The 72,089-nt window shown below is 38.7% G+C and overlaps 1 pseudogene; it reads left to right on the forward strand.

Annotated features, from left to right (window-relative positions):
- Positions 1 to 2,715: 2,715 nt before the first annotated feature.
- Positions 2,716 to 35,107, forward strand: LOC125367579 (annotated as a pseudogene).
- The last annotated feature ends 36,982 nt before the right edge of the window (positions 35,108 to 72,089 follow it).

Consider the following 72,089-nt stretch of genomic DNA (forward strand, 5'->3'; position numbering starts at 1 on the left):
CTGAACCTCAGGAATTCTATGCAAGTGCTCTACCACTGAGCTAATTCCTTGCTCTGATTTTTCTGTTTGTCTTTGATCCTACTTCTCCCCCCTTCCTCCTCTCTATCACCACTTTCCTTCCCCTCCCCAAGGAGCCAAGGAGCCAAGGAGCCATGAACCCACAGAGCCAAGGAGCCAAGGAGCCTCCAGGAGACTGTGGAGGGGAGTTAGTTTATAAGTTATACCAGAGGATATTTCATTGTTATATATTTACACATTTGGTTTTGGAGAAATTTAAATATGAGTTACATCTGTTCATTCATAGACAGGCAAAATGATCAACAAAACAAAAATAAATAGTAGAAAACAAAGATTGGCCAAAGGACTGAAGAAGAGAAGGGAGAAAGTCAGGCAGTTATGTTCCATTTCTTAAGTTGTTCACCCAGGAAGTCCTTATATAATAATTTTTGTTTAAGTGAATTTTAATATCATAATTGAAGGTGAATACTTAAGCAAGTGGAAGAAATAGCATAAATGCATTACAAGAAGCTATGAACGAGCTAATGCTAAGAAAATGTTGTCAAATACAAGAACATTAGTCACTATTATAGCTAGAATATTGTTAGGAAATATATAATACTGGTGCATCTAATCTCCACGTAGAGGGAGAAGTTGGCATTGGGAAAATGAATCCAACTGCTCCTGGGAGCCAGGCATCAAGAGTCCTAGCTGGCTAAGTCTGGGCATAAACTCAGATGAGCTAGGCTACACAGATCTGAGTCATCACTTCTGTCCTCGTTTTCCTCTTTTACTACATACTGTGAAAGAAATAATCCTGGCCTTTTTTGTAACTCAACAAACCACCTTTAGTTGTAAAATAGTGTGAAATATGACTAAATAATATTCTGTATTAAAAAATAAGCAACAGAGCTCTTTAAGCCTACTCTTAAAAAATACAACAAATATTTTTCTTTAGAACTAGGAAGCTATTACCAAAACAAGTCTCTGGGTGAAAAGGAGCTTTGTTGTATAATTTTATAAAAGAACAACAGAACTCTTTCCCACCAAGAATTAAAAGAATTTCTAATATGGTAACATTCTCCCAGATGGTAGGGATAAGAAATATGATAGTCCCAAGCTAGAATGCCGTCTGCTGTCCTTGTCTCCATTTCTTTTTTTTTTTTTTTTTTTGACATTTAACCTTCCTATGCAGATAAAGTCCTAGTTATCTGATCTTCTCCCTGCTGTTAAGATTTTCAAGCTGTGCAACCAGTGACAGGACAGCATGACAGATAGGTGCTCTCCTCCCTCCCCCAGTTTCTCATGGTTTCCTCATGCTAGTGAATCTTCAAATGGTTTTTCATGTGTCTCGTGACTTTCATATACTACACACTCCCATGGTCATACCAAGATTGGTAAAAATCCTGGGAAGAATTTGGTCCATGTGTCCATGTGGCTATTCCTATACTGTTATCGGTTAAATATTATGATGTACATAGGACTGCATTGTCTGTTTTATTCACTAATCTGGGGATGTATTGGAAGTCGATACATTTAATAGAATGAAGTCAATTTCTCAATTAGATTTATATATAATGAGTTTTTATCTGTGAAGCAAATTAAATTCAATACTCAGAAATTTGAATTGGCAAGTTAAATGCATTTTAAAAATTGTCCTATTTTCTCAACCTAATGAAGTGATATTCTTTTCCCAGGAATATCTGTTATGAAACTTTATGCTGATATATCTAAATTTGCTTGTTTCTTGTTTTATAATTTATAATTCTGAGAGAATAATCTTAAGTCAGTTATGTTTGATGTCAAATTTGAAACCATAATAAAGTCTTTTTTCCCCTAAGAAGTGATGATATTCTTACTTTCTCCTAATATTTTAGGATGTTTGTTTTTCCCTTTCAGGGAATATATCATTTGCCAAAGAATTTCTATCTCTACAAAATTTTCTAATAAATTTAAACAAAAATGCATTGCCATAGGTAAAAGGAATTTACCCTCAAATGGTCAAATTTAGATGCTGGCTGTGGAACAGCCCAGGTTACATGTCTGACAGCTGGTAGCAGCTGGTAGGTGGAGTGCTTTGATTCTTCTCTATATAACCTTTCATCTTCTATTAGACTAAACTTGTCACAGGGCAGTCTTATGACACAATAGGTGGATCTGACAGAAAACACCTGTTAAACCTTCGCTTATTTCACATTTGTCAGTATGACATTGACCCAAGCAAGTCACATGACCAAGACCAAAGCTGATATGAGAGAGAGCTTAAATGGCATCTTTTGCTGGAAAAATAGCAAAAGAAAAATTTGTAATGATATTTAAATGAAATTATGCTTTGAAGAGTTACCTTCCCTATTAAAAATAGTGTTGAGAGTAAAGAGAGGAAGTGGAGGGGTGACTCAAGTAGTAGAGTGCCAGCCTTGAGCAAAAAAGCAAAGCAAGAGTGTGAAGCCCTGAGTTCAAGCCCTGCTCCTGGTACAAAGGGTAGGGTAGAAGAAAGAGAGATGCTTTCATAAAAGCATAATTTCATAAATGATTCAGAAAGCACTTACAGCTAATGAGGCTTTATAGTTTACAAGACATGTTCACATCACATTTATCCTCAGGGTGCTATATAAAGTTTTCAAGATGATTATTTTGCAGTTGACTTAAGAAAGATTAGAAGGGCTTGCAATAACACTATTAGGTGAAAGTGCTAGGATCTAAGGATCTGATAGCTATCCTCTTCATGTTCTGTGGCAAAACTTGAGGTAAGGAGCAACATGTAAAGAAAGCATTTATTTCTTCTTTCTTGATACAAATTTCAAGAAATGAAGTTTGAAATTTATCTGGCAAAACATGTTGATATTTTCAAAAGCAATGTATGGCCTTTTTGTTTGCTTATCTTAGTAGTAATTTATAGAAAGCTTATGTGATACTGGATTTATGCTCTCCATACTTCTGAACCAATGATGGGAAAGTGGGAAGCAAAACTGAAGAAAATTGAAGAACTAACATCTCAGCATGAGAGGAAACCATTGTTGTCGGTCTATTGACCAAGACTGTCCAAGCCAAAAGAACCGTTCTCCATTTGGAATCTATTTCCTTGACAAAGTCAAGCTTTTGATTTTGTTAAAAGCTGTAAAGAGGTAATTACTTCATTTGCAGGGGTTTTTTTTCTGTTGAGCAACTATAGCTCAAGATTTTTTTTAAAATTTATTGTGAAGGTGATGTACAGAGGGGTTACATTTACATATGTAAGGTAGTGAGTACATTGCTTGTCAAACTTATTACCTCTTCCCTCATTTTTCTCCCATCTTCCCTCCTCCCCAATCCCCCACCCCCACCCAGTTAAAATTTTTAAAAATCTATTATTTGTCTTCATTTCAGACATAATCACTACCAAAAATAATTTAATGGGAATTTTATATCACACGTTTTGGGAAAAATATCTCTTTGAATCATTACAATTAAATTTGTGTTCTCCCTTTCTCCCTCCCTTCCTTCTTTTCTTTCTTCCTTCCTCTTTCTTTATTTCATTTTTAGTACTGAGTATTGAACCCAAGACCTTACGCTTGCTATGCAAACATTCTACCAATTCAATGGTGCTCTAGCCCCCTTTCATTTAAATAATGAAAATTACACCAGTAATGATATATCTAGTCCAAACTGGTTTAAAAACTACACAATACATAATGTGACACTATATTGGGAAGAAAGATAACCATACCTATTGCCAATACATTTTTTAAAAATGTTTTAAGATTTGATATAGAAACCTTCTTTCCTTTGTAAGGAGATACTGAGATCTCATTAAGAATAGTTTAGGAAATAAAAAACACTTTCCTACTCATTTTGTGCAAAACTATTCATATATCAAAAATTAAAATATTATTTGACCTTGGAGCTTAAAATGATATAGGAATATGCTTGCTGGTCTTGTCAGTCATAAGTCTATAAAATGTATTACAAAAAACGATTTTTAGTAGGATCAAACATTTTTCTCACCCAGAAAAATCAAAGTAGGCTCAGTAGCTAGCTACCTTTAGCTAAGTAGAAGCAAGAACACACGTATATCTGCATACATGGATTTATTAAAAGGGTTGGAACCCAGTTTGTCATATTACCACTGCGTCATGATTCTGGTACTGGTTCTGACTGGTTATTTTTAGCATAGGGGCTTGCTTTCTGTCAAGATCACAGACTTGTACCAACACATCCAGCTTCTCTCCACTAAGATGGAGTCTCAAATATTTTCTACCTGAGCTGGCTCTGAACTTCAGTCCTCCCAGTCCTAGATTCCTATATAGGCTGAGGTGACCAGCATGTGCTAATATTCCCAGTTATTGACTGAGAAGTGGACTCCTGAGTTTTTCTGCCTGGGATGGCCTCAAACCATGATCTTCCCAGTTTTAGCCTCCCAAGTAGCCAGGATTGCAGGCAAGACCCACCAGCCCCTGGCTCTGAAGGAAACCCTTTATGATAGCAGCTGTGAATAATTCTATTTAGTCTATATTACAATAACCTTTCAAAAGTTTATTCTCATATGCATGTTTATATGTACTATAGAAATTTAAACCTAATTTTAGCTCAAATCATTTGTAGTCATGCTTAGGTGATTTTGAAAATTTTAAAGTGAACAAATATGAGTGATTTGTTTTCAGAGTATTTTTGCCCAGTCTTGGGCCTTGAACTCAGGGCTGGAGCACTGTTCTGGCTTCTTTTTGCTCAAGGCTAGCACTCTGCCACTTGAGCCACAGCACCACTTCTGGCCGTTTTCTACATATGTGGTGCTTCATGTACACAAGGCAAGCACTCTTGCCACTAGTCCACATTCCGAGCCCCTGGGTTTTTGCCGGAGCCAGCCAGCAGCGAAAAGGGGATCCTGAATGAGGCGGGCAAGGATTAAAGAAAAGGAAAAATACAAGACAAGAGAAAAAAGACAAGAGGCGAAGTATGGGGTTCGGGAGGTCTGCAATTTAAGATTGTAACTCAAGACTGTAGCCAGGTTTATTCTTAACTTCCAGGTTATATGCAGTTTGAAAACCAGGAAATAGCATAGGCTTAAAATTCCAGAACACAAAAAGGCTTGGAGTTAGCAATACCTGACATGGCTAAGATGAGGTTGGTTAACATAAAAATGGAACCCCAGAGCAATACCTGATGGGAGCTAAGACAGGATAAGGTTGGTTAACATAAGAATGGACTCATGGCAGACATAGTAAAGCATTTCCGATTTTCCATTAAGCCATGTCCTTGCACGTCCTTGAAAACAGAGCTAGAGGTCAGGAAGAATTTAGCTGCAAGTTTGGCTCCCGACAACTCCCCCATCTTTGTTTAAAGAAGCGAACCCGCCTGTCTTAGGTCAGGTGGGTCACCCTGCCTGCCTTACCTGTCATTGGGAACTTCTTCAGAGCAAAGCTGTAGGCCCTGTCTTAGGTTGGTCAAACTGGCCTGGCCCTCAAACCCGTCTCTGGCTGCAGTTCCTCTCCGGGGAAAATTCATTTACTTGGAGCTTGACCTTATGCAGCTGACTGGCTAAACTCATGAAAGAGTTTTGCAATATGCATACAATGCAAGGAAGGCAAAGGAAAACCATCAGCAAAAGTATCCCTGGGCCGAGCAATGTCATTAGCAGCCCCTTAACATTAGTCAAGGAAGGGGTAAATTGTTGAAGTTGTTCAAACAGTTCTTTTGCTGTTTCTGCCACTTCAGAGTCCAGAGGTAGAGCTTGTTCTAGTCCAGCTATTTGCCTATGGAGTTGAAAGAGATCTAAGGACAAATTATTATGGTGCCAAATACCATTTAGATGTGCTACAACTTGTTCCCAAGGATAGCTCGACCCATTATATTTATGGAGGGTCACACAGATAAAGTCAAACCCAGCATGACAGAGCACCTGTTGCAAAGTTTGTAAAGCACAAATTTGTTCTCCCAGAGACAACACAGATTCATACAATGCTTCTAATTTTTGTTCTACCTTATCATCAATCCTGCCTTGAAAGTGCAGGGCTTGGGTAGTATTATGAGCAAGCTGATTAACATAGTGAGCTGTCTGCACACTTTGTGTTAAAGCCACAGTAGCTGCTGCAGCAGAGGCAGCTAAGGAAATAAAGGCTACAATGCCTGCTATCAATAGCCCTATAAATCGTCTAGGGCGCATGAGCTCTTTTAAATGTTTCAACACTTGAATACCTGTTTCTTCATACCAAGCTTCAGATATGTTCACAGGAAACATGACAAATGGAGGCTGCTTAATAACAATTACAGAATCAGTAAGACCACTATACAAGCAATTTGTAAAGGAACAGTTAGTACAAGTAACATTGAAATACATGGCTCCTATAGAAATATTAAAAGGTCCATACATAATGGCATAAGGAGGTGTTACACAACTCATAATATTTTTTAAAGAAGAAGAAGTGGACCAGGAGATATTACTTAGGGGAGCCACTAACATCCAGACATGACATTGAGGGTGTCCATTCATCCACCACAGACCTGGGTGTACTTGTTGGTGAGATTGGCTTTGGACCAATCCATCAATTAAGAATTAGTTCCTGAAATATTGGTTATAAAAGGATGATCATATCTACACTTTATGGGATACATTTCTCCTGTGGATTCTACAATTTGAGAAGAGTTGATGCAGAGAGGTATCGTGAAGGATGATGTAGAATTAGCATGTACAGGGAAACCAGTAGGCAATAAAGTCATTTGTATATTATATACTTGACTGTTATCAGGAATCCAAATTCTATGATTTATGAATCACATTACAGTGCAGCCTGGAATATAACTGTTGGAGTCAGTTGTGAAACATAAAGGGGTTCCAATGCTAGAAGCTGCAAAATCTCCCATTTTAACATGTTGGACAGAAGGATCTGGAGCTGTACCATATGCTGATCTGCTAACATGGACGAACACCTCAGCTCCTTCCCAAGTTGCAGGGTGCACAATCGGTGGATCTGGCACGTAAGCCCAGTGGGTCAGTGCTTGTACCATTCTGATGAGTTTCCACAATCTGAACACAATGCTCAGGTAGCAAGCGGGTGTCATTTTCATTCTGTGAAAAAGACAGACATGTCCTCGACATGTCATTATTGGTTCGGGCCCATGCCTGTTAAAGGATCTTTCCACTGAAGTTGGGCAAAAGCTCTTTGCTGTCTCTTTTCCCAGAACCGCTGTGCTTCAGAAAGACCATTACAGTCCAAATTTTAAAAATTCAGTATGAATAAAGCATGAGAGAAAATATTAACAGGAGAGAGGAGGTATAATTCCCCCCTTTTTAATTTAGAAATTTGGTGTTTTAACAACATTGGCCCGTTCAACAATTCCTTGACCTTGAGAATAATAGGGAATTCCTGTAAAGTAAACAATTTGGTAAGATTTGCAAAAAGTTTGAAAAGCTCATCCAACATATCCTGGACCGTTATCAGTTTTAATATGCTTAGGAAGTCCCATAGTAGCAAAGCAGCATAAGGCATGGGAGATACAATGTTTGCTAGCTTCCCCGATAAGAGGAGTAGCCATAATAAAATTAGAGTAAGTGTCTATGGTAACATGGACAAAGCACAGTCTTCCAAAAGAGGGAATGTGGGTAACATCCATTTGCCAAACATGGTTGGCCACTAAGCCTCCAGGGTTAATGCCATTGGAGGGCACAAGTAGGAAGGTAGTACAGTTGGGACAAGTTTTTACAATTTGACGAGCCACCTCACATGTGATTTGAAAATGCTGACCTAAGGCATGACTGTTTTGATGGTGGGCAGCATGTGATTGCTTTGCTAAGTCAATTTGAGTGAGAAAAATTTGAGTAGCCTTATCTATAATAGCATTGCCGTCACTTAATGGTAAGAAGAGGCAAAGTGAAGTAATTTGTTGGAGGGACAATGATGTGAAATTGTGCCCATAAAATTGGCCCAAGCAATGGCCCAGGAGTCACAATGAATATAAAGCCATTCTTGCTGTTGTAAAGTATAGGGGATGTAAATAACCTGTGGATCTCATCCAAGATACTTACAAGATTCCACATGGCACATATGGAACTAAGGTGGCCACCAATTTATATTAGGGAGTTAACACTTTTGAAGGAGTAGCAGGCAAGGAAAGCCATAAAAGGGGTCCCTTCTGCCAGAGGACCACTGTTGGAGAATGAGGTGTAGTTAAAATATATGCTTCCCAAGGGAGTGAGTAATCAATATAATTTATATGTTGGGAAGAAATGGCAGAATTTACTATGCTTAAGGCTTTAGCTGCTTCAGTTGTCATTTCTCTGGGAGATGTTGGGTTAGTGTCCCCCTTTAATAGATCAAATAAGGGTTTTAATTCAGCTGTGGATAATTTAAGATAAGGGTGAAGCCAATTAATATCTCCCAGAAATTTTTTGAAAATCATGTAAAGTACTCAAATGAGAAGTCTTAATCTGTAATTTTTGACTAGTAAAATAATAAGGACCTAAAATATGACCAACAAATACTTGCCAGAGTTCTGCTGTAACACTTAAAGAACAGCGGACTGAATGAGATCCATGTGCCATTAAATCAAATCATATTATTTAACCTTACCTTACTGGCACGTGAAAGAGAAAACAAATGAATACCAATAAAAGTCTCAGCTTCAGTGGATCTGAAGTGGCTGTGTCTTCCATCCCAAATTAGCAGGCCAGCAGGAGAGATGGGTTGTATCTGAATAAGGCTGTAGAGGCATCTCAGAGAGTCCTCTGGACAGGCTGTGACACCTCCTGCTGGTTGCCTATAAATTTCTACACAGACTGGTTAAAGGCATTTTTAAACAGATTTTAGAAGGCTTGGGCTTTTAACCATCTTCCTAGTCACAAAATCCACACAGATTGAAGGCCAACCAAGTCTGCTCTCTGTAGCAGCCAGGACAGTTTCTGAGTCATGGAAGGAGAAGACACCAATGCTACCCCAATGCAACCCTGTGGTCACCAAACACAACTCTGATGCTTTTAACTTTGGAATAAGTCTCGGTTGCAACTCTGTCATGATAGGCCTGCTATAAACCCAACTCTAATTGTGGGGCAGGCAGAGCCAGGGTAGTAGCCTTTGACAGCCTGGGCCTGTCAAAATCCTCACAGGACTCCTAGATTGCCTGAGAAAATCAGGCAGTTTGGGAGCCAACTGTGGAGGCAGCTTCCTGTAGCCACAGACTGCCATGGTCCACTCAGCACACATGTCAACCTGCATTCTATAAAGCAAAATGTTAATTTTGGGTCAGGAAAATTTAGGTTAACAGTCACATTTGTGCAGTTGTTCCAAAATGACTCTGGTCCCTTGATGTTAAAGAGTTTATGAGAGCATAGGGAAAAAAAGAAAAAAATAGAGAAGCAAAATCTTAGTCTATATCAAAGAATTGTCAGGATTAGATGTACACTTGACTAGAACCTTTTGGAGTTTTTCTTAGACACATTTGCTTGCACCAAAACATGATCAGTTTGGGTTTGAAACCTGTTTTTTGTTTTGTTTTTAAGTTTTACCAACAGGTAGACATAGACAGACAGACAGACACATTCAGACAGTGTGCACAAGCTTTGGGGAGCGCTTAGAATTGTTCTTAAATTGGCCATGTAAGTTTTCTGGAATTCCAGTGGCAAATGATATTATTTTGCCTATATTCTAGAACCACGTGGTTAGATAGTAAAAAAAAAAAAAAAAATTCCAGCAAACCAAAATTTTCACAGATTATCCGAGAAGCCACATTTTGAGAAACCAGTTCAGCTCCCATGGGGAGGTGAAGACGGATGCTATGACCAGAAAAGGTCCAGGAGGTGGGAGACACAGACTGCAAGCTCACAGCAAGACACCTTCACCTTCCAGCATTTAAATTGCAAGGCACCTTTGAACTGCAAGGCCACAGTTACAGAGAGTTCAGAGTGGGGGCAGGGTTACTGGGAGCTGGAAACTCCAAGTTCTTGCCCAGCCTTCAGGAAATTTGCCATGCCTGTCACCTGGGGGGATGGGCAGGCTTCCACTCCAACCAATCCTATTGTCGACGATGTGCTCAATGCTAGGGAAAACTTACGATTTAGCCAAACAAGCAGAATTTGACTGAGTCTCCAAACTTAACATCAATAACAAGAATAGAAAACCTTTCTTTGAGTCTTTCAAAGCAGATGTTAAACAAATATTGGTACCTTTGGAAGCTAGCACTAGCCCATCCTATGTTACAGGCAGGCAGGTAGAGTTTAGAGAGAGGCAGAAAAAGAGACAGAGAGAACTTCATCTGCCTGAGTGCTCATAGAAGTTAGGTAAGTCCTGCAAAATATTCCAAATATGTAAGATTGGGCTCAAGCTTGAGCAGCTTTCCTGAAGCATTTTAGACTGTCCCCCACTTGATGAGTGACCAGCAGAGCTGAACCAGAGATCAGTTGACTCCAAACACCCACAATAGCTGATCTCCTTGACCTAGCCCAGTGGCTTTATGGAAAATCCAAGCTCCAGGGTAATGGTCACTCACCCTGGTTGGGGTTTCAAACCTGTCATTGTCGTGGTGGATGGAAGTAGAGAGCTCGGTCAGGAGAAGTTACCTTGGTGGTGTTAGCATTTCCCTAGCCTCAGGTGTCTCCCCTCTGTGAGCAGCCTGCTCCTAGGAGAGCTGTAAGTCTGCCAGGACTGTCGGTGGGGGCTCACCAATATCTACCTTTAAAGTAGTTTGTTGTTCTGGATGAAGCTGTGACAATAGAGCTATAACTGATTTAAACATATTCTCAACATGGGTCAATCTATCTTTAGTAGGCTCATTGCATAATTTTTCCTCAGTGTCTGAGCCATCTGAGTCTTCCTTAATATCTATCCCATTGGGTTCAGATGTTATTAATTTTCTCAGCTCTTCCCAGGCAGCAGCATACACTCCTGGGGCTGGGCAACACTCATCAGGTCCCTGTTCAGTTTTTCCAATTGACTGATTGAATTTAATCTGTTCATGTCTAGGATCTAAGCAATCTCGGACCAGATACCAAAGAATAATAGCATCTACTGGGGTTTTCTTAGGGCCATTTGCGTCATAATGTTCCTGAATCTTTTTTTCAATTTTCTGCCAAGTTTCTAAGTTATTGGTTCCTTCCTCCGGGAACTGGGGGCATGCTTCTTCAATAAAGTGAAAGAAACGTTCTAAGTGACTTTGGCCAACTTTCACTGCCTGGGCATGAAGCATGCCTTTGGGGGGCCTGCTCCTATAGCATGCAGCCTTTACTTAGTCCCATAATTTCTTACTCCCGACGATCTTTTTCTCTCCCACTCTCCTTCCCAAGTGATCGGATGTCCTTACCTGAGCGGGGTCCTCTGCCGTCGTCCCAGGTGTTCAGGTCCCTGTTCGGGCACCACTCTGCCGGAGCCAGCCAGCAGCAAAAAGAGGATCCTGAATGAGGGGAGCAAGGATTAAAGAAAAGGAAAAACACAAGACAAGAGAAAAAAGACAAGAGGCGAAGTATGGGGTTCGGGAGGTCTGCAATTTAAGATTGTAACTCAAGACTGCAGCCAGGTTTATTCTTAACTTCCAGGTTATATACAGTTTGAAAACCAGGAAATAGCATAGGCTTAAAATTCCAGAACACAAAAAGGCTTGGAGTTAGCAATACCCAACATAGCTAAGACAGGATGAGGTTGGTTAACATAAGAATGGACTCATGGTAGACATAGTAAAGCATTTCTGATTTTCCATTAAGCCATGTCCTTGCACGTCCTTGAAAACAGAGCCAGAGGTCAGGAAGAATTTAGCTGCACGTTTGGCTCCCAACAGGTTTTGGTTTTGTGTTTTATTTTTTTGTAGTGTTAAGGTTGGATCTCAGAGCCTTGAGCTTTCTGGGCAGCTCCTCTGCCAGCTAGACCCTGCTTCCTACTGCTCATTTTGGACATGGAATCTCTGAGTCTTTTCTGCCTACTCTAGCCTTAAACTGTGATTCTCTTGTTCTCAGAGCTCAGCTTCCTGAGTAGCTATGATTACAATCATGTGTCATGATTACTTGCCTTTAATGAATAGATTTTGATTGATGTAGATGCAGTAACAATTGTCTTGTTTTTAATAATACATTTTTCATATTTTGGTTTCTGAAAACTCAAATGTTAACATTTTATGCACATTTTTCTTGCTACAGTTCAATTTACATGTTGTAAATTTTCAAATATTATTTTCAATTTAATATAGAATGTTCATGTATTTACTTTGGAATGCAATGTAGGAGATGGACAGCGTAGTTACCTTGTAACAACTTATGCTCAACTTTGGTTTTACTACAAATTCCGGTAAGCAGTTTGTCACAGAATAGCACATGAAGAAAAATTATATTTCTTTTAGTAATTTTAGTGGGATTAATTCAAGCTGACTTGACATTCACAGTTCTGGACCACATGATTAGTTACACCAACACTATTAATACTAAATTCTGGAGTTCCTAATTATCATTCTCTTGTCAGTTATCAGGCATTGAGACACACACACACACACACATATACACTCATGCACACACCCATACTTAAAGGAAATTTTGTGGTTTCTCCTTTATTATTATATAAGTATTATATTATATTGTGCTGTTAATTACTAGCGAATGCTTGTCTTATTAATTATCTAATAAAAAATAAGAAGGCTTTATTTTCCAGTCCTGGGGCTTGAACTCTGGGCCTCAGTGATGTCCTTGAGCTTCTTTTGCTCAAAGAAAGTTCTCTACCACTTGATCCACATTGCCACTTCTGGCTTTTTTGAGTAGTTTATTGGAGGTAAGAGTCTCACGGACTTTCCTTCCCCAGGCTGGCTTCAAACTGCGATCCTTAGATATCAGCCTCCTGAGAAGCTAGGATTACAGGCATGCACTACCCTGGTGCCCAACTAAGAAATAGATTTTTACCTGAGAAATTTATTCAGTTATTCTTCAGACCTGGGCAGTATATGGAAAAAGACAGTTAATATAGATAGCTTGAATTGACTTAAAATATTTTTACTATAATATTATTTAAAAAGCTTTAAATACAATGCTTGCTTTATTTATGTTTATATACGTGGAGCACTACTTATAATTGAGTTAAAACTCCTAAGATAACATGACAGTGTTTTACTGAAATGTAATCTCATCTCAAAACTTAAATAGGGTGCTACTAGGAAATTGTATGTATACCTGTGTGGGTTTTTTGGTGTTTTTTTTTTTTTATTTTTTTGCACCAGTCTTTGGCTTGAACTCAGGACCTGAGCTTTTTTGCTCAAGGCTAGTGATACACCACTTGAGCCACAGTTACACTTCTAGTTTGGGGGGAGGGGTAGTTTATTGGCGATAAGAGTCTCATGGACTTTCCTGCCTGGGTTGTCTTTGAACTGTGATCCTCAGATTTCAGACTCCTGAGTAACTAGGATTACAGGTATGAGCCATCGGCTCCTAGCCGTGTGTGTGTGTGTGTGTGTGTGTGTGTGTGTGTGTGTTGTTTTGAGTTCCTGTATGATATAAGTCATATGAGAATCCAATTTCTCCCCACTTTTCCTTCTTTAAGTTACTACAGATGCAATGCCTTCATAACTTCACTTACTCCAAGTTACCATTTATATTTTGAATTACTATCTATTCTTGTTTTAAATTTTTATCATCTTTGAATAGATACACAAAGGGGCTTCAATTCAATATGTCAGTTTATGAATACAATTCATCTCGATCAGTGTTATCCCTTTCCTCATCCTCTCCTCCTATTTATTCCAATGTCACACATCCCTCAAGTAACCTACTTCTGTTTTCACATATGTACACTGAGTATTATGGCTGCATTTACCCACCATTCCTCTTAGCATCTGTTCTTTTCTTTTTTTTTCTTGTCCTGGGGATTGGGCTCAGAGCCTGAGCACTGTCCCTGGCTTCTTTTTGTTCAAGGCTAGCACTCTACCACTTGAGCCACAGCTCCACTCCCAGATTTTTCTGTTTATGTGGTACTGAGGAATTGAACCCAGTGTTTAATGCATGCAAAGCAAGCACTCTACCACTAGACATATTCCCAGCTCCATCGCATCTGTTCTTATTAACCCACATGAGTCATTTCTCCCATGGCAGCATTGCAAGTGAGCACTGGAAGTTTTAAGTCAGATGATTCAGCATTTTTACTTTAAAAGAAAAATAAAACAAATCCTAATAAAATTTAACATTAAAAAATTCCCATGGAAAAATTGTGATATCCCTAGATACCACATAATAACAGATTTTGAGACAGAATAATCTTTTCTCAAGCAAAAATTGTTTCATAATGATGCTATAAAGTAGAAATTTTACACGATGTCAAAATCATGTTGATAAGTAATACTATAAGATTGACCTTATTTTTCAGTTGCTATTTTAGAATATGTTACATCATTTTTAATAGAAACTGCTAATACTTTGAGCTATAGATTTATTGTGGGATGATCTTTATTATTTCATAATCACATGTAGTTAGGGCACAGTGAACACTGTACTTCAGATACAAGATCAACTCCAATGTTTTAAAAATTATAAGGTAAAAATCTAAAAGTCTTGAATTACTGACTTTAGGAAAACTTGTTTGCACTGTTATGAAGTTATTCTTGAAAATGCTGTGTGCAGGCTTTATTGTAATTTGGAGTTTAACAAACCAGCCAGTCCAGAAGCTGATGGGAAAACGATGGTTGCATTAGTCATTGAAGTAAGTGACACACTTTCTTCATTCACATTTTCATTGACTCATTTAGCGAACTCACTTTACATAACATGTAGGGTCTGTTGTGTTTGTCCTCCTTTTTCTTGTTACTCTTGTTTTCCTCTCTCTCTGTCTCTCTCTCTCTCTCTCTGTCTCTCTCTCTTTCACTCTCTCTCTCCATCTGTGTGTGTGTGTATATATAACAGTTCTGGGACTTGAACACAGGGCCTGGGTGCTGTCCCAGAGCTTTTTTATTCAAGATTAAGTGCTCTACTACTTGAGCCACAGCTCTACTGCCATTTATTTTTAGTGGTTAATTAGAGATAACAGTCTCATGGACTTTTCCTGCCTGGGAAAATTACATATGACATCAGGTAATATTTTTACTGTAAAATTAGCATACTGAGATCAAGTTCAGTGAAACTTTGAGAAAATTAGTATCAGGAATTAGTATTTGACAAAATTAGTATCAGTTTCCAGGAATTTTGTATATATTTTATGCAGGTTCTCAACTCCCGTAGACTGAAATGAGATTCAGGCAAGCAGAAGATACGGTGCATGGTAGGGATAATGGTCATACTTTATTCAAAGCTCTTTGCCCATAGACTCATCATTGGCAGTAAGAAGAGCAGCCTCCTTGTGTAGATTCTGTGTGGCTTACTAGGAATTTAGATTCAGAGATTTTTATTGTACTTAAATATGATGGTACTCTTAGCAAAAAAGTACAGCATTGTTTTAGACACTGGATACATCTTTAATGAAATCAAGCAAAGTATACATCATTCATAACATACACCAATAAGCAAATGTGAGAAAATGCACTGAAGTTTAAATATTTTTTCCTATAATTCATTGCATCATCTTACCCAAATAATCCTTGAACAACTAACCTTCTGCAGCAGCCAAAGTTAAGAAAAAACTAGAAACCTAGGTTCAAAATTAAACATTTTAAAATGCTTACCATGTTGATAGTTAGTATTTGACGATATATCTTTGTTGAATGTATTTTATTTAATACATTTTTATAAATGCTTATGCTGAACTTAATTTTATCACTTTTTATGTTACATGTTTATAATTTATAAGTACTTTTGCACAAATTAGTTTAGCTGCTTTTTTTCTTTTGCCAGACCAAAGGCTTGAGGTCAGGGCCTGAGCACTGTCCCTAAGCTTCTTTTGCTCAAGACTAGCACTCTACCACTTGAGCCACAGTGTCACTTCTGGCTTTCTCTGTTTATGTGGTACTGAAGAATCAAACCCAGGGCTTCATGCATGCTGGGAAAGCATTCTACCACTAAGCCACATTCTGAGCCCCTTTGGCTGTTATCTTTAAAATAACAGATAGTTAATAAATAGTTGGTTAGTAACATGTATCTAGTATGTTAATGCTCTAGTTTAATTACTTAACTAATATATTTTAGTATAGCCACTGCTACCAATTGGACTGAATTCTACTGCTAATAATTTTGTTAGGTAACAAATAATCATGTATTTTTATAGATTTTATACATTATAGATTTCATAATTTTTGATTTTATAATTATAGATTTTATAGATCTAGATTTTATAATTATAAGTTCTACATAAAGTTTTTCTTGGGAGAAAAGTTAGAAGAGTCTGATTCATTTTGTTATATAAAGAGTCATTAAATTCTCTGAAGCTCCCAAGTTCATAACACAGCCTTATTTATAAAAAATTTCCAGCCTCTATTGAGTGTGGGTCCCTCTGTCTATATTCTGGGAATATAATGGTGAGCCCAGAGAGGCATATTTTTTGACATCATAGAATTTTTAATTAATGAGAATAATAAATCAGAATAGATTTGCCTTCGTAGATAAGATCCAAAATTAAAGTTTAAACAAGTTAGAAACTTATTTCTCTCTTCTGTAATATCCAGAGTGGTTCTATTTGTGTTAGGGCCTATGCTATTTCTACCTTGGCTATTCCTAAAATGTTGTGTATTCACATTCTCCTAAATTATATATTTTAGTCAGTAGAAAATGGGAGATGGGAAGGGAATCCTGCCTTTAAGAGTATAACTTAGAAATGGAGTGTGTTCCTTCCTTTCACATTGTGTTGGCTACCTTTAATCACATGGCCACAATTTGCTTTAAAGGCTCTGGGAAATATAGTCTTTATTCTGGATGACCTCTTATCTAGATACAAATAAGATTTTATTTCTGCAGAAATAGGAAAGGCCATATACTAGGAGATACCCTCTGTAATATAGATAAAACATGTCAAAATGACATGGATTGTATAAAACTGATAGAGATATGGGAGAATTTGACATAGATGGGGAGACTGAGATTTTTTTTAACCAAGAAAGTTAGAATTTATTAAAGATGTAAGTAAACTCAGAGACAATGAGGGGGTATATTCTAATAATACAAAAATGTCACTAAATACAATTAATTCCATGACTAGAGGTAGCTTAACTGGCTAGCAAACACTCTTTACTAATCTCACAGTAGCTACACGTTGCAAATAGGAACACTCATGCAAGGGACGGGTGACATGTCTGGGGGCGGCACTGCCAGTACTTTGAAGCAGTTGCATGTACCAGGGACTGTGATAAGTCTTTAGTCTCATTTTCTCTAAATGTTAGGTGGTACTGTTTTTCCCATTTATCAGTTGAGGAATGGATGTTTTAGATTTAACCTGAACCAGAGTGCTGGTAAATGGCAAAGGAAGAACTCAAGCCTGGCTCTACATGACTTTGAATCTTGGGCATCTACCCATGCAACTTCTGTCTGCTGTCAGTATCAGTGTTATCCTACTCCCAAGCTGGGATCCTGGCTGTGGATATGGGCCTAATAGGAAAAAGAGACTTTCTTATAGTTACAGCAAAACAGTAATATTAATGACTCTAATTCATAGAAAATATTTAGAGGGGTGCTTAAGAAGGAATATTTTATTATGATTTTAAAGGTGCTTAATATATTATTTGTCTTCTAGAAGGTTTCTTTAATCTTGAACATCTAATCTTATGAAATTTAAAATACAAATGTAATTTAAAAATAAAACCCATTTTAATGTATGAGTGAATTGGGAAGATTATTAGATTGTGAATATAGTTTTTAGTTTTAGTGAGGATTGTTTTTTGTTAAACTTTCTAGTGTCAAGATATTTGATGTTTTCTCATAGAAAAATTGAAAGCTCAAGCCATAAATGATTTCCATTTCATGTGTGTTGACAGCATGTTTTTAAAGCACTTCAGGTGTTGTATAGTGTTCACTGTTCAGCTAAAGATGTTTTCAACCTAGATTCTAGCACTGAGGAAAAATTTAGCCACCGTTTGACGTTTCAGCTCCATGATGTGGCCTTTAAAGATAACATTCATGTTGGTAAGTTCACCGCCTTTCCAAAAGTCATGGAGTTACATGAAAACTATACTCATATCTTCCTATCCTATTCGCATTTTGTTTGTACTCATCAGATTTTATTGCTGCTCATCTATCCTAAAAAGTGAAGCGTCATTTTTCACATTTTCAGTATTTACCTCTAGCTTTCCACTTATTTTTCTGTTTCAGGAAGGTTAATCTGCTCGTTAGTGCCTCTTATCATAGTTATTGGGATAGCTATCTGTGTTCCAGTACTGGTTTCTGTTCCAGCAGGATTCATTTATGTTTTCTGGATCATTCCTTAAGAAGCCTTTTCATTTCAAGTCTTATATATGATGCTTCATGTCCGGGTTTCTGACCTTGCTAAGTCCTTGAATTATCTGTAGCTTTTGGGCTTTGGTTCCCAGTTCACATTTTTTAAAAAGCTTGCTTCCAGGTGTCAGTGGCTCACACCTGTATCTTCACTACTCAGGAGGCTGAGATCTGAGGATCCCAGTTCAAAACCTGGCTGGGCATGAAAGTCTGTGACACTCTTTATCGCCCATTAACTACCAAAAATCTGGAAATAACACTGTGGCTCAAAGTGGTAGAGCACTAGTCTTGAGCAGAAAAGCTCAGGGACAATGTCCAGGCCCCTAAACCAAGTCCTAGGACTGGCAACAACAACAAAAAGTTCAGACAGAATCTTGGATGAATAATATATGTCTGAGCCTGCTGGTGTTACTAGAATATTTTTCTCAGGACTAGGCATGTAGAGTCATAAGCCCAGGTTATCAAATGAAGCCAGCCAGAGGGGAAACAAACAGACAAAATATGAACAGCCAAAGCAGGATTTCAGTTAATGTAACAGGCAACCTATTTTGGAGTTACAGGTATCTTAGTTTCACAACTATCTAGAGTAAAAGGTGGGACACAGTCATGCAAAGACTGGCAGGAAATTCAGTGCTGGATGAGGGTAATGCTAAGTCACTGTCATGTAATGTGATGAATAGATCACCTTATTTCTTTGTTTTTGATTTGCCTAGCTGAACATTCCCTCTCTGACTTTTCCTCTCATGCCTTAAGTAACTAATAATTGTAGCATAATTAGGCCTATAGACCCACTAGCCTTGTGTCTTCATTTTCTTTTCCCTCACTAATTCCTGAGCCTTTGCACTTTGAGTATCTGCTATGCAAACAGACACTTCCAGTTCACCTAACCTTTTATTGAGACTCAGTGTCACATCCTTAGCCTGATGATTTAGGTTCATGTTCTTCTAGGTGGAAGACAATGTCCAGTTCTCACTGTGTCAAAGAACTTACCACTTCCTGGGTAGTTTCCTCTTTTCTTTGTCTTCTTTTAATGTTTCATTATAATGTTTAATGTTTCATTTAATGTTTCTTATTCATGGTTTTAGTTCCAGAGCTTAGTACATACTAATAATACCATTTTAAAAATTAATATAACAAGAAAATGATATCACAGCACTAATAAATAAAACAAGTCATTTAATACATATTTGCTAAAAGGGTGCATGTTAAGTCAAGTGAGAAAGCAGAGTCCTGAGCAAGGACTTTTTTTGATTCTTATTTCTTCCTCCATGATGTGCTCTGTGATTACTGGTCACAAGGCTACAGTCTGTAGCTCCAGATAAAGAAGAGAATCAACACTTGATAGGTAACTAGCAGTCTCTGCATGGCTACCTACTGAAAGCAGATGACGTTCAGTATGGGCTTTGGGTAAAACTCCATCATGCAGGCAAAAATGGCCTATATGGTCAGAGAGAACAGCTTAAACAGAAACATGGAAACAGCTTAAACAGAAACATGGAAACATGCTAATTGTGGAGCAGTGGATAGTCCAGAGGAGCTAACGTTAGACACTCAGCCCTCATAAATGGGATGTCCTCTAAGGTTTTCCTCTAAAATCCTAAGTGGCTAGAATCAGATACCAAGTAACCCAAACTTTCCCTTTGGTTCACTTCCCTCGGTGTATCTGATGCCATTTCAAGTTCCATTGTCAGCCTTTCAGAGATGGGAGTTAGGTTAAAAGTAAAAACCATAGAATTGATCTGTAAAATACTTCTGTCAAATTATCTGACTTTCTAGGATCAACCAGTTCTTTTGACTTAGCCCATGAGAGTCCCTGTCTAGAGAGAGGAGGTGATGAGGTTAAAGAAGGGAAGGAAACTGGGGAAGTTTGCTGAGAGCCAGTGTGTTAGTATGCATGCTGGCTGCCAGGCTTCATGTCCTGCTCATGTTCGCTCCCACCAAGTACAAAATGGATCTAATTGCCTTAGCTTGGACTTGAGGTCTGGGGTCACAGTTCATCTGTGACCAGCTTGAGGAAAAGGTAGGATTGGCAGTGATCTGGGAGCTGTGGGAGTCAGGAAGTCTTAGGGCATATGGTGGGAGGTAAAGGGGTGAGAATGAGCTGGTGGGAACCTGCCCACACCCTGACTGCAGGGTATCAGAGATTCTCAGTATTCTGTCCATTCTCCCAGCATCAAGTTTCCCCAGGCATACTGTCATTGCTTAATCACTATTCAACTTTGTATTAAAAAGGGGGTGCTTTTTAGTGACAGCATGTTAGGCTCAAGCCCATATTAATAACATAGGAATGATTCAAATACATGGCTTGTATGCCAGTGGGAATTGAAAGTAAAGATTGCCTAAAAGAAAGAAAGGGAGTAACAGAGGAGACATACCATGGTTTATAGAAACAACTCAGTTTTAAAACCATAATAAAAAACCAACAAGCCTTATTGGGGAAAACTGCTGAGAATGGATTTTGCCTAGATTTTAAGTTACAGTTCATCAAAAAGAGTTAGATTATAATCATTGTGCCTGTTTTCCCTTAGATAATTTGGTGAGAAAAATTTTGCAGCCTGCTCTTCACTTACTTGCCAAACAGGATAGGATTCCAGAGACATTGGACCATGAATGTTTCCAATTTTCTGAAGCACTATTAAAACAAGGAATTTCCTTTAACAAAGTGTCTACAGATAAGGATAAAGAAGAGGGCTGGACACTGAATTCAGAGAAAATTGAGAATTGGGGCCAGCTAAGCAAAGTGATCCTGATCTTTCATTATTAATTGTGAAGAATCACATGGAAGAAAAGTATCTTTTTGTGGATCTATGTAAATAATATATGACTGTTAACAAAGGGAGACGGAGAGACAGTAGAGACCAAGTCTGTGAATACTGTATATGTTCTTGATACATTGTATATTGTATATATGTCTACCTGACCTAGACAAGGGATAGAAAAACAGGACGTAAGATATCACAAGAAATGTACACACTGCCCTACTAGGTAACTGTACCCTTTTTGCACAACACCTTGTAAAAAAATTTATGTTCAATTAATAAACAAAGAAAAAGAATCACATGGGAGAAAAGCATCTTTTTGTGGATCTAGGTAAATAACATTAAGTGCTGTCTCTTAGACTGGCGTGTGTGTGTGTGTGTGTGTGTGTGTGTGTCCACTGGGGCTTTCACTCAGGGCCCTAAGGTCTCACTAGACTAATTCTTGCACTAGACTAAGCTTGCACTCTATCACTCAAGCCACACCTCTACTTCCATCTTTTTGCTGATTAACTGGAGACAAAAGTCTTTCCAATTTATCTTCTCAAGCTGGTTTGGAACCTCAGCCATAGCCTCATATAGAGCCAGGGTTACAGGTGTATTCACTAGCATCCAGCCAGTGGAGGCCAGTCAGTGCCTTAGTCAATATGCTCAAGTACTAGGAATGGACTGGGTTTCTATTCTGAGACTATAGGTCTAGAATGGAAGTCCCAGGCTGGCTTAAGCTGCAAAAAGGAATGCTTGTGGCTGGCTGTGCCCTAAATGGCCAGAGGATTCTTCTGCTAACATTGTTGTGACAGGGGACAATTGGACTGGCACCCTTTAATTAATTACATCAATTTCAAACACTATAAAAATGGTACTCTTGTGGCAGCATAATGGGGCACATTCTGTCAACTGAAGTTATGTGATAGTGGTCAGCTGGGTAGTGGTAGAGGGTCATTGTGTCAGCTTTCTTACTGGTGACTTCTTTCCAGCTAGCTGTGCTAGATTCTGACCTCCGAACAATCAAAAGCCACAATTAAGAAGTATCACTGGATAAGAGCAGCATGCTGGTTTGGGTCTGAACAGCATGTGAGTTAGGAGTAAGAGAGTATCCTTCCACATGGTAAGTTTGCCTGATTAGCAGATTATTGGCTGCAGGTCAGATGAGCCCACAGTGAGCTAGGGAAAATATGTAATAGGAAGCTGATTCATGAACAGCAGCATTAGGCAATAAATGTACTCCACCCCAGTATGAAAACCTCAGAACACTATTTCATGACGGTTCTGGCCTTCAAAGTGAGATTCCTGGACAGAGAGGAAATTTTCCTTATTGTCATCAAAGAAATATTTCAACATGGTACCCAGGTTTATCAACTTTCCAAAAGAGGATGAGAGAGTATCTATCTATCTATCTATCTATCTATCTATCTATCTATCTATCTATCTATCTGTCTATCTATCTATGATACTAAGGGTACACTTCTCCTGTGTGTGCCTGAGTTTCCGTCAACCTACTGTGTGCTACTCCTTTTTACTGGGGTTACAGTTGTGCAAACCAGTCCAGCTTTTCCGTGGAGATGGTGTTTCTCATGCTTTTCTGCCTGGGCTGGCCCAGCACCAATATCCTCCCAATTTCAACCTCCCACCTCTGTGCATACCACTGTACCCAGCTATGGCTAAAGAAGGAGTCTAGTAGTTCTTTCTGGTTGGCTTCGAACCTTGTCCCTCTGTTTTCAGTCTCCCATTGGTGTGAGCCAGTAGCTCCAGACTAGTAATCATTTCTTCAAAGTCTTCTTTACAAAGCTCACAGGTTCCATTGTACATGGAAAAAAAATAAGGAAAAAATTGCTTTTATCTGAGACTCAAACTTGGTATCTGATGCTTCCCTTTGCTCATTGGCTGGTGCTCTGTGACCTAAGCCATGCCTCCAACCCCTTAAAGAACAATTATTGAAGTATCAGTGTAGAAAAAGATGTAATTTGTGAATGAATTACTACTACAGAACTGTCACTGTTACTATTCTACTGCAGACAAGTCTCCTCTATGCCCTTCCCAGGCAGCGACCTCCTCCTCAGAGTACAACAACTCTGTTTCTTTATCCTTACAGAGAAAAGCAGCCCTCACAGCCAGGAGCCACTTGGTTCTGTCAACTAGGCCTAGGTCTTGTCAAAGCTGATCTGGCTTCCAACCTCAGCCTTGTTTGGCTTTCTTGTTTGTTTTCAATGGGAGTTTCACTAAAATCATTTAATTTGCTATTTCTAGATATGGCGTTCTTCCATGTTATCTCCATTTATTTTAATTGTTTCTCATGGAAATTCTATACAAAAGCAGCCACCGTAAAAAAGTATTCATTTGTTAAATCTAATTTTGGGTGTAGGAGTGTATACAAGAAACGGAAACTTTCAACTGTATATAGGCAAGTGTGTGGTTTTGGAGGTTGCTGAAGACAACAGATTTTTTCCTAAACAGCCAAAAAATGTTTCTGAAGAAAACCAGTATTCCCTCTCATCCATGGTCAGCAATGTCAGTTATGTATGCCAGAATTAAGTCATAACAAATTCATGAATATTTGTTAGAGTAAATGGTGTTGTGTATTGCTAAAATGTGAAATGTATAAATCATCTTTTCCATTAAATGAAAAATAATACTAAGAGCTATTTTATTTATATTTTTGGCCAGTCCTGGGGTTTGAACTCCTGGCCTGGGCATTGTCTCTGACCTCAATTTACTGAAGGCTAACAATCTACCACTTGAACCACAGCGCCACTTCAGGCTTTTTCTGTTTATGTGGTGCTGAGGATTTGAACCCTGTGCTTCATGCATACTAGGCAAGCACTCTACAACTAAGCCACATTCCCAGCCCAGGAACTATTTTTAACTTATATACGTTCCAGCGTTTCTAAACTTATTACCACTTCTATAAAAAAGAAAATAATACTGTATTCAATCGCTAGCACTGGCCCCCAAAACCAAAAAAAATTTTTCATGGCTTAGCTCATATTGTTGTTATATGTTTCTTCTTATGTCATGAATATTTGACAAGCTAATCATTTTCCAGCATTTAACGGTAAATAAAACTTTCAATGCCTTATATTTTTGTATTATAGAGACATATTTAATTATCAGATCTGTTGTTGCACATCTCAATTCCTGTTTTAGTCAGATTTAAAGAGTATGAAAGTCTTCATTTATTCCTTTTTTTCTGGAATTGCAGTTTTATCAGCTCAAAACAGCCTAAGTTGTCCTTAACTTGCTATGATAATTTTTCCCTTTGTCTTCCTCAAATACTCAAGGAAAAGAATAACATAAAAATCAATTTTAAGAATAAACATTATAATACACTGATGTGGGAATGTCGTATGCAAGTAGACCTTTCTCATGTATCTCTAGTATTTGTGTTCCTTTAATAACATAATTCAAATGCAAGGTTAAAACTTTGGTTTCATCTTTTCTTGTTATTGTTTTGGTATATATATATGTATAAATATTTTTTGAGAAAGGGTCTTACAGTGTAGGTCAGGTTGTTCTTGAACTTGGAATCCTCCTGCATGGTGGAATTACGGGTGTGCATCATCACATCCATCCTTTCTTCTAAAGGGAAAATAATGACACTTATCCTACAGAGCTGTTCAGGGTATTAAGTTAAAATATTCACATCAAGCATTTAAAGAAATGTCCAGAATTGTTAGATGCTGGTGCTGCAGCACCTACAATCCAAGCAGTAGTGGGTAGTTGTATGAGGAGTCTGTGGCTCCTGGTGAAGTTGCAGGATTAATTTTCCAGCAGTAGAGGAGTCTTCTACTGAGTAAAAATGTCTTCATTTGTGTTTCTTGTATTCAAGTAAATGCCAGATATTCAGTTAACTGTAATCACTTTTCCATGGTTCTTTTCATCCTCTTCTTCATGTCTCCCTATGAACCATATTTGTAAAGTTATTACAGTAGACATTTCAAAGGCTCTATGCTTTGAGAACTAGAATTATATTTCCCATTGTTTCAGCCATCCTACAGTCCTTCAATTCCTTTTGTAGGTGAGGAAAGTATTTGAAACAATCACCAACCCTATTTTTAAAAGTTTATTTTCTCTCTTTGAAATGTCATACTCTTTTTTCTGTTTGTTTTTTAAATACAATAGGGTAAATCCTTTTGTGGGTGACTAAGTATAAAAATGGAAGTACTAGGAATTCAGTTTCTTCTCTATTCACATGCCATTTTAATTCTAATGTTACTTTGTGTCTTTTACATACTTTCTTCAGATTCTCAGATACTTTAAGAATTCTTACATGTGATACATCCCAGAACAAAGAAAATAGAAGTGGATATTTTAATAGAACCAACACTTCAGGTAATTTTAAGGAAAAAAATTCCTATTAAACTTTAATGATATAAAATCTGTTTTGCATTTAAACTCTAAACTTCAAATACCCTGATATGATGATCATTTAAAACTGCTTCTAGGTTTCTACCCAAAATGGGAACTGTAAGAAAAAAATGATGTTTATTAAATTATTCATTAATTTTCATTTTATGATTTTTAAAACTTACAAAAGTAGATGCAGCAGTTACTCTCTAGACACTATGTTGAAGATGAACTGTAAAAGTTGTGCAGAGTGAGTAAGGGGTGGCACTGTCCAAAAAGAATGTACTCATTACCTGACATATAACTGTAACTCCTCTGTACATCACCTTTATGATAACAATTTAAAAAGACAAAAGTAATTCACATTGTTTATATAAAATTGTATCTAAAACTGCACATTCTTTCACCTTTCTTTCTAGTCAGAAACAGGTAACCACTCCAGTAGTTTCCTATGTATTTCAGTGACTTTTTCCTGAATTCTAATGTACAGAGAGCTCATTTGTTTAATGGTTGCAGATCATGGAAGGCTTCATTGTAATTTTTCATTACTATACTTAAAAACTAAGATATTTTTATATAATTTTCCAGTAAACATTTTTTTTCTCAAATTTTTATTATCAAACTGACGTACAGAGAGGTTACAGTATCATACGTTGGGCATTGGATACATTTCTTGTACTGTTTGTTGCCTTGTCCCTCATGCCCCCCTCCCTCCCCCCCTTTCCCTACCTCCCCAGATGTTCAGTTCACTTACACCAAACAGTTTTGCAAGTATTGCTTTTGTAGTTATTTCTCTTTTTTTACCCTGTGTCTCTCGAATTTGGTGTTCCCTTTGAATTTCCTACTTCCAATACCAGTAAACACGGTTTCCAATATACTCAGATAAGATTACAGAGATAGTGTAGGTACAAACATAGGAAAGTGATACAAAACATCATCAATAATAGAGACTACACATACACATAGGACGTTGAAAGTAGTTACAACTGTGATATATCACTTGTTTCCATAACATGGAGTTCATTTCTCTTAGCATCATCTTATTTGTTTCTAAGTGTATAGCTATGGGCCTTGTGATGCTCTGCTATGGCTTGCCTAAACCCATACTAATTATTCCCAATAAGGGAGGCCATAGAGTTCATGTTTCTTTGGGTCTGGCTTACTTCACTTAGTATAACTTTTTCCAAGTCCTTCCATTTCCTTACAAATGGAACAATATCATTCTTTCTGATAGAGGCATAAAATTCCATTGTGTAAATGTACCACATTTTCCTGATCCATTCATCTATGGAGGGGCATCTGGGTTGGTTCCAGCTTCTCGCTATGACAAATTGTGCTGCGATGAACATTGTTGTGCTGGTGGCATTACTGTGATTTTGTTTGTGGGCTTTTGGGTAGATACCCAACAGTGGGGCTGCTGGGTCATAGGGGAGTTCTATATTGAGCCTTCTGAGGAATCTCCATACTGCTTGCCAGAGTGGCTGAACCAGTTTACATTCCCACCAACAATGAAGTAGGGTTCCCTTTTGGCCACATCCCCTCCAACAATTGTTATTATTAGTTTTCTTGATATATGACATTCTTGCTGGGTGAGATGGAATCTCAATGTTGTTTTGATTTGCATTTCCTTTATGGCCAGTGATGTAGAGCATTTTTTCATATGTCTATTGGCCATTCTCATTTCCTCATCAGAGATGTCTCTTTATAAGTCTTTAGCCCACTTGATGAGGGGGCTATTGGTTCTTTGCAGTTTTGTTTTGGAAGAAGGTAATTTTTTTAGTTCTGCATATATTTTAGAGATGAGGCCTTTGTCTGTTGAATGTCCGGTAAAGATCTTCTCCCAGTCTGTGGGCTTTCTGTTTATCTTGAGAGCTATGTCCTTTGCCGTGCAGAAGCTCTGCAGTTTGATGCAGTCCCATTTGTCGAAACCTTTCTTTGATTTGTAGCCTTTCAGGGTCTTTGTTAAGGAAGTTCTGTCCTGTGCCAAGGAGCCCAAGTGTTTCTCCTACTCCTTCCTTTAGTGTCTTCAGGGTGCCTGTTTGGATTTCAAGGTCTTTAATCCATTTGGAATTGATTTTGGTGCAGGGTGATATATAAGGATCTAGTTTTAGTTTGTTGCATGTGTTGAGCCAGTTTTGCCAGCACCACTTGTTAAAGAGGCTATCTTTCTTCCATACTATTGTTTTAGCTCCTTTATCAAAGATTAAGTAGGCATAGTTCTGTGGGTTTAATTCTGGGTCTTCAATTCTGTTCCATTGGTCTTCAGGCCTGTTCCAGTGCCAATACCAAGCTGTTTTTATTACTATAGCTTTATAATACAGCTTGAAGTTGGGTATTGTAATTCCTCCAGCACTGTTCTTTCTGCTTAGGAGTGTTTTTGCTATTCTAGGTCTTTTATTGTTCCATATGAATTTCTGGATTGCTTCCTCTATTTCATTAAAGAATGGTGTTGGGATATTAATGGGTATTGCATTGAATTTGTAGATAGCCTTTGGCAATATTGCCATTTTGATTATATTAATCCTCCCAATCCAGGAGCATGGGAGGTTTTTCCATTTTCTTAGTTCTGACTTAATTTCATTTTTCAAGCTTTTAAAGTTCTCTTCAAAGAGGTCTTTCACTTCTTTGGTTAAGGTTATTCCTAGGTATTTTATGTTTTTGGGGGCTATTGCAAAAGGAGTTGCTTTCCTGATTTCAGCCTCGGTCTTCGGGTTGTTAGCATAGAGAAAGGCCGTTGATTTTTGAAGGTTTATTTTATATCCTGCAACTTTGCCAAAGTTTTGGATCAGCTCTAGTAGCTTGGGGGTAGAGTCTATGGGATTCTTTAGGTATAGGATCATGTCATCTGCGAAGAGAGAAAGTTTTACTTCATCTTTTCCTATTTGGATCCCCTTTATATTCTCTTCTTGCCTAATTGCTCTGGCTAGGAATTCTAGTACTATGTTGAAGAGCAGGGGAGAGAGTGGACATCCTGCCTTGTTCCTGATTTTAAAGGGAATGGCTTTAGTTTTTCACCATTTAGAGTTATGCTTGCTGTTGGTTTGTCATAAACTGCCTTGATTATATTCAGGAATGTTCCCTGGAATCCCAGTTTTTCCAGGGCTTTTAGCATAAATGGGTGCTGGATTTTATCGAACGCTTTTTCCGCATCCAGCGATAAAACCATGTGGTTCTTTACCTTGCTCCGGTTGATGTGGTGGATTACATTAATTGACTTGCGTATATTAAACCAGCTTTGCATCCCTGGGATGAATCCAGTTTGATCGTGGTGTATGATTTTTTTGATGACCTGTTGAAGTCGATTGGCCAGAATTTTGTTGAGAATTTTTGCATCTATGTTCATCAGGGAGATTGGTCTGTAGTCCTCTTTCCGTGATGAGTCTCTGCCTGGTTTTGGGATGAGGGTTATACTGGCTTCATAAAATGAGTCTGGCAGTGAACGTTCTCTTTCAATTTCATTGAAGAGTTTGAGAAATATTGGAGTGAGTTCTGTTTTGAAGGCCTTGTAGAATTCTGCGGTGAATCCATCTGGACCTGGGCTTTTCTTGGATGGGAGATCATTTATTGCTGTTTCTATTTCAATACTGGATATGGGTCTGTTTAGAAGGTTTAAGTCTTCATAGTTGAGTTTGGGGGTATCAATTTTTTCTAGGAAATCATCCATTTCTTCCAAGTTCTCGAATTTGTTGGCATAAAGGTTTGCAAAATAGTCCCTTATTATTTTCTGAATTTCGGTTATTTCTGTGGTGATGCTACCTGTTTCATCTCTTATCTTGTTTATTTGAGTGTGCTGCCTTCGTTCTTTGGTCAGGTTTGCCAGGGGTCTGTCTATCTTGTTGATTTTTTCAAAGAACCAACTCTTTGTTTTGTTGATTCTTTCGATGGTTTTTTTCGTCTCTAATTGATTTAATTCTGATTTGATTTTAATTATTTGCTTCCGTCTATTGACTTGGGGTTTGGCTTGCTGTTCTCTCTCCAGAAAATTAAGGTGCTTCCTTAAATTACTGAGTTGCTGTTTCTCCAGTTTGTTGATGTATGTACTCAGAGATATAAATTTTCCTCTGAGTACTGCCTTTGCTGTGTCCCAAAGGAGCTGGTACTTTGTGCCCTCAACTTGGTTGAAGACCATAAACATTTGAATTTCTGTTTTAATTTCTTCAATGACCCACTGATGGTTCAGCAGTGTGTTCTTTAGTCTCCATGAATTGTGGGATTTTCTGTGGTGGCTGAATGAGTTGAGCTCTAATTTTATTCCATTGTGGTCTGAAAGAATGCAGGGAATGATTTTGATACTTCTGAATTTGTACAGATTTTCTTTGTGCCCTAAGATGTGATCTATTTTGGAGAATGTTCCGTGTGCTGCCGAAAAGAATGTGTATTCTGTCCTTGCTGGGTGGAATATTCTGTAGATGTCGATTAAGTCTAGTTGGTCTATGCAATTGTTTAGTTCTGTGGTTTCTTTGTTCAGTTTTTGGCGTGTTGATCTGTCCAGAGGTGATAGTGGAGTGTTAAAGTCCCCCACTATCATTGTGTTTGGGTCTATGAATGTTTTTAGAGCCAGTAGTGTTTGTTTGATGAAGTTGGGTGCTCCTTCTTTTGGCATGTAGATATTTAGGATGGTTATTTCTTCCTGTTGGAGAGATCCTTTTACTAGTATGTAGTAACCTTCTTTGTCTCTTCTTACCTTTTTTAATTTGAAGTCAATTTTGTCTGATACTAGGATTGCAACTCCAGCCTGCTTATGGGGGCCATTTGCTTGATAGATTTGTTTCCAGCCTTTCACTTTTAGAAGATGTTTACTTTTGCTGGATAGATGTGTCTCTTGGAGGCAGCGGAAAGATGGATCTTGATTTTTGATCCAAGTTATGAGCCTATGTCGTTTGATTGGAGAATTAAGTCCATTAATGTTGACAGTTAGGATTGAGAGGTGATCGTTTGTTCCTTTCATTATCACTGTCTTGTTTAAAGCTGTGTCTTCCCATTTCTTGATCTAGTGTTTGCTAATTAGGGTTCATTTCTCTGTCTGTGTTGGGATCTTGATTATTTTCCCTGTATAGTACATCTTTAAGGATTTTGTGTAAAGCTGGTTTGGTGGAGATATATTGTTTCAGTTTTTCCTTATTGTGGAAGACTTTTATTTGACCTTCGGCTATGAAGGAGAGTTTGGCGGGGTACAGAATTCTTGGTTGGTAGTTATTTTTATTTAGGGTTTGGTATACTTCATTCCAGGCTCTCCTTGCTTTCATGGTCTCTGCTGAGAAGTCTGGGGTAATTCTGATTGCTTTTCCTTTATATGTGATTGTTTTCTTTGCCCTAACAGCTTTGAGTATTTTTTCCTTGCACTCTGCTGAAGCTGTTTTGATTACAATGTGTCGGTGGGAAGTCCTATTCTGGTCTGGTCGATTTGGGGTTCTAAATGCTTCTTGTATCTGTATAGGCCTTTCCTTCTGGATGTTTGGGAAGTTCTCAGCTAATATTCTGTTAAATAGGTTGCCTATCCCATTAACCTCTTTCTCCAAGTTTTCCTCAAAACCTATTATCCTTAAATTGGGCTTCCTGATTGTGTCTTGAATCTCCTGTAGCGATCTGTTTTGTTGCTTGGACTGGATTTGTATTGATTTTTGATCTTTCTCCATAGAATCTAAGGAATCTTCAGCTCCTGAGATTCGATCCTCTGCTTCAGTTAGTCGGGACTGTAGGCTAGCTACTTGATTTCGAATCTCTTTTCCTTCTGACTGGTCTTTCCTGATGATTTCCATGTCATTTCTTAGGTCCTGTATGGACTTCTTTACTTCATTAACTTCATTACTTTGGTTTTGAGTGTTGTCTCTCAAATCTTTAAGTTGGGTAGCTATCTTTTCATTTGACTCTTGAAGCTCACTTATCTTTCTATTTGTGGATGCCATGAAATTCTCCATTAATTTTCGCCTTGCCTCCTCACGCTCTAACATAATTGACTGAAGAGATTCAAACTTTTCATTTATCATGTTTATCAGTAAACTTTGTAGAGCATTTTGGGGGTTTTCTTCTATGTTTTTGATTGACTGCTCTGCTTCCCGTTTGTTTTGGGTGGGGGATAAGACTTCATTATTTGCCATCTTTCTTGTGTTTCTTCTGCCCATTGGAATTGGGAATGCCAGTCTACCAGCACCTGTGAGCACTGTTTAAGACCCAAAGCAGCCCTTACCAAGCACTGTTGTGTAAATCTTACAATTTCACAATTATATACAGATAATTTGTATACCTGTCTATAAAGTTAGATTTGGTGTTCCTAAAGAATACAATTTCAATATAACATCTGATCCTGGGCCCTGTATTCAGTAGTTACTTATTTACTGTTACAACCTTATACCCAATTCTTGTTTTTATATTAAGTTCTTTTAGGACTGGCTTTCTCTATGAACCCCTTTGATTCACTCGTATTAAGCTGGGATATTCTCTATCCAATAACCAGGAGTCAATGGAACCTGGAGGTCCAGGCAGTAAGTCAGGAGGGTAAGTTGGAGGTAGTAAAGAGAATAGAGTAAAGTGTATTGGGGGGGTGGTGGTGATTTTGGTTTAGTTTCAGTGACGTGGAAATGTGGAGAAGAGTAGAATCAGTAGAAAGAACATTGATAAAATGACAGACACTGGAGAGTTAGCAGAAAAGGGTGTAGGTGTTATTTATAGGAAAGTAGTTTTTAAAGGAAGAGGACGTAACGAGAGAAATGAAGTAAAAATACTGGAAGACAGATACACAAAACAGAGAAAAATTATTTAAGAAGGAAGCATAAGTAAATAAAAAGGAAAATAACAGAAAAGGAACAACCCAAGCAAATAAACAAACACAAAAAAACTTGATAAAACAAACCAGTAAAAATGGAAAACAAACAAAAAAAAAAACAAAAAAAAAACAGCCAATGATGTTTCAGGTGTGAAAAAATTAAAAAGAATATTTAAAAGAAAAGTTAAAAAAAAAATGTTTGAAAAGAAAAAGAAACCAGTCTCTGGTTTCCCTGCAATGGACTGCAGTCTATTTTCCTGATTGGCTGGTTTGACTTGATTTCAGTTGGCAAGGGGTGGTTCTGTGCTGACCTTCTCCCCTGTTGGTGCAATCGTGGGTCTCTGTGGTTCGCACAGCTTGCAGGCAGGCCTTGGGCATCCTCTGTCGATGGGGACGTGGGCAGTCACAGGAACTGTGGCTCCTCTGTCTGCTGTGGGGCCGCTGCCTTTGATGCCTGGACTTGACTAGACTGTGAACTCAGCAGAGCGTGGCACCTCTGGCCTGTTTTGCTCCACTAAGAGTTGCTTGCCTGAGGGAGGTGGCCTCCTTGGCATAGGTAGCTATGGAATGCAGCTCCGTTTTGGGCTGGGAATTAGTTTCCTCTGTGACGGGACCGTTTAGCTGTCCCCGGAACTGTTTGTTCCTCCGTCTGTTGTTTCCGTGCCCCTGGTAGCTGCTCGCAGCTTTTGCTTTAAGTTTAGAAGTTCCGGCGGGCAGGGCGGGGCACCTCTGGCTAAGCCCCAGACTCGCCTCCCGCCAGGGCAGGGGGCGTTCTTCTGGGCGGAGCTGGTTCTCACTGATTCCGCCCCTCCTGCCCTTTTCAAAGATGGCTTTTTTGACCTCGCTTTCCCCAGGCCCGCTTCAGTTCCAGTCTGGTCTGACCCTATGCCAGTGGCAAAGATGGCGCTTTGCTCTGGCGGTGGGGACAGGGATGTCTTCCAAAAGCTGGACTGTGGGCACAAGCGAGAATAATTTTTTTTTTTTTTTTGCGGGGTACTCACGCTGTCTCTGCGATGTCAGGTCCTCCGTGCTCGGCTGCCATCTGGAGTGTTTCTCGCTTTAGCTGCGCGGAGTGCGGGGGGGCTGTGCCCGGCACTGTGCCGGAGCCGGCGCTGGCGCCGCGGCGGGACGCCGCCCGGAGCTCAAAACTGTGTTTTCAGACCAGCAAAGTCGATTTTTCCTTCCTGTTCAGAATCCCTGTACTGTTAGAACTTACTTTGGCTGTCTTTCTCGGAGAAACAGTTTCTATGAGGTGAGAAAACTACGATATCGGAGGGAGCTCTGCAGGGCTCAGCCGCTCCTCCGCCGTCTTCCCACTGAGTCTCCAGTAAACATTTTTATTCATATAGTTTGGTATGTCATTGTAATACTGAGAAATTGAACGCAAACCTATATATACAACACAAAATTAGTTTCGTACTGTGAAAATATTGTGGAGCCAGAATATTAATTTAGATTAATACAGCCTATATAATGTGGATGACATCCATATGGTATTAAGACAAAACTAGGATTTAAAATTATATGGGGCTGTGGACATAACTCAGTGGTAGAGTACTTTCCAACCCTGTATGAGACCAACAGATAGATCTGTAGCACACCAACAACACATAGGGATCACAGACTTACTAAAATGTGGCTAGGATTTTCTTTTTTTTAATATTATTATCTTTAAGAGGTGATACAAAGGGATTCAATTCAACATGTCAGTTTATGTCTTCCCTTCCACTATCTCATCTACCAACTCCACCCATCCTCTCAAGTTACCTGGTTCCATTTTCTTACATTTGTATTGAATATATGACTATATTCACTCACCATTCTTCTCTCCATTCCTCTTGGCTGACATATTTTTTCATAATTTTTTCTGGTTGCTTAATAATATTCCTAGAAAATACTTTGGAATATTAAGATTTCCACATTCTCAGAATTTCACCAGTATGTATATGTCTGTATGTGTGGCTTTTTATAAGAGAGACAGACTTATAAGAAAAGCAAATTTTTCTGTCTTAAAAAAGTTAAATAAGATTATAAATGGATTATTGTAGATTGTACAGTAGATTCTTACAAAATCAAATGAAAATGTGAATGCCCTCTAGCTAATGACCACAAGGGACACAGCAATAATGGGTAAACTGAGTGGATTGTTTTTGGCATGATGGAGAGCACTGGGTGTCTTATAAAGAGAGTATTAGAAAGTACTTAGAGGCTTTGAGCCTGAATCAGGTTAAAGAGGAATATACAGGAAGTATGGGTTTGTTCTGAATTGAGTGTTGCCAGGGAAAATTCTATAGTTGATGATCTTAGTGAATCTTATGTGGAAGGAAGGTAGACTAGAGGGACACTAATACCATAATTAGTAAATCAGGAACAGTCATGTTAGCCAGGATGGGAAGTGGTGACTGGCTATTTTCTGTGGTTTGGAATGTTCTGTTTTGTCTGTGTTCAGACATGATCACAGAGAGGTCTTGTTTGTTTTTATCTTGACTCCTCAAAACTAATAGTGACCTGATCTGCTGTTGATGTTCTGGGAAGGGAATTTATTTTCAACAAGAGAATCCCAAGGACTTCTGGGAAGACAGCAGAGGAGCAGCAGAGGCCTAGCTGAGCTCCTTTCCACATCGTAGTTTTCCCACCCCAGAGAAACTTTTACTCCTAGAAAAACAGCCCAGGTAAGTCATAACAGTACAGGGATTCTGGCCAGGAAGGAAAAATCGACTTTGCTGGTCTGAAAACACAGATTTGTGCTCTGGGCGGTGTTCTGCCACCACGGCAGTGCAGACACAGGACAGCACCCCGCACTCCACGCAGCAAAAGCACACAGCGACAAGCAGGGAGAAATCCTCCAGATGGCAGTGGACAGACGCGGATCGCAGGCTGTGCACTGACAGGCTGAAATCGCAGAGAAAGCGTGAGTACCCCACAAAAGAAATTCTCACTCACACCAACAGAGCAGCTTCTGGGAGGTAGCCCTTCCCCCACTGCCAGAGCAAAGCACCATCTTTGACACTGGCATAGGGTCAGACCAGACTGGAACTAAAGCAGGCCTGCGGAAAGCGAGGACAAAGCAGCCATCCTTGAAAAGGGAAAGAGGGACTGACCAGTGAAAGTCAGCTCCGCCCAGGAGCACAACCCCTGCCCAGACAGGAGGCTCATCCTGGGCCACGGCTCAGCCAGAGGTGCCCTGCCCTGCCCACCAGAATTTCTAAATTAAAAGCGAAAGCGGCAAGCAGCTACCGACAGCACAGAACAGCCAGAAGGGAGAACAAACAGTTCCCGGGACAGATAAATAGTCCCGTCACAGAGGAAGCCCAATTCCCAGCCCGAAACAGAGCTGAATTCCATACCCAGCTCCACCCAGGAGGCTGCCCCACCCAGGAGGGAGGAACCTCCCCCAAACAAGCAACTCTCAGCCAGGTAAACCAGGCCAGAGGCGCCCCCACCCTGCTGAGTCCACAGCCTATTCAAAGCCAGGCATTAAAGGCAGTGGCCCCACAGCAGATGGGAGGAGCCATGGTTCATGGTTCCCATGACTGTTCACATCCCCCATCTACAGAGGAAGCCTAAGTCTTACCTGCAAGCTGTGTGAACCACAGAGACCCAGGATTTCACTAACTGAGGGGTGGGGGTAAGGGGGGTCAGAACAGATCCACCCCCTGCAAACTGAGAGCAAATGAAACCAGCAAAGCAGCAAAGTAGACTGCAGACCATTGCAAGGAAACCAGAGATTGTAGAAAGCCCACCCAAACAAGGAAGATTACATTTTTTTTCTCAAACAATTTTTAAGCTTTTTATTTTTTTTTTTCAGTTCTGAAACGTCGTTGATTTTTTTCCATTTTTACCTGTTTTTTTAATCAAGTTTTTTTTGTTTGTTTGTTTTTCTGGTTTTTGTCCTTTTTATTTTTTAACAACTTTTCTCTGTTTTGTGCATCTGTCTTCCAGTATTTTTCTTTATTTCTCTCTTTGCATTCTCTGTCTTTAAAAATTACTTTTCTATGAATAATACCCCCACTCTTTTCTGCTAATTCTCAATTGTCTATCATTTTAACCTTGTTCTTTCTACTGATTCCACTCTTCTCCACACTTCCACGTCACTGAAAGTAAACCAAAATCATCACCCACCCCCCCATACATTTTACTCTACTCTCTTTACTACCTCTAAACTACCCTCCTGACTTACTTCCAGGACCTCCAGATACCATTCACTCCTGGTTATTGGATAGAGGGTATCCATGCTTAATCCAAGTGAATCAAAGGTGTTCATAGAGAAAGCCAGTCCAAAGGAACTTAATATAAGAACAAGAATTGCTCATAGGGTTGTAACAGTAAATAAGTAACTACTGAATACAGGGCTCAGGATTGGTTGTTATATTGAAATTGTATTCTTTAGGAACACCAAACCTAATTTTCTAGACAGGTATACAAGCTATCTGTATATAATTGTGAACTTATAAGATTTACACAACAGTGCTTGGTAAGGTCTGCTTTGGGTCTTAAATGGTGCTTACAGGTGCTTGTAGATTGGCATTCCCAATCCAAATGGGCAGAAGAAACACAAGAAAGATGGCAAACAATGGAGTCTTATTTCCCACTCAAAACAAGCAAGAAACAGAGCAGTCAATCAAAGACATAGAAGAGAACCCTCAAAGGGCTCTACAAAGTCTATTGATAAACATGATAAATGAAAAGTTTGAATCAATACAGCAATCCTTCCATAGAGTAATAGACAATTTCATGGACTCAACAAATACATAGATAAATGAAATTCAAGAGTCAAATGAAAAGATAGCTACCCAGATAAAAGATTTGAGAGACAGCACTCAAAACCAAATTAATGAAGTTAATAAAGTAAAGAAGTCCATGCCGGACTTAAGAGATGACATGGAAATCATCAGGAAAGACCAGTCAGAAGGAAAAGAGATTCGAAATATAGTAGCTAGCCTACAGTCCCGACTAACTGAAGCAGAGGTTTGAATCCCAGGAGCTGAAGATTCCCTATAATCTATGGAAAAAAAGTCAAAAAATTACAAACCCAATCCAATCGACAAAAGAGAACACTTCAGGAGAGGAGCTCCAAGACACAATCAGGAAGCCCAATTTAAGGCTAATAGGTATTGAGGAAAACCTAGAGAAAGAAGTTAATGGAATAGGCAACCTATTTAACAGAATATTAGCCGAGAACTTCCCAAATATCTAGAAGGATAGGTCTATACAGATACAAGAAGCATTTAGAACTCCAAACCAACCAGACCAGAACAGGACATCCCACCGACACATTGTGATCAAAACAGGATCAATATAGTCCAAGAAAAGAATCCTTAAAGCTGTTAGGGAGAAGAAAACAATCACATATAAAGGAAAACCAATCAGAATTACCCCAGACTTCTCAGCAGAGACCATGAAAGCAAGGAGAGCCTGGAATGAGGTATACCAAACACTAAATAAAAATAACTACCAACCAAGAATAGTGTACCCAGCTAAACTCTCATTCATCGCCGAAGGTCAAATAAAAGTCTTCTATAGTAAGGAAAAACTGAAACAATGTATCTCAACTAAACCAGCTTTACGGAAAATCCTCAAAGACGTACTATACAGGGAAAATAATCAAGATCCCAATACAGACAGAGAAATGGACCCTAAATAGAAAAACAGAATATTAGATCAAGAAATGGGAAGACACAGCTTTTAACAAGATAGATATGATGAAAGAAACAAATGATCATCTCTCAATCCTAACTCTCAACATTAGTAGACTTAATTCTCCAATCAAAAGACATAGGCTCATAAAATGGATCAAAACTCAAGATCCATCTTTCTGCTGCCTCCAAGAGACACATCTATCCAGCAAAAGTAAACATCTTCTAAAAGTGAAAGGCTGGAATCAAATCTATCAAGTAAATGGCCCCCATAAGCAGGCTGTCACTGCCATCATAGTATCAGATAAAATTGACTTCAAATTCAAAGCAGTAAGAAGAGACAAAGAAGCTTACTATATCCTAATAAAGGGATCTCTCCTACAGGAGGATATAATCATCCTAAATATCTACATACCAAATACAGGAGCACCTAACTTCATCAAACAAACACTACTGACTCTAAAAACACACATAGACCCAAACACATTGACAGTGTGGGACTTAAGACTCCACTATCACCTCTGGACTAATCAACATGCCAAAAACTGAACAAAGAAACCACAGAACTAAACAACTGCATAGACCAACTAGATTTAACCGACATCTACAGAATATTCCATCTACCAACAACAGATTACACATTATTTCGAGCAGCACATGAAACATTCTCCAAAATAGGCCACATCTTAGGGCACAAAGAAAATATGTACAAATTCAGAAGTATCAAACCATTCCCTGCATTCTCACAGATCACAATGGAATAAAATTAGAGCTCAACTCACACAGCCACCATAGAAAATCCTACAATCCATGGAGACTGAACAACACATTGCTGAACCATCAGTCGGTCATTGAAGAAATAAAAATGGAAATTCAAATGTTTATGGAATTCAACCAAGAAGAGAACAAAGTACCAGCTCCTTTGGGACACAGCAAAGGCAGTACTCAGAGGAAAATTTATGTCTCTGAGTGTATACACCAACAAACTGGAGAAACAGCAACTCAATAAATTAAGGAAGCACCTTAATCTCCTTGAAAGAGAACAACAAGCCAAAGCCCAAGTCAATAGATGGAAGCAAATAATTAAAATCAAATCAGAATTAAATCAATTAGAGACAAAAAAAAACCACCTAAAGAATCAACAAAACAAAGAGTTGGTTCTTTGAAAAAGTCAACAAGATAGACCAACCCCTAGCAAACCTGACCAAAAAACGAAGGCAGCACACTCAAACAAACAAGATAAGAGATGAAATAGGTAGCATCACCACTGAAACAACCAAAATTCAAAACACAATAAGGGACTATTTTGCAAACCTTTATGCCAACAAATTTGAGAACTTGGAAGAAATGGATTATTTCCTAGAAAAAATTCATATTCCCAAATTCAACCATGAAGATTTAAATCTTCTAAACAGACCCATATCCAGCATTGAAATAGAAATGGCAATAAGTGATCTCCCATCCAAGAAAAGCCCAGGTCCAGATGGATTCAGAGCAGAATTCTACAAGGCCTTCAAAACAGAACTCACACCAATATTTCTCAAACTCTTCAATTAAATTGAAAGAGAATGTTCACTACCAGACACATTCTATGAAGCCAGTATAACCCTCATCCCAAAACCAGGCAGGGACTCATCATTGAAAGAGAACTATAGACCAATTTCCCTGATGAACATAAATGCAAAAATTCTCAACAAAATTCTGGCCAATCGACTTCAACAGGTCATCAAAAAAAAATCATACACCACGATCAAACTGGATTCATCGCAGGGATACAAAGTTGGTTCACTATACGCAAGTCAATTAATGCAATCCACCACATCAACCGAAGCAAAGTAAAGAACCACATGGTTATATCACTAGATGCGGAAAAGGCGTTCGATAAAATCCAGCACCCATTTATGTTAAAAGCCCTGGAAAAACTGGGATTCCAGGGAACATTCCTGAATATAATCAAGGCAGTTTATGACAAACCAACAGCAAGCATAACTCTAAATGGTGAAAAACTAAAGCCATTCCCTTTAAAATCAGGAGCAAGATAGGGATGTCCACTCTCTCCCCTGATCTTCAACATAGTACTAGAATTCCTAGCCAGAGCAATTAGGCAAGAAGAAAATATAAAGGGGATCCAAATAGGAAAAGTTGAAGTTAAACTTTCTCTCTTTTCAGATGACATGATCGTATACCTAAAGAACACCATAGACTCTACTCCCAAGCTACTAGAGCTGATCCAAAACTTTGGCAAAGTTGCAGGATATAAAATAAATCCTCAAAAATCAACAGCCTTTGTATATGCTAATGACTCGAAGACTGAGGCCGCAAAAGCAACTCTCTTTGCAATAGCCTCAAAAAACATAAAATACCTAGAAATAACCTTAACCAAAGAAGTGAAAGACCTCTATGATGAGAACTTCAATAACATGAAAAAAGAAATTAAGGCAGAATGAAGGAATTGGAAAAACCTCCCATGCTCCTTGATTAGGAGGATTAATATAATCAAAATGGCAATATTGCCAAAGGCTATCTACAAATTCAATGCAATACCCATTAATGTCCCAACCCCATTTTTTAATGAAATAGAGGAAGCAATCCAGAAATTCATATAGAACAATAAAAAACCCAGAATAGCAAAAACAATCCTAAACAGAAAGAACAGTGCTAGAGGAATTACAATACCCAACTTCAAGCTGTATTATAAAGCTATAGTAATAAAATCAGCTTGGTATTGGCACCGGAACAGGCCTAAAGACCAATGGAACAAAATTGAAGTCCCAGAAATGAACCCACAGAACTACGCCTACTTAATCTTTGATAAACGAGCTAAAAAAGTAATCTGGAAGAAAGATAGCCTCTTTCACAAATGGTGCTGGCAAAACTGGTTCAACACATGCAACAAACTAAAACTAGATCCTTATATATCACCCTGCACCTAAATCAATTCCAAATGGTTCAAAGACCTCGAAATCAAAACAGATACCCTGAAAACACTAATGGAAGGAGTAGGAGAAACACTTGGGCTCCTTGGCACAGGACGAAACTTCCTTAACAAAGACACGTGCTATGTGTAAATGTAGCTTCTATTATTGATGATCTTCTTGTATCCCCTTCCTGTTGTTGTACCTACACTACCTCTGTATCTTATCTGAGTATATTGCAAACAGTGTATACTGGTATTAGAACTAGGATATTGAAAGGGAATACCAAAATTGAGAGACACAGGGTAAAAAAAAAAGACAAACAACTACAAAACAATACTTGCAAAACTGTTTGGTGTAAATGAACTGAACAACTCTTGAGGTGGGAAGGGAAAAGGGGAGGGGGAGGGGGAATGAGGGATGAGGTAACAAACAGTACAAGAAATGTATCCAATGCCTAATGTATGAAACTGTAATTGTAACCTCTCTGTACATCAGTTTGATAATAAAAATTTTTAAGAAAGAAAGAAAAAGGAAGGAAGGAAAGAAGGAAGGAAGGGAGGGAGGGAGGGAGGGAGGGAGGGAGGGAGGGAGGGAGGGAGGAAGGGAGGGAGGGAGGGAGGGAGGGAGGGATCCAGAAGGGGAGGAAGAAAAAGAGAAGAAAGGACAAAAGAGGGAAGGGAAAGGAAGGAAGGAGAGAGAGAGAGAAGGAAGGAAGGAAGGAAGGAAGGAAGGAAGGAAGGAAGGAAGGAAGGAAGGAAGGAAGGAAGGAAGGAAGGAAGGAAAGGAGAACAAAGGAGGAGAGAAATATTAAGACAAACACTACATGGGTTTGAGTTTTAATTTTTCCATATAAGGCAAGAATTTATACTAAAGGTTCTAAGGACATAGTGTATTCTAATAAAATCTGGAAACCTCATAAGGAACATATCTAATAGTTTTAATGATATCTTGAAGATAAAATTTATTCAGGAATCCAGGAAAAGATAAGTATACTTGTATTAGGCCACTTTAAATTGTCCCTTTGCTTACTGCTGTGATGTTCAGAATTTTTCTAAGTATTTTCTTTAAATTTTGGGTAGTTTCTATTTCTAACTCTTCAAGTTCATTCACATTTTCTTCTGTAACATCTACTTTATGGTTAATAGTATCCTTGTATCATTATTTCAAATATTTTAGTTTTCATTCCTAAAATTTTTTTATACTGCCTTCTTTTTTTAAAAAATTTTTATTATCAAACTGATGTACAGAGAGGTTACAGTTTCATACGTTAGGCATTGGATACATTTCTTGTACTGTTTGTTACCTTGTCCCTCATGCCCCCTCCCTCTCCCCCTTTCCCTCCCCCAGCCCCAGGTGTTCAGTTCACTTACACCAAACAGTTTTGCAAGTATTGCTTTTGTAGTTATTTCTCCTTTTTTACCCTGTGTCTCTCAAATTTGGTATTCCCTTTGAATTTCCTACTTCCAATACCAGTAAACATGGTTTCCAATATACTCAGATAAGATTACAGAGATAGTGTAGGTACAACCATAGGAAGGTGATACAAGAACATTATCAATAATAGAAACTACACATACACATAGGACGTTGAAAGTAGTTACAACTGTGATATAACAATTGTTTCCATAACATGGAGTTCATTTCACTTAGCATCATCTTATGTGTTCATAAGGGTATAGCTATTGGGCCTTGTGATGCTCTCATTCTTAAAATTTTAATTTTTCTAATCTCTCAGTTCTTGTCTCTCAATTCTGTCGATTTTGTCATTTCTAGATCTGATGGACTGGCTAACTTCTCTTTATTATGGAAGAATACTTTCCCTGTATTTTTATTTTTATTTGTAAGGCTGATTCATTGATTGGATCCCAGGTACTGTGAATTTTGCTTAACAGAATGCGAGGGATCCTTCTGTATTTGTATAAATAGTATTTAGTTTTGTTCTGGAATGGAGTAAGTTACCTGAATATGTACTATCAATTTGGGATTTATGTTCAAGGTGCCTTAAGTAGAACTGTGCCGGTGTTCCATGTAAGGTTGATTTTTCTCGACTATGAATGCAGAATTTTTCTGACTATTCTACCTAAGGAGCTGTTAACTGTGAAGTTTCCCATCCACTGGAAGAACCATGGACGTGTGCCTGTGAGCTCTGTGTCTTCTTTCCTCCTAGTCCTTGCATATGTCGCTCCGTGATCTTGGGCAAGTTCTTCACACAGGTGCTGAACTATATGCTTAACACTGATTCTCAGCAGTTCTTGCTCTCTCTAGTCATTCCTGTAGTCTATTTTACTTAGCTTCTCCAGACTGTCATCTCTCAGCTTACAAGACCATTGGCTTTCCCTCCTGAGTGGCACATTGCAAATTCTCTCTAGAAAGGGAGCTGACTTGGTTGTAGTATCCTCCTCTTTTGCTTCCTGTTTATTGTAAGTATTCTTCACTGTCCGAGTCCAGTGTCCTGAAAACTATGTCCCCCGTTAGCTCTTTACACTGGGAAAGTTAATCTGTTCCATGTGACTCTTAGTCAGAAAGAAAGGTTTTCCCCATAGCATTTTGGATTGAAAGCCAAAGATAAATGTTTTGCCTTGTTTCTTAGGGCATGAAGGGCTGATGGAGATCTTGTGCATATGCAGTGGTTGGTGGCTGTGGATTTTGTCAATTTTTCTAGGTAGAGAATTTAGCTTCTGCTTGGTGCAGCACCAATGGCTCATGCCCATAATGGGAACGATTCAGGAGGCTGAGATCTGAGGATCATTGTTTAAAGCCAGCCAGGGCAGGGAAACCCAGGAAATTTTTGTTATTGATTAACCACCAAAAATTTCGAAGTGTAAGTGTAGCTGTCCTAGAGGAAAAGAACAACAACAACTAAAGGACAACTAAAGGATCCTGAGTTCAAGCCCACACACACACACACACACACACACACACACACACACACACACACACACACATCCCTCTTGTGTTTCGCTCTACATTCTCATTCCCACACACCAGGGTTCTGAGGCCTAAAACCTCTTGAGTGCTATTCTCCTTCTTAAAGAATGGAGACTGTGCCACAATATACTACTTTTCATTTCCAGATGTACATCGGTCTCATCTACAGTTCTCTCCCCCCACCCATCTCTCTCACACACACATTGTGGATGTCTTTTAAATTTATTCTCTTTTGTTCAAGTTAGTATGTGATCTGTCTGACATACAGACTGTGTGTGTGTATGTGTGTGTGTGTAACAACACTATATTTGTTTAAGGCTATTTTATATATTTATTTTTCTCAAGAAACTGAAGAATTTATACCAATCAAATCCATATAACATTTACTTAAAATAGTCCAAACTTCTTCACAATTCACTTAGCTTTAAATGTTTATTTTATAAGCTGTGTCCACGTAAATTTTTGGTTAAAAATGCATTACTAAAGACATTGTTCCTTTGAGCATTGGAATTCATTTGAAGTCATCTATCTATAAAGAGAATTAAATTCTACTCTGTGAAGCATGAAAATGCAATTAAATTTATTTAAATTAATTCATCAAATTATCAAAATCAGTTAATTAAAATAACTTGCTATTCTAGAATGATGTGAGTGCATGTTATTTTTTCTCTCTTGCCACAAGGTGGCACCACCTTCATTAATAATCGCAAATACTTGATTTAAATTATGTGTCCTTTCAATGCTTGGTCTTCAGAACTGAAACTCTCACATTGTGACCATCCCATATCCTGAGTAAACCCAAACCCAACTCTACATATGTTGTAGAAAACTGGAACTAAACACTTTCCTAGGGCTACTCACCTAGAAATTGAGCAAGGGTTCACATCAGAATCCTATGTGCCCCCAGGTGACACATTGTCACTCACCTGGGACACTCCCTGCTTCTCTAGAACACGTACACCTCTACCACCTACAACGTCCATTTTACTGTCTGAGTCAAAATCACGCCCTTTAAATATACCTGACAACTTTCTGCTAGGAATAGTCTATGTGTTCCTTCACTATTTTACAATGGTTTAAACACAATGCTGAAAAGGTTTCATGCCTCTACTGCGATCCATTGCCCTTCATATGTCACACTCAAGATTCCAAGGACTTGCTTGAAAGACTAATTCCAGAAGGCACAATTGAATGCTGTGAGGACTAGATGCAAACCTTCTTCATCACTTTAGGACTGAAGAGGAGTAGCTGAAGCCAGTAGTTCATGCAATGGTGCCAGACATCAGAATAAACAGAAGAGCTTTAGAATCTTTGTAAAGGAAAGGCTGGGAAACACTATTCAGTCTGAAATAACTGAACTTAAATGAGTTTTGTCATGTTCCTGATGAGCAGTTGACTATTCTTCTGATTATACCTCAAATGCCAAAGAACTCTATATACTTAGGATTACTTTCAGCTGTATGTGTGTGCATGCATGTGTGGGTTTTGCACTATCCCTTGGCTTCTTTTACTTATGGCCCGCTCTCTGTCACTTAGTCTGTACCTTCACTTCTAGCTTTCCATTTTCAGCAAGCCCAGCTGTTCTTCTGTGTGTAGTAAGAAGCTGAGAGTGGTCACAGTGGCTGACATTCCTGGAGAATCTCCTACTTGATCAGCCTGGTTCAGATTTGGGTTGAAACCTATTTCTACTGAAGAGGACTTTTGACAGGCCAGATAGTAGAAGGGGGAAAAAATAAAGATCAACACAGTTGTGTGTGTGTGTGTGTGTGTGTGTGTGTGTGTGTTATTGTCAAACTGATGTACAGAGAGGTTACAGTTTCATACATAGGCATTGGATACATTTCTTGTATCTGTTGTTTCTGTTTGTTACCTCCTCCCTCATTCCCTCCTCCCCCCTCCCCCTTTCCCTTTCTCCCCATGAGTTGTTCAGTAGATTTACACTAAACAGTTTTGCAAGTATTGCTTTTGTAATCGTTTGTCTTTTTTACCCTGTGTATTCCCTTTTGGTATTCCCTTTCAGTTTCCTAGTTCTAATACCTGTATACAGGGTTTCCAATGTTCTCAGATAAGATACAGAGATAGTGCAGGTACAACCAAAGAAAGGGGATACAAGAGGATCATCAACAGTAGAAGCTACGGTTTCACGTGGCATGTTGAAAGTAATTACAACAGTGATATAACAGCCGTTTCCATAACATGGAGTTCATTTCACTTAGCATCATCTATGTGTTCCTAAGGGTATAGCTATTGGGCTCTTGTGATCCTCTGCTGTGACTAGCCGAAACCTGTGCTAATGGTCTCCCTATGAGGGAGACCATAGAGTCCATGGTAGATCAACACAGTTTTAATTGTGTAGAAAGTCTTTTATTTGTATTCTACTACACTTATTTGGTTCAACTTTTTGAGGTGGAATATTTAAATTACTTAAATAAGCTCTGATCAAAATTCTTAAAACAGTTGAACCAGATGCTAAGAACCCTTAAGAAGACTTACAGTGTAAACATGTGTGGACCATCACTCTTTGTATTTCTAAAGTACTTTGCTAGACTTTGTACATAAAAACACTGTATAATTAATATGAAACCATCAAAAGTGTCTAGAAAAAGGTATCTATGATAAGGAGGCCACAATGGGTTGCATTAGATTTTTTTTTTACAATATTTAAAATAATCACTCAATAGAGGGCGCCAGTTCATATCTTATTTCAAAATACACATTTTTAAATAATGAATTATATATTTTATTTATGTAGTTACACCAAATATGTCTACATCCCTCACATAGTATTATTAAGAATATTACTTTCATTTCTACTGTCTCCTCCAAGAATAATGTTTCACATTATAGACATGTATTTTCTAGTTGTTATAAAAATACTCTCAGCCAGAACTTAGTGGCTCATGATAATAATCCTAGCTACCCAGGCATGAGACTAAGACCTAGAGGACCTAGGTTCAAGGCTGGCCAAAACAACTGGAAATAAGACTGGCGATAAACTTAAGAGGTAGGTTGTTAGCCTAATAAGCAAGAAATCCGAAGTTCAAAACCCGGTACCATAAAAAAATTATTTCAACTTTAACATTGGTATTCTTTCATTTTAAAATGATGAGAGGGCATTTAAAATGGGAATCGATATCATTAATACATTTACAATATGCTAAAATGTGGGCAAGTATCGCATTGATTAAACAACATGAAAAAAATGCTGATTTCTTCCTCCTGTGCAAATGAACCTAAAAGGTAGAAAGCTTTCAGTACTGTTTTTACTGATGTCTTCAATTTGACACAGCCTCCCAAGTGTCCTGTGTTGCTCAATGGAAACTATCAATGGATCTCTATGACCTCAATCCAATCCCAAACACCCTACCATCACTCATCCTAACATCCTAACATCACTCACATAAACACATACGCACGAACACTTATGGACATATATGCATGGGCTTATATGAACACATATACAAATACGTATGCACATATATACACTCACCAAGGCCTATGCTAATTCATGTGTTTAGGTTTCTTGCACCCAGAGGGAAGGGTCCTTCAGTTGCTATGCATAAGAACAACAGAAGAAATGGCAAGAAAACCTGCTTACTGCCTATGATAGGGTTCAATTGGCTTCATTTCAGAAGCATAAAGAACACCTTTGGTATTTCAGCATGGTTTTACATAGTATTTCTCTCTGAGCACAACAGAAGTGCTAGCCATACAAATACTATGCATTGTGCCATCTATTATATAAATAATAAATGGCCCTAGCACAATTTATTTTATTCTCTTCATAACTTGAGGCCTGAGATATTATCAATGTTCTCATCAGAGAATGGGGAAACTGAGTCACTGAGAAGTTAAGTACTTACGTTAGCTTTCTTCCTTTAACAGAGCAAGGATTTGAGTCCAGGCAGGCCACTCTTACTCCCAGTCCTTAAATGTTTAACATCCATTCTTCATACCCTGACACGACCCATCAATAGCTCAATTCTATTGCCTAGCCCATCTAGAATGAGGTTATGTTAGGATGTAGTTGGAACTGAGAAATCCATGGTCATCTTGATGAGTACCATATGAAGTGAGAGAGATGTTAGGAAGTGTTTCCAAACGTCAGCTGGCCATTGGAGTAGCATCAGCAATGTCTCTGAGCACTGTGATGTGCTCAGACACAAACACACAACCCAAGTAACATGTCAGGATACTAAATTCGCTCAATTGTGAAAGCCGAGTTGTCATGATGTGAAACTTGAGCACCTCTATAAAAATGCTGTGGCTCTTCCTTCTACCATTGTTTTTCAACCAGAGAAAACAGAGTGAAGTTGAAGGGCTGGAGAGACAGGAATCAATATGGCATGAAGCCAGATCTCCCCACTGAAACTTTGAGGGGAAGAGAAACAGTACACTTTCTCTCTGGCAGAGCCAATTTTTGGCCACCACTCTCTGTCACTCAAAACCAGAGGTAGTCCAGCTAATTCATCCAGCTCACACAGAGCAGAGCTTTGTCAGACTTGGCACTAAGTCTCAGAACAGAGAACAACACTTGTGCAATCATGAAGTCCCTGAATTCTGGAGACAGCAGCCAACAAAAAAGCAGACACCTCCCTTGTGGTGCACAAAGAGTCAGCAGAACTGAAGCTACCATATGTGACTTTCCCCCAATTCCAGTCTTAATGAACAAAGTAAGGAAAGAGGAAAGGGTAAGATCCAGTGGATTTCTTGTCCTTGAGGAAACTGTAGGGGTGTAGGGGTAAAATATTATTCACTCCACTCCTCCATCCCCACCCCCTTCCCCAGAGAGAAGAGGAGGGCACTCCCATCAACAAAGCAAGTGACAAGACTGTCTCAAGAGACAAGCTGAGAGGCTGGAATACTGCAGATTCAAACTCTCATTGAAAGGAGGCTGTCATGGTCAGATGTCTGCTTAGACTATCCATACAAATTGCATTGCTCTTGGTGTATCTGTGTCAGAAGATAACACTTCAACACTGACAGCCAACCATCATTTATGGCAAAGATAAGAAAGTTGTCTGTAGACCAAGTAGGTACACAGAAAGTAACCAGATTGCCATTGTCCTCTCTTGCACACAGTGGGGACTGCCTGAGCAGTCTGGGGATCTCAGGGGATCTCTCCAGAGGATCCCACTATAGAGAGCAATGGGACCATAAAAGAAACTGAATCTCTTGACTAGATCTCCTGGCCAGGGAGTGAAGGGGTCCTATAAGAACCTGAAACTCACACACAGACACATGAGGAAGATCACAAAGGAGGAAAGAGATTTAAGTCAAATTTGAGATGGATGCTTCAAGTGTAATGAGTGTTAATGGCTAGGTGACTGGGAAGTTATGAGATTCACCCAAGGTGGTATGAAGTGACAAGCCATGCAGAATGTGTTGGGCATGGTTGATGAAATAAAACCTTCTACATTTATACCGCATTGAGCAGAAACTGCCCACTAACTCTAGTAGGATAGAGGAGAGATCCCCCCTCACTATATAGACATCTGGACATGGCCCCACAGGAAACAAACTCTTTGACCTTTGCTCAGAAGTGGTCATGGAAAATATGGTACCAGCACCTCAATCTGTAACTGCTTGCTTCCCTGTCTATCTTCCCTCCTAAAATCCCACTTGAGAGAACCCTGATTCCAGCATAAGGTTGGAGCAAGCTTGGCTGAGAGGGGAGTAATCGTTACTAAGATTGCCTTAAACTAGATACCTAGAAAACATTAAGTTAGATCCTAATTTTAAGAAGATATGAGAAATTGATCCCTCTTAAGTGCAATGTATGTCTCTTATTGGCATGTTAGGAAACATTATTTTAATTTTAAGATCTCATTCCCAAATAACACCCTTATTAGGCTTCAGGGGCATTGAATAGCCCGGGAATGATTCTAGAAAAGTGTATGCAACAGGAGCCAGTTAGAATGAGAACCACAGATACTTCCACAAAATATTGAAAAGGACCAAGTACACTGGGACATGGTGGAGGCGGAAGGGCGGATTGGGCAGGGCCGGGATGAAGGACACAGCTGCTAGCTACCCCATTCCACTTATTGCCGAGGGACCTATGTACCTGGTTGGACCAAGTCATCCAATTTGTCAAGAAAAATGAAAACTTCTATATTTTGTAAAAATGTCATTTTTAACTGTTGGCAACTACTCAAAAAAATTTAAACAATGTAGAGGCCAAAGTAAACACAGCTGTGAACTGATATGGCTGGTGAGTTGCCAGCAACCTCTGGCACAGGTAATGGGAGAAGGTGGTTAAGGCTGAAATAAAGAAAGGAGACTTTAGGGCATCACTGCCCACGACAGGCAGTGTGGAAGTGACCAGAAGGCTTGTTTCTGATACCACTGAAATAACTGGGCAAAGTAATTCTGTCCCACCCAAAGGCAAAATCTGCTTTTGTGATAAAAGATCCAAGATGTTGTGGTAAAAACCAAAAGGCTAAAGGCTGAGAAAACTGATCAAGGGTTTGAAGAGAGTGTTTCTGCTTTAACTGTATCAGAGATAACTCGGATAAGGAAAAAGGTTATTGAAGTCCATAGAGCAACAGTTTAGAGGCTCAAGGGCCACATGTTTTCCTTTCCTGAGATACTGGCTTGATGGGGGGGGACAGGGTATACAGATTTATTCACAGACCTGAGTTCCACACATGTTGTATAATTCTGATAAAACACTGCACGCAGAAGGTAGCCATGCAGAGAGCCTCACAATTACCATCTGACACAGACGAGGCTGGATATATACATTCTGAGACAAGCACTCATGTCGGCATAGTTGGGTTACTCAATTGCCTCCTAACTGTTCTCCTTGTTTATGAACTTGACCTCAACAGTTTGTTCTTCAGACAGAACCAAAGTGATCCTCTTAAAACTTACATCTGATCCTATCGCTTCTCTGATTAAAAAAAAATCATCCAGGGCTTTCCATCTCATTTGAAGAAAATGCCAAAGCCATTAAAATGGATGACAAGGTCTCTGATAGGGTCCAGCTCTGTTATACCTAGTGTCATTTGTTCCAAACCTGAACAAGCTGCCCTTGCTGCTTCAGCCAGCCCCTGAAATAGTCACAATTTCCTAAATATATCAGACACTCAGGCCTCTTGCTCTTCCTGAGCAGCTCTTTTTGTGAACATGTGTGGACCACAGACACACACTTACTTTCAGTCTTGCTCCACCTATACTACCAGAAAAGGTTCCATTGACAACCCAATGTACCAGTGGCCCTCTGGCTCAGTTTCCTCTGTAACCATAACTGCGCATCTTGTATCACTACTTGGTGAATTCTTATTTGTTTATTTGTAGTCCTTCCTCTTTACTAGAATGCAAACTTCATTAGGGTTTTCTCCATTGATGCATCTATGGAGTTGGGAACTGTGCCTGGCACAAAATAGGTACTTGATTAATTTTTTGAGTGAAAGAATGTGTGAATGACCCATGGGTGGCTCATGCCTGTAATTCTGACTACTCATGAGGCTGAGGTCTAACTATTCTATTTAGAAGCCAGCCCAGGCAGAAAAGTCCAGGAGATTCTTATCTCAAAGGTGGTAAAGTGCCAACCTTGAGCAAAAAAGTCAAATGAGACCATGAGGCTCTGAGTTCAAGCCCTAATACTAGCTTTAAAGAAAGTAGAAGGAAAAAAGAGAAAGAGAAAAAGAAAAGAAGAAAGAGAAGGAAAAGGAGGAAGGAGGGAGAAGAAGGAAGGAGGAAAGGGAGGAAGGGGAGGAGGAGGGAAGAAGAAGAAGAAGAAGAAGAAGAAGAAGAAGAAGAAGAAGAAGAAGAAGAAGAAGAAGAAGAAGAAGAAGAAGAAGAAGAAGGAAGAACAACAACAACAACAACAACATCAACAACAACAAAAATGAGGAGGAGGAGAAGAAGAAAGAGGGTGGAAAAAAGGACAATGATGACCAAACCAACTAAGGAAACTTTTAATAACATCAGAGAAAATCAACAACCACAAAACTAGGGAACTACAAAGACAATTTGAAAAGAGATTTTGGACCTTGGTCTATTTCCAAAACTTAAGAACATATGACTATCCTTGTCTATTCCTCTGCCCTGATGAGTAATGTTGGTGACATGAAGTTAAAAGGATGGGTGGTTGCTTTCTGGAAAGAAGGAAGGCTGACTCCTTGAAACTGTTGAAAGATCAGAAAGGACTAGGATTCCAGGCTTGTATGCAAAACTTGGCTCTGAACTTGGCTAGTAAAAGACCCACATGTGGGTTTACAACAGAAAGGACATTGTGTCTAAAACTGTTACTGAGATCGTGCCAACATCTCTAATCAGGACCTGTGACTTTTCTGGATTTCTTAACTATTTTTTAAAAGCCCGTGATTTAGATATAATTCTTCAGAATGCTGGCTGTCATCAAGATCTAGTAGTGACAACAGTCTTCGGAGATTCCTAGTGGGCTTTCTTAATTTGGTGAGATTTTCCCTGCTGTGATACATATTTATAAAACTTGATGGAAAGAGAGAAACAGATACTGAGGATATTTTTCTCTAAGGTTATCTTCCATCTCTCTCTCTCTCTCTCTCTCTCTCTCTCTCTCTCTCTCTCTCTCTCTCTCTCTCTCTCTCTCTCTCCCCTTAATATCTCTCTTTGTGGATATTTTGTCAGCATACATCTGTAGCATATTTGTTTCTTCTTGTGGAATCTTCAGTCATCCTTTCCTGCTAGAAGTGGGTGGAAGAAACTAGGAAAGGATGAGCAATTTAACTCACTGCCCCAAATATTAAGCATTTAACATGACATTAATCAAGCAGCTCCAAGTAAGAATGAACAAGGGACAAAAATGACTCCCATGCTGACATTAAAAAATGTCTACATTTATGACAGGCAAGCCTTAACATATTAAGACTTAGATTTGCTTAATGTTTTAAATTTTAACTTTATTTAGTTTCAAAGGTTTTTCAAGTTCCAGTGTAAAAAAAAGCTTTGTTTTTAGAATAATTTATTTTAATTCAAGTTTAATACACTCAAGATGGGGAAATGACTCAAAAACAATGAAATGTGCTTTTCTAAGAGTGTACTAGGTTATAATACAAAGAAAACATGTGAATAAAACCACTAAAAATACAATTTTAATTGCAATATTTTATGGGGCCTAATTTTCCCAGTATTTAACATATAGAATTCTGTGTCTGATTCCCACTAAGTTTACAAAAATAATACACAGAGCTCACAATATACAGCCATCAAAATGTGACTGGGAACCAAAGAGTTACTACTTTTTTCTTCTCTTTCTTTTCTTGTGTGTTTGCACATGTGCAGGTGTGTGTGTGTGTGTGTGTGTGTGTGTGTGTGTGTGTGTGTGTGTGTGTGTGTGTCAGAATCAGGGCTTAAACTCAGGGCCTGCACACTGACTTTTAGCTTTCTCACTGAAGCTGGTGCTCTATCACTTGAGCCACACCTCCATTTCTGACTTGGGTAGTTAAATGAAGACAGTCTCATGGACTTTCCTGCCTGGACTGGCTTCAAACCTGGAACCTCAGATCTGGAACTCCTATGTAGCTAGAATTAATAGGCATGAGCCACCAGTGCCAGGTTTTGCTTCATTGTTTATCACTGACTGGACCCTCAGATTGTCCCATAGGTCAATGGAACTTTGACTTACCTCTTTACAATAAAAAGGAATTCTGCTCTTTGATTCTTATCTATGGAGCCCTCTTGATTGCTCTGCTTCTGGGTTCTATTGCTCCTGCTCTTCTTTATATTTTGGACACTTATTATCTATCTCTTTTATCAACTCATCTATCTATTTAGGAGAAAAATGGTTGGATACCTAACTTCAATCTTGCCCCTAGGGGAAATGTTGACATACTGGTTTTTTTTAAATAATGATTGCAATTTATTGAATGAGCTCCCACATAACATGAATCTAATTATGTTCGAGGATATTTTATGTAAGGTGAAGTTCTTTAGGAACTTGAAGATATCACCCCTGCACACCTAGAAAGTTTTCAGGAAGAAGTTAGGGAGCTGACTTTGAAGATAATATAGCAAGATTAAAGACAAAGAAGAGAGCTAAAATATTTTTAAATATTTTTAAAAAGGAATTTAGGTAGGAAATATTATGAGCTCATAGTATGAGCTATGTCACTTAAAGCAGAAAAGGGCCAGCAAGTACTATAGGCACGAAAACCAGAGAAGATAATTCTGATGCAACTAACCAAGTAAAGGGGGATGTAGATGGGAATGACAGCTTCAGAAGTTCTCATGGTCCAGGAGTTTTCTAGTTACACTCCATTACTACTACTATTTTAGTTTGTTTCCTCATGTTCATAAGACAGATGCATAAACTCCAGACATTATGCCTGCATTCAAGATAGTAGGTATGGAGAAAGAATAGAGAAAAAAACTACCTGTTTTCATTTAGGTCAGAAGAGTAAATCCTTACCTAGATTTCCCTAGTAGTCTTGATATTATTGTACAGAAATGAGTCAACGGCAACTTGAAGCTGATAGAGAAGTAGAGAGAAAAATAAATCTGTCTTCCAACCTCTAATGAGAGTATCCGGAAGCCATTCTTGCCCACTTTAGTTGTCCATCATCAAACACAAGGGTACTTCTCAACTCTGTTTTGTTTTTTTGCCATTCCTGGGGCTTGAACTCAGGGCCTGAGCACTGTTCCTGGCTTCCTTTTGCTCAAGGCTAGCACTCTACCTCTTGAGCCACAGCCACTTCTGGCCGTTTTCTGTATATGTGGTGCTGGGGAATTGAACCCAGGGCTTCAGGTATACGAGGCGAACACTCTTGTCACTAGGCCATATCCCCAGCCCTCTAATGAGAGTATCAAAGGAAAAAAATTGAGAATGCTTGCTACCTAACTGGCTAACCTACCTAAGCTAATGATTGCCAATAGTTGTTACAGACTTTCAGAATGGAAGTAGCACAATGTAAGGCCTGCATATCCTTGCCCTGGTGGTATTGTACAGAAGTGGTCAGAGAATTAAGACACTGAAGGAGAAGGAATAATGTCCTAGATGTGTTGAATTTGGAGTCTTTTTGGAAATACATCCATTACCAGTAGGCAGGTCCAATTGCTACCTGAGCCTAGGCTAATTTGCCAATCTCCATAATTGTGAGCTAAATAATGGGTTTTTTTTTCTTTCAGCAGCTAAAACCTAGGATTGTTTGTCACTAAGCAATGTTAAAGACTAGAGCTTCTTAGTATACCTCATGGTTAATATCTTGACCCTCTAAAGTCTATCACTAGCCCAGCAGGAAGTAATAACATTTTCAAAGCAGAAATCAGAATCACATCACTGATTTGCTCCATACACTACAATGGTTCACTTATGGTGGCCTAGAAAAATGGCTATCTTGCTTCTGTTACTACTTTGCCCACATGCTATCAACCCTTCATACTCTCCATTCCAGCCCCACCAGCGGCCTTGCTATTTCTTAAATATACCAAGAGTACTCGCTCTTTGAAAACTTTGTTCCCCTTCATGGATTTGCCTAAAATACTTTATGCTTTCTCCATTTAATCCTTGGCCAACTCTTTCAATATATTGGCATCATTTTTCATCTCAACAACCCATCTGCTTAACCAAACAGCCTCTCTCCCATCCCCAGCATACACATTCCTTTTTATCATGATCTACTTGTCATTTATTCTTTCACCCTTTCACCTTTTCTTATACACCATGTAATTTACTTCATTATTATGTTCATTATTGCACTTCCTCTGTGTAAGTCAGGGTTCCCTGAAGAAGCAAAACCAATAACATAACTCTTCATGTGTGTATTAAGTAGTGATACAGAAACACAGACTGATGGATCAATAGATAGACAGATAGAGAGAGGGGGGGAGAGGGAGAGGGAGAAGGAGAGAGAGAGGCATGCTTCCAACACTGCAAGGACTGGCAAGTTGAAATTCTGCAGGGCAAGTTAGTGACAGAGGGAAGCATGGACATTGCTGCTCAGGTCTGCAGGCAATCTGGGGACAAGTCTCTTTTTCTTCAGGGATCTGAATTTTCTTATCTCAAAGAAACATGTGTTGTTGGGTGGGGAAGGTCAAGAGGAGGGAAAGCAGAACAAGAAAGGAGGGATGGAAAAATACAGTCACTCTATGTTTTTAACATCTGCAACATACACATTTGGAAATGGAAGTAGATAATGAAGGGATGGGTGGGGTTAAGAAAGATGGGGGACAAAAATGGAAAGGGAGTGACACCGATCAAGATGCATGGTTGGACATTAATTGGAACCCCTTTATACTACTACCTGAGGGTAATTTTTTAAGATATTTGATTGATTGGATGAGCTCACCCCCAAATGGTAGGCAATATGCTTTACTAAGTTAATTGCTGATTCTACCTAAAGAAAACCTTCCCAGCAACACCTAGATTGTTCTTTGCCTGACTATCTGGGTTATAGGCTCCTTGAGGGAAAAATATCTTTACTTAATTCACTAATACATCTCAAGGGCCTTGAATAAGGCTCTCAAAGGGTTAGACCATAGGAGTAACTGAGCCTTGAGAAATAAGAGTAAGAACCAGCAGAAATATTGCAAGCAAGAGTGACTGGAAGCTTTTTTGGTTGATCCAGAAAGCTCCCCAAAGGATGTGTGCTTTACACATAGTTTTGCAAGGAGACTTGGATGTCATTTGGCACAAGAGAGTGAAGAAACTCCAGGAAATCAGAGTGATGTGTACATTGGCTCCAAGTGAGGAGAAAGCAAACAAAGTATGCCCTCGAAGACTTGTGTAAACAAGAGGGACATTTTCAATTAGCCCTGAAAAATTAAACATTTCCTCATTACCAACTGAAGTAAAGCATCATTTGTCTGTCTATAATACCAAAAATATTAGATATAGTTTCTTGAACATCTGAACCCTTACCAAGTAAAATAAAACACTTATACAAAGCAGATGTACACAACACAACCTTCAACCATGATTTTCCTGTACCCATAAGATCACTACAAATAGAAGATGTTCTTGGACCAAGCCAGTACTTAAAAGTCAAATACAATTTGATGACCACAGGTACCGACTGAAACTGGGTGGTTTTCTGCAGAAACAGATAGAATCTCTGACACAGATCTGCTTCCAGATTCATTCAACTCTAAAATTTTCCTAGCATCTGACCCTGATGAAAGCCTGGGCCTCTCCCAAGGACCTATTTTCTGCAGAAAACTAGGAAGTATAGACCAACTGGGAAAGATGTTACAGAAATAACATCTTAAGTTGTAGAGATAATAAAGGGTGGGTCAAGTAATTGATACCCCAAGCTCTGTCCAGTTTTATTTCTCCAACTATGCATCTACATTGCTTTCTCTATTTATGGTGGTCTGATGTCCCTCACACAGTAATTATCCACCAGCATCCAAATGGTAATAAAAATTAATGTCTCTTCTTTGAGTCAAGGTCAAAATGGACTGCTTGTGAGTGTGTCAGTGCAAATCCAACCAGTCTTTCAGACCAGACTGGTTTCAAGTCCCTCAGGGATTGCATTTTGGAACTGGACATTGTATGCCTTTGAGAGACTACAAGGGCCTTAACTTTCTCAGGGGATAAGCTACCAGAATGACATAGAACCTTTTAGGACAAAAAAATCTCCAAAAAAAATCCCAAAACAAAACAAAACACTCCAGGCTATCCAGACAATAAATCCTATCACAGAATGTTTGCAGTTTTTTTTCTATAGTACTACCCAATATTGGGCCAGATTACACAATACAAGAGAACAATTTGTAGTTGTAATGGTCACTCATTGATATATTCATGAGACTTTTGTTATTAATTTATTTATTGTCAAAGTGATGTACAGAGGGGTTATAGTTTCAACACTAAGACAGTGAGTACATTTCTTATCAAACTTGTTACCTCCTCCCCTCATTTTTGTCCCCCTTCCTCCCCTCCCCTATCACCCCTCTGAGTTGTACAGTTGGTTTACAGCATATTGTCTTGGAAATATTTCTGTTGCATTGTTTTGTCTTTTACCCTTTGTCTCTCCATTTTGATGTTCCCTTACCTCTCCCTAGTTCCAATAAACATATATATATATATATATATGTATATATGTGTGTGTGTGTGTGTGTGTGTATATATCACCCAGTTGGCCCGGGTTCGATTCCCGCTCAGGGAACCAAAAGAAAAAAGCCAAAGACACAAAGACCAAAATCAGTTACAGTGACATCAGGGGTAAAAACAAGAGGAATGAAGACAAAAGTAAAAGGCATAATTTCACATGGTACATTAAAAATAACAGCAATGATAAACCACTAATTTCCATAACTTGGAGTTCATTTCTCTTAGCATCATCTTATGTGATCATATGGACATAGCTATTGAGATATTGTGATCTTCTGCTAGGACTCTCCTAGACATGTACTAATTACTACCAATGACGGGAACCACAGAGTCTATGCTCCTTTGGGTCTGGCTCACTTCACTTAGTATGATTTTTTTCCAAGTCTTTCCATTTTCTTACGAATGGGGCAATGTCATTCTTTCTGATAGAAACACAGATTTAATCTATCTGTGATTTAAGAATCTGAATATTAGTACAAGAGCATATGCTTCCACATGAGTTCCAAACTTGAGTGCTTACACTTTAGTGGAAGGGGAAATAAACTTAGGACACATTTGATTCCATTCTCAATATCAATTTCTGTACATACACGAGTATATTTAAAATGTACTTTACAGAGTTGATTAGCCTCATCCATCAATGAAAAACAATGATTTTATTGCTAATTGAGTGTCCAAAAAGTGTTCTAGTGCAACTGAATATCTGAGTGGCTGCCTGGAAATAATTCTCTGTAACCCAATAAAGATGTCAGTATACATCAGTAGTGTGTACAACGCAGCAGCTACCCATTATGAGAAGGATAATTCAAGTTTGCTCAAGAATCGTGAGAAACCCACAAAATCCACTCTCGGATCTTCCGGCCAGTTTAAGCTATTAAGATAAATTCCTTTCTGGCTTCTGTAATTCATCTTCATTTCTGGAGCATATTGCATCACTGATCATGCATCAGTAGTATCAGGAAAATGAAGCCCTTAAAAGAAATTATGTTCAAATTGCCTATCTGAAAAATAGCAAGTTTTGTTATCTTTTCCTGTTTTTATTTACTTGAAACAGCAATCAACCTTGATTATTGTCTCATTGGAAATATAGCCTATATGTGAAAGAATACCATCAAAAATCTTTCACAAATAATTGACAAAAAAACTCTTAGAATATAATTTATAGCCAGGTAGCCTCCCATCTGCACCACTGTAAAAGAAAATCACAATTGTTTCACTTAATATGATTTTTTCCAAGTCTTTCCATTTCCTTATGAATGGGGTGATGTCATTCTTTCTGATGGAAGCATAGAATTCCATTGTGTATGTACCACATGACCATATAAAATGATGCTAATCAAAATTAACTCCAAGATATGGAAATGAGAGATTGTTTTGTTTTCTAATATACTGTGTGAAGTTATTTCTTTTTCCTTTCATTTTTCCCCTTTGGTTTATTTCCTATTGTCACTGTTTTTTATTTTGGTACTCTGTATATACGTTTATCTGATTTGCGGAATAGGAGGGGAATAACAAAATGGTCAGACAAAGGACAATGGGTGAACTAATACAACAGCAATACTCACAAGACAATATGTGTTGGAAATGAACTTTACAACTTCAGGGAAAGGGGAGTTGGCGGGCAGGGAAAGTAAAAGAAAATGAGGGAGGAGGTAAAAATGATCAACAGGAAATATATTAATTACCTTGTAACTGTAATCACTCTTACAACTGTAACATCACTCTTACAATAAAATAAAATAATTTTAAGAAATAAAAATCACAACCACTGCTTCAGAAACTGCCTAGCCCCAATGAAGGAAACAATCTCATGAAGGGAGATGAAGGGATGGATATACAAATACTCAGCTACTCCAAACCCAGTAAACCAATTATTAAATGGGCAAAGGAACTAAAAAGAGACTTCACAGGAGAAGAGATATAAATGGCAAAGAAACATATGAGGAAATGTTCAACATCCCTGGCAGTAAAGGAAATGCAAATAAAACAACCCTGAGATACCACCTCACTCCAGTTAGAATGGTCTATACTCTGAACTCAGGCAACAACAAATGCTGGAGGGGATGTGGGGAAAGAGGAACCCTTCTCCACTGTTGGTAGGAGTGCAAATTAGTACAACCACTTTGGAGAACAGTATGGAGGTTCCTCAAAAAACTCAGCATAGACATACCCTATGACCCAGCCATACTACTCCTAGGCATCTATCCTGAACAACAGGTCTCAGGATATCAAAAAGACAACTGCACATCCATGTTTATCACTGCACAATTCGCAATAGCCAAAATACGGAAACAACCCAGATGCTCCACTACAGATGAATGGATACAAAAAATGTGGTACCTATACACAATGGAATACTACATAGCAATTAGAAATGATAAAATATTGGTATTCGCAGGGAAATGGTCAGAACTTGAACAAATAATGCTGAGCGAGACAAGCCTAGACCACAGAGAACAAAAGGGCATGGTCTCCCTGATATATGACTATCGGGGGGGGGGGGGGGACAGTAGAGACCAAGTCTGGGAAACAAAAAACTTCTTTTCAAATGGTATTTCCACAGGTTTGGGTCAGCGACCTTACATTATGTATCTAAAACCAAACAACTACTAAACATAAAAAGGTCTAGAATAGACCTATCAGTGGATCACAATAGCTCAACAGCTATGTACATATGATCATATAAGATGAGGATAAGCAAAAACAACTCCAAGAGAAGGACACAGGAGGATTCTATTGTTGATGTTACATTTAAAGTTCTAGGGGAACTTCCTTTGGCATACGCTACATGGTTACTGTATATGATTTTGGTACACTGGATATTGTATATATGCCTACCTGATCTAAGGAGGGGAAAGAAAAATGAGGGTGTAAGATATCACAAGAAATGTACTCACTGCCTTATTATGTAACTGTACCCCTTTTGCACACCTTGTCAACAAAATTTAATTAATTAAAAAAAATACTCGGCTAGCTTTCACTCAAGTCTCTTGAAATCCTTTCTGGAACTAGATGGCTTATACATTATTTTTAAATCCTCCATATTTTTAACTATGTAATTTATAAAAATATAATAACATCACATTTAAATATTTAAGTATTTATAAACTGAAATACAAATCACATATCATAAGAATGTCTAAACAATGCCCACAGGCACAATGTCTTTCTCACGGGGTTTGTATTTGTTTTCTACGTCATTTAGTTATGAGTAGGGTCTTGGCAGAGTATTTATGGTGATAGTCTTCAAAAAAAAAGCAAAAAGAAAAACAATTTTCTTTAAGGTTCATCAAGGAGATTTTTGTTTTGTTTTATTTTGTTTTGTTACTTGTTTTTTCCCAGTCTTGGGGCTTGAACTCTGGCCCTGGGTGTTGTCCCTGAGCTCCTATTACTGAAGGCTAGTGCTATACTACTTGAGCCACTGTGCCAATTCTGGCCTTTTCTGTGATGAATTGGAAATAAGAGTCTCTTGGACTTTCCTGCCCAGGCTAGCTTCAAACTGCAATCCTCAGATCTCAGCCTCCTGGGTAGTAGCTAAGATTATAGGTATAAGCCACTCACACCCAGCAAGGAGATGCTTCTTTTAAACTCGTATTATCTTTAAATGGTTGTATATAGGCGTTTCCATTCAACATATCAATTTATGTGCATACAGCTTAAGAAGAAGCTTTCTTCATGTGCTCAACAGTAAATCTACTCAAAAAGGAAAATCACTTTGCATGATGCAAAACCTGATGCAGAGCTTGCTTTCGGCAATTGGGAAGTTGGTACACCAGACAGGGTAGAACTAGGAGGTCAATTTTGAGGCCAAACCCAAGACCAAGCTCAGCTTTCCTCCTGTTGCATTTCTGGGTTGTGTTAAGAACAGGTATGTGATAGGCATTTGATAAGAAGCCTGTTCCATCTAATTTATGTTCACAAAATTCTCGAAACAATGCCAAGTGAGAAACGATCTGTGTAGAATGAAAACAGCCTTTTCTGTATCATCCCATCTTCATAAATCCTCCTTCACAACAACTGAGTAAATGAGTGACACTTGAGTGTACATGACTCACACATGAGACCTACCATCCCAGGACACTGAGTCAGCCGGGGCCATGAACTCCCTCTGTACGTAACTCCACCATTATTCCATAGTCTGCTGTCTTCCTCCTTTCTCTTGCTGTCCCCTCTACCCACAGGATTTCATTAGTAGACCACTGTAGTGACAGAATCTTTTTTTCAGTTAGTCACTTGGAATTAGACAGTTTTCTCACCTTGGGAGAATGCTCAATTCTTCTTTTTGAGTCCACAGTGGACTCAAAATAGTCAGCGGGTTAATCATTGGAACAGGAAGGTCACCAGCCCTTATGCACTCACAGTCTTTGGGCCTTTGCTTTCTTTTTCTGTGGCAGCCATTGGCTGGCCCTGTGGCTTTACCCAATGTCTCCTAAGGAGACTGTGGACGCTGTGACTGAGTGGCAGGCATCATCCGTCACACTCCTCAAAGTTTAGCTCTGCTCTTTTCAAAGAAAAGGGAAGACATGAAGAAGGAAACATATAATAAAGCCCTGTTGAGTTTAATTCCCCAGACCCCTGGGCTGAGGGGGTGGGGCAAGCTCTAGCTTCCATACTCCAGAGCTGTGGGGAGATGAGCTCAACCTTGCATCCTTCACCTGGCAAGTGCTGTCATAGTTTGGCACAGACACCCAAGATTCACTTCATGTGGGATGCATCCATCTTCCATTTGTCCCTAAACTGGCCTTTCATGACACCATCATGTCATTCTGGTGGTGGGAAGTGTGTTTGAATTTAAAACTACAAAGTCTCATTACAAGGCCCTTTGTTTTCCTATCAGCTGGAAGAGAGAATGTGAGTAACTTAGGAAAGCAAGGTTTGTTTAGCTGAGAAAAGAAGAGAAAATGGTCAAAGATGAAATTGTTTAATTCTTTCTCGCCGAGTAACCGCAGAATTACAGATGTCTCTTGAATGCAATAAATTAATTTCAGTCATGCTTGTTTATTTGTACACATGTTGCCAAAAGTAAAGGACCAATCCAAAACTTAATGATTTGGGAATCCATTGGGTATTTGTCTGGATCTAGCCCAATGAATTTTTGCAGGAACACCCAGACAAATTCTCCTACAGTACACTATATAGCCAGCTGAATGATTGATTGACCAGCTAATGCATATCAAGGCACAGTTAAACTCACAGTCTCAAGTGAAGGCAAAGTTCAGCTACTTAAATTCAGTCATCTTTAAATGTCATTAATTCTTCTGGGCTCCACCACATGGAACCAGAAACTAGAAAACTTGGGTTATTCAGTGGAAATAACAACTGGTTATGATCCACAGACAAAAATAATGAAACTATTCAAGGGAAGAAACGTTTTCTTAAAAAGAATCAGATGTTGTGTTATTGGCCTTTCAAAAAGTATAACAAACTGTTTCATAATTTGCCAAATACTATCCATCTATGTAAACTAATAAAAGCACCACTGATTAGTTTAGGAGGGAATCTGATTATTAGAGCAAGAGTTGAAAATAATACGTGCTTGTCTAGATGATAGATTTTTCTTCTCCTCACAACGTTGTTGACATGCTTTATCTGTCCTAATATATAGGAAGGGACAGCCACTAGGCAATCAATAGATCATAGCTAAAACATGCAGTCCCTAAAGTCATTCCTATCATAGAACTGGATCTTCTTAGGATAGTAGTTACTTTATGTAGTGAAGTTTTTTCTTTGTTACAACACCAGCAATCAGCATCATAGTGTGCCCTTACTCCACTTGTTCAGGTTAGACAAAAGAGTAGTAAAAGTTATATGCAAATTGCCCTGTTAGGAGCAAAATTCTGTGTTCATATATATCTCTCTCTGTGTGTGTGTGTGTGTTTGTGTGTGTGTGTGTGTGTGTGTGTGTGTGTGTGTGTGTGTGTAGGAATTGTATTCCTACTCATTCTTTAACTAAATTCCTATAATTGGGCAAAATTTCTATGGGTAGACAAGAAGGTTCATGTTTTCATTGCCCAATGATGAAAGGAAATGATGATATTTTATGTCATTTTGACAATGATAACATTTTACAGCTCAGATACATGAGGGTTTAGAATTGACCCAGTGATGCTTTGTTAAGTCCATGACTTAGTTCTCTTAGAATAACATTCCACATATGAACTCTTGATTGTCTGTCTAATAACATAGTGTGTAAATTTTGACTCCATAAAATGAATTATAGATTTGAATAGTTATGTTTCTTTTTTTAAGAATAAAAAGCTTCGGGCTGGGGATATAGCCTAGTGGCAAGAGTGCCTGCCTCGGATACACGAGGCCCTAGGTTCGATTCCCCAGCACCACATATACAGAAAATGGCCAGAAGCGGCGCTGTGGCTCAAGTGGCAGAGTGCTAGCCTTGAGCGGGAAGAAGCCAGGGACAGTGCTCAGGCCCTGAGTCCAAGGCCCAGGACTGGCCAAAAAAAAAAAAAAAAAGAATAAAAAGCTTCTATTTAATTTAAAATGCTTTATGTTTTGTTAAATAGCTTTCTTTTTTTTGACAAGTGTTGAGTAGTTTATCAATTCCCTGATATCATTACATTAACAGGCTAATGCTGTCCTCCAAAACAAAACCACAAAGAAACAATAGCCCCCTCAACAAGTGGGCTAAAGACTTAAAAAGAGACTTCTCTGATGAGGAAATGAGAATGGCCAAGAGACATATGAAAAAATGCTCTACATCACTGGCCATAAAAGAAATGCAAATCAAAACAACATTAAGATTCCATCTCACCCCAGTAAGAATGTCATATATCAAGGAAACTAACTATAACAATTGTTGGAGGGGATGTGGCCAAAAGGGAACCCTACTTCATTGTTGGTGGGAATGTAAACTGGTTCAGCCACCCTGGCAAGCAGTATGGAGATTCCTCAGAAGGCTAAATATAGAACTCCCCCTATGACCCAGCAGCCTCACTTTTGGGTATCTATCCAAAAGACCACAAAGAAAATCACAGTAAAGCCACCAGCACAACAATGTTCATTGCAGCGCAATTTGTCATAGCTAGAATCTGGAACCAACCCAGATGCCCCTCAGTAGACAAATGGATCAGGAAAATGTGGGACATATACACAATGGAATTTTATACCTCTATCAGAAGGAATGACATTGCCCCATTTGTAAGAAAATGGAAGGACTTGGAAAAAATTATTCTAAGTGAAGTGAGCCAGACCCAAAGAAACATAAACTCTGTGGTCTCCCTCATAGGGAATAATTAGCACAGGTTTAGGCTAGTCACACAGAGGATCACAAGAGCCCAATAGCTATACCTTTAGGAACACATAAGATGATGTGTGAAATGAACTCCATGTTATGGAAACGGCTGTTACATCACTGTTGTAATTACTTTCAACATGCAATGTGTAACTGTGGCTTCTATTATTGATGATCTTCTTGTATCCCTTTCCTGTAGCTGTACCTGCACTATCTCTGTATCTTATCTGAGTATATTGGAAACCGTGTATACTGGTATTAGAACTAGGAAACTGAATGGGAATACCAAAATCGAGAGACACAGGGTAAAAAGACAAATGACTACAAATGCAATACTTGCAAAACTGTTTGATGTAAATCAACTGAATAACTCATGGGGGGGAAGGGAAAAGGGGAGGGGACAGGGAGGAATGGGGGAGGAGGTAACAAACAGTACAAGAAATGTATCCAATGCCTAATATATGAAACTGTAACTTCTCTGTACATCAGTTTGACAATAAAAAATTTTAAAAATAAAAAATAACAAAAAATAAAACAAGGGAATATCCCGGGGGTAATTATTTTTCTTTTGTTCTCTTTTTTCTTCATTTTTTGTGTGCCATTACTCTAGGCACATTCTCATAGCTTCATTTTTTGCCTAAGGCTGTCACTCTACCACTTGGACCATACTTCCACTTCTGGCTTTTTGGTGTTTGGAGGTAAGAGTCTCATGGAGCATGAGCTAGCTTTGAACTAGAATCCTTGGATCTCAGCTTCGTAAGTAACTAATATTACAGGTGGAAGCCATCAGCACCCACAATGATATGATTAATTTGTAGCAGATGACTTAATAGTGAACACTAAGGAAGGACTATGTTTAACTCTGGAGCCAAACCAGTATTCAATACAAAAACCACTTGGGATTAGCCTTTTCTTGTGGGGAGGAAGGGGAGGAGATTGAATTTTCAGACTTGCATTTGGAAGATTGTAGCAGCTGGGAGGTCCCCGGTGACTTCTGTCTCACACTGATTGGCACAGTGTCAGTGCACCTCCACTACAGTGTTCTTGACCAGGTAGGAAAGATGAGTCCATGCTTGGTGATTGAGAATGCAGTTAGTTGAGAGTGAAACTGTCCTGGTGTGTTGCAGATCTTAAGGTTTGGCTCAGGAGTAGTGTCATCTTTCTGGGAGTAAAACATTGAGTTATTCATTACTTACATTCCTTTTAGAATTTAACATCTCTTCCAAGTAACACTGTGTTTCCCTACTTTAGGTACTCAATGGCTTTTCTGGCTGCCAGAATGCTCACATTCATCATTCCAGAGAATATTGACATGCGTGTTGTAGACATTCAACCTCTGCTAACTTGCTGAGACTTAACAATTTTCCAATTTTTTGCACTACAGCCACTAATTAATTAGCTGGTAATCCAACTGTATAATATAGCCTCAAGGTAGGTATTACCTCCAATAGCAACAATGATGACTTAGGAAACACAAACTCTGATGACTTAGGAATCAAAATATCCAGTGACCTGGGGAAAAAATACAAACTCCATGGTATCAGCATATCTTCTCATCTATCCCCTCCTCATCATTTCCCTCTCTTTCCCTCCACTATGATGAATCATGCTAAAAACTCACTTGCCAGTGTCCTGAACATTCTGGCCCTAGTTTTTCTACTACAGTCACTGTGAAAAACATTTAAATAGTTTTTAGGCCAGTCCAACCATGTGCTTTATGAACTCTTGTCCCTGGAAAATGAGCATCACAAGGGGAAAAAAAAAACCACATAAATCACAATGTCTTGTGCCAATGTGTGGATATCAGCTATGGCCTGGTCTCTGCGTGGCTGAATGAGCTCTGAGCGCATGGCTGACTCTTTCCATTTCTCCACAGCAGTGATTTCAAGCCCTCACTGATTTTCCATGTACCATCTTATCATTCATTCCCCACACTCGTATAAAGCTTTTAACATTCAATTTGTGCTCAGAATGTTTCCTTCTTTACTTCCCGATCAAATTTCAACTCCCTTGAGAAATAAAATTGAGAATCATTAATGTCCTCTTTGTTGAGAAATATCAGTGGGTACTTTTAATATCATCCATACAGCCCTTAGGAAACTCTCTTTGACTTATTTTCTTGATGTATCCATTGCAATTTAGAATTGTTCTTCCTTAGATTGTTCTTCACAGTTGAACTCTAGGCTTCATCAGCTTTTCCTTGCTTACTGTCAGGCCATAACACAGTGACCCTTTACCCATGCCCACTAAGTCTTTCCAAATAGGCTATTCTTCTTTCCAGACTCATACACCACACTGTAGACTAGGGATTCAGAATTGTTCTTTCCAGATCTATACATTTCACTGTAGACTAGGGATTCAGAAGTGTTCTTCCTTGAACAGTTAGTTTATCCTTGAGAACAGATCTTTGAACTCCATGCATAGACTCTATGGTTGCTGACAGGACTACTTCATCCATGACCACCATGAAAAAGAGTCATTACAGAATCTGACTAATACCTCCTCTCAAGTCATTTTTCTGGGGGCACCTGAAAGTTCAGTGCCTCATGATTGAGAAACACTCTATGGCTGGCATTAAGATGAGATACAAAGACTTTCACACTTTCTGTTGACTCCTGTAAGCCTACTTATCTCCAATGCACAGATTTCCCACTGCAGGGTCAGGAAGATGAAACCAAACCATTTGTCACTGGGAGGAAGTCTAACTATATATTATGTACATTACCTTCAGGCCAGATGTACTTCTCAAAGCTCTATTCATTATGAAGATTTCCTTTTACAATACAAATACAAAAATGGTAAATGACACAGGGGTCTGTGATACTAGCTCTTGGCATTTGCACTTCTTCTCTGGGTCCTACTTAAAGGCACAAGTACTAATATTGCATGAATATTGTACTAATATTTCAGAAGCATTGCAGTATTAAGATTGGCTGGAGGTGGGCCCGCTTGACCTTCCTTTGATAGGTGTGGTAATACTCATGAGTACCTATAATGTGATGACTTCACATCCCATGGTCAGAAGCTCTGCCTCCACCAGAACACCTAAAGTGTTTTTCTGAAGGCATAAATATTTAAATTTTTTATTAATATAAATTAATAATATAAGAGTTCTTATTATAATTCCATAGATACAGTGTATTTTGAACAATTTTATAGATACACATGTATAAATTTTTATATTGCACATGAATGTATATACACACATACAAACACACATACATATATACACAAGCATACATATCCATATTTTCTTTATCTATTCAGAAGTTGTTGGAGATCTTAGCTGATTTCATTTTGTTATTGTTAACAAAACTGCAATAAACATAGGTATTAAGATATCTCTTCTTTATCAATTCATTCTCCTTCAGATACATGCATGGTAGAGTCATATGTTAAATCTATTTTTAGTTTTGAGGGAATCTCCATACAGATTTCTATAGTGGTTATGCCAGCTTATACTCCCAGCAATATCCTCATCAGTATTTGTTGTAGTGGTTGATTGCCATTCTGACTGGAGTGAAATGGGACCTTAGTATTGTTTTAATGTGCATTTCCTTTGTGGATAAGAAAGTTGAACATTTCTTTATGTGGTACTGATCATTTGAACTTTTTTTCTGAGAACCGTCTGCTCAATTCCTTTACCCATTGTGAATCAGATTACTTGTTTTTTTGCTGTTTAATGAAAGGCATATAATTTTACACTGCAGGTAGTATAGCTTCTGTTTAGATTCCAAGAGATCTGATTTATGATGCAGAACATAATGAATCTTTCTTTAAGCTATGCATGTGTTTTTCCTACCAGCTATACTTTTTTCAATACTGTGTCTTGAACCCAGGCAGGTTTCCTCCCACTTGAGCCAAACATCTAGCCTTTTTTTTTTTTTTTGCTTCCTTTATTTTTAAGATAGGATCTCACATTTTCCTGTGTCAACCTCAGGCCACAATTGTCCTATCTACTCTTCCTGCATAGCTGGGATTACAGACAACTCATTTATTGAGATGGGATCTAGCTGATGTTTTGCCTGGCCTGGCCTTGAACTATGTTCTTCCTAATCTCCACTTCCTGAGTAGCTAGAACTCATCCTATAAATTGAATGTAGTTTGGAATCTTATCAACCTCAGTCTTAAATTTACATCAATTAAATTGGAAAATATAGAAGAGATTGATTAAAAGAAGTTGTATTTCTTCTTGACTTGACAGAGTACAATCAAAATGTTATTGACAGTAAGAAAATGGAGCAAGAGAAAAATATTGGGGAGTATGCGTATATATTTATTTTCTCATAAATGCCATGTTTATTTAGAACTGTGACATGAGGGTTGCATGGTGCTTCATGGGAAAATCTATTCAACATTAGCAGAAATCTGAAAGAAAAAAAAGCAGACTATGTGGCTCATTTACAAGAAAGTCAAGCATAAGCCTCAGGCAGGAAGGTGAAGCCTTCAGTGTAATTTAGCAAGTATCAGTAGCCCAAACACCTCAGAGTTTGTTTACCCTACAGCTCTCTCAAGGGCTGTGATCTCCTGGACCACTGATCCAACAAGGGTATGTAAAGTGAGGCTGACTTGTCAACCATGCTTATTCCATGTTATAAGCCTAACATTGTCATAAACTGGAAACAAACCCTAACCTCTTAGAAGTGCATTAGAACTGTAACTCCCCTTCAAGGAGCTGAAGCCCATCATGCAACTGAATTAGGTCCAGCTAGAGGATTTGAGAAAGGAGTCAAAGGTTCTGAGCAAGAATCACCACCATCAAGCATCCCTGTACTCTTTGCAGGGATGATAGAAATACTGAATAAAATGTGATCCTTCCACGGCTTCATAGGTTGACAGCAAGGCTAAGTCCACCAATCTGTAAATGTGGGATGGGGTGGTCAGTTGCCTTGTTATAATTTCATAGAATAATTCTAAAACTTCTCTTAAGGCAGCAATCTCAGATCTATACTTGGGAATAAAAGCTAAATTATGTGATATGGTTGGGCCATTGCTCTCTACAGGAATCTCAGTCAGATAGTACTTGTCTTAGTATGTATTCTGCTGCTATAATAAAATGAGGAGATTGGGGCTGGGGATATGGCCTAGTGGCAAGAGTGCTTGCCTCGTATACTTGAGGCCCTGGGTTTGATTCCTCAGCACCACATATACAGAAAATGGCCAGAAGTGGCGCTGTGGCTCAAGTGGCAGAGTGCTAGCCTTGAGCAAAAAAGAAGCCAGGGACAGTGCTCAGGCCCTGAGTTCACGGCCTAGGACTGGCAAAAAAAAAAAAAAAATGAGGAGATTGAAGACAATAGAAGTTTATTTGGCTAACAACTATGTAGTCTGGGAAGTCCAAGATAAGAATCATGGCTGGTGAGGACTTTCATAAGTCATTATAGCATGGCAGGAAGGAAAACAAACAGGTGTAAGACAGAGATGAGTCAAGGAGGGGTCAAGATTATAAAAAAAAAAAAAATCCACCCTCAAAACCACCATCCCATTGCTATGATAACTGCATTTATCCATTTGTGAGGGCTCAGCCCATGATCTAATTATATCTTACAGGTCCCACCTTTTAATATTGTTATAATGACATTTCAATAAAATGAGTTTAGGAGACATTCACACCATAACAATGTTGGTGGTCAGCTCACATAGGTATTGGTCATGTGATAGTATAGCTGAAAGATACCCTTATTCCTGGGTTACCATTGCCAAGCACAAAACCAAGATGGCTACAAATGTTCCTGGCTTCTATGAACCAACTGTTTTCTTTATCCTAAGGTAAGTTCACCCTCAAGAGAAAAAGTAGAAAGTTTCTCCAGTAACCCCGATTTCTCTGAGATTGTCAGTATCAGGGAGCAGTAAACTGATTAGATTGGTTACAGTGCTTTGAAATTGTTCATTATTTACCACTAGTTTTGTAAAATACAATTAACAATCATATATAATTCTTTAATTTCACTGATATTAAAAATCAGAGTTAGGAAAGATTTCTCATGGCAAACATATTTTTTCCACGTACATAAGTGCCTGATGCATGTGTGACATTTCTTCTTATTTAATGAGGAACAAAAATATTTTCAGCAAATAGTTCAGAAAAATCTGGGTACCCACATGAAAAAGAATGAAATTGGGCCTGTAACACTATATAAAAATTTAACTCAGATGGGTTAAATATCCAAAGATGTAAAACCTGCAAATATTCTTGAAGAAAACAGGAATAACAAGTCTTGTCATTTGGATCTAACACTGATTTATTGTCTGTGACACCAAAGGCACAAGTAATAAAAGAAAAATATATGAATCACACTTCAAAAGAAACAAAACAATTTGTGCATCAAAAGACAATAAATATTAACCAACAATAAATGTGAATTCAGCAGAATGAGAGAAAACATGTACAATCCATCCAGAGTGTATAGTGAGTCCTCAAACTCAACAGCGACAACAAAACTTGATTTTAAACTAGATGAAGGTCTTAAATAATATTTCTCCAAAGGAAGAATCAAAATAACCAACACAGACATGAAAAGATGCTTGGCATCAACAATCATGAAAAAAATGCAAATCTGAATTCCATTGAGAGACCACTTATCATAGTCAGAATGCGTGCTACCAAGAAAACAAACAAACAAACAAAAGCAATGCTGGCAAATATTTGGGGGAAAGGAGTCCTTGTACACCATCAGTGGATGTGTAAACTAGTACAACTGCTATGGAAACTAGCAGAGAAGTTCTGCAAAAGCTACATCAGAACTACTGTATGATCCTATTCTCCCACTTCTGGTTATTTGCTTAAAAGGATGAAAGTACTACAGTAAAGACATCTGAATACCCATATGATTATGGCACCATTCACAAAACCAAAGTATAGAATCAGCCAGTGCCCACAACAGATGAATAAAGAAAATATGGCTTGTATAGACAATGGATTAATAGTCAGCCATAAAGAAGAAAAAAAGCATGTCATTTGCAGGATGCAGCTGGAGATCACATTAAGTTAAATAATCCAGACTCACAAACACTGAATGTTTTCTTTCACATGTGGAATAAAGTTATTTGGGAAGAGGAAGTCAATGAGGGACAAGACAGAAGTAGGTCACAAGAGTGCAATGTGTGTATGTAGGGGGGAAGAGTATGACCAAAATAAGTTACAATGATGTATGGAAATGTCATAATAAGGCCCCATTATTTT

The sequence above is a fragment of the Perognathus longimembris genome, chromosome 19, assembly GCF_023159225.1.
Source record: "Perognathus longimembris pacificus isolate PPM17 chromosome 19, ASM2315922v1, whole genome shotgun sequence".
Lineage (NCBI taxonomy): Eukaryota > Metazoa > Chordata > Mammalia > Rodentia > Heteromyidae > Perognathus > Perognathus longimembris.